The following is a 71228-nucleotide window of genomic DNA, read 5'->3' on the forward strand; positions in this document are numbered from 1 at the left end:
AGGCGAGGCCAACTGTCCCTTTCACGGGCTGAGAACATTTAGAAAAATAAAACACATCAGAAATAAGGCAGCTCTCCTCCAGAAACTAAGAGAAGCCATTGTGTTCACTGGAACTATTTGTCTGCTTGGACTAAAATTATAGATACTAAATCGTGTTCGGGCTTAGAAATGCCCAAAATGCTTCGTTCATGTAACAGGTAAAAGAATCAAAGATGCATTTAAACGTTGTTTTCCAAGAATGGACCCAAGTGCTTCTAAACATATAGCCATGTTTCCATCGCCCTGACTTTAACAATAATCCCTTCTGCTGTATCTGTCTTAGCAAGTAGAATCCTCGGGGCGGGACCTGCTTATGCAGTTATTATTACTGCCCATCTAGTGCCTAAAAACCATTGCAATCACAAGGCTCAGTAGTTCTTGTTACTATTTGATGGCTCCTACTGAGATCTCCCCTAAGGCAGGCTACATCGGCAAACTTTTTATTATCTACATTAGTTAGAGTACTAATTTTTATTATTTTTAACTGTGATGCATACAAAAATATATTTACTACCTCTTTCTAACTTCCTTAGATTCTTATGTCCCAGGGAACAGAAAATGCACCCAGGCTTCAGACAACATAACTGTAGACAACATAACTGTAAACCCAGATTCTCTACCATTCCTTTTCCTAATTTCTAAGGCAAGATTTGTCTTTAATGTTTGCATGGGTGACACTAAGGCTGTGTAGCACACAAGTCCTGAAAATGTATTGGTGCTCAGCAATCCTTGTGCCCAAGAAGAAATAGCCCTGAGGACGCCGTGACTCTGCACTCTCTAAGAGCCCATCCGGAACTGGGGCTAGTGATGACACAACAGCCTAGCCATGCAGAATCATTAATAATAATTTGCTGAGAAGTTATTAAGTGCTGTGTGTGCTCCTGGACACTTGGGGAAATTGGGCTCAATATTTATCAAATTTACATCTGTCCCTCAAGGGTATGAAATGTAGTAAAGAAAGCTATGAGGACAATTCAATACAAATTCAATTCAAAATTAAGGGAATGTCATAGCCAGTGTTTCATTCAACATTTTGTGTGATGTTCTGGAGAAAAAAAACCAATCCCATTTATCGGGAATTACCAAAAAGTTTTCCTGAATGTGTGATTTGAATGAAGCCTAAATACAAAGCACCTATAAATAAAAAATAAGAATAAGCCAACTTAAACAAGTAACAGAGGCAAGAAAGCAAAACGCTCCTCATTCCTGTGGTGTGGGAGACACATCTTCAGAGCAGCACGGCCAGCAGGTCTTGGCTTCTCAAATGAAACACTTTGAAATGTGTCAAAAGTTTGAACTATGCAGTAGCCAGGAATAAAAAAATTTATTAGGGGAGTAATGTTAAATACATTTTATAGATAAGAAGATTAATCTGCCATTTGGGGACGATGTGGTGAAGAAATACAGGATAGACGTTCACGGAGTGACTTGGAGTGGAGGAATCCTCTAGAAAGACTGTGGTTTTCTCCAAGGGAGAAAAGACTCTCAGAAAAGTACTGAAGGGTAAATAGACTATTCTACCTTGGAATGGGTAAACGCAGAGATGGAAAAGATATGTCAGAATTTGACTTTGGAGCAGAATGAAAATACAGAAGAAATGGCCACTGTGATAAGCGTATAAGGTGGTAGAATTTATGTCTCTTTCTATAAAATAATAAGGCAAACACCACAGAGAAAATATTATGGAAAAAACTAAGATGGGGAGTTCGGAAGTACAGAGAATGAAACACCAGCAAGCATTACACGAACTACAGACAACGTTCAGGAGCTAATGTTGTCCCTGTAGAAAGATTTCCCTGAGAGCGTGTGGCTCAAGTGAACCTAAGGGATTAGTGCCATCGTGCCCAAGGTTCCAAACTCGAGCCCCGTGGATGGACTGAAGACAAGAGTACAACTCCGTCAAGAAACTTAAGAACTTTGGGGCTGTGTTAGCAGAACTACTGCAGAAGACAAGTCTGATACACAACAGCTTGGTTTCGCGTTTTCATTTCTTGGGGAAAAAAAAAAGGAAGGAGGCAGGATGGCAGGTTCGGAAGTAAAAGCCGGAAGCGCATGCAGCGCGGCTGTCGGTCTGCCGTGCTTCTGCTAACGCGTGAGGACTTCTTTCTCATCCCTGTCTGGGACTGACTTCCGGTTACCTCCGGTTACATAGCCTCCATGGAGTGTGTAAATGAGACTGTGGTCCAGGAGTTCATCTTCCTGGGCTTCTCGTCTCTGGCCGAGCTACAACTGCTGCTCTTCGTCGTTTTCTTGCTCCTCTACCTGTTTACTCTGAGCACCAATGCGGTGATTGTTTCCACCATCGTGCTGGACAGAGCCCTGCACACCCCCATGTACTTCTTCCTTTCCGTCCTCTCCTGTTCGGAGACCTGCTACACCTTTGTCATCGTGCCCAAGATGCTGGTTGACCTGCTGTCTCGGAAAAAGAGCATCTCCTTCCTTGGCTGTGCTGTCCAAATGTTCACCTTCCTCTTCCTCGGCTGCTCCCACTCCTTCCTCCTGGCAGCGATGGGTTACGATCGCTACGTGGCCATTTGCCACCCTCTGCGCTACACGGTGATCATGGGGCACAGGGTGTGCGTGGGGCTCGTAGCTGCTGCCTGTGTCTGTGGCTTCACTGTGGCACAGACAATCACGTCCTTGGTGTTTCGCCTGCCCTTCCACTCTGCCAATCAACTCCATCACTTTTTCTGTGACATCTCCCCCGTTCTCAAATTGGCTTCGCACCGCTCCCACTTCAGTCAGATTGTCATCTTCCTGCTCTGCGCGCTGGTCCTGGTTGTCCCTCTGTTGCTAATCTTGGTGTCGTATATACACATTATTTCTGCCATCCTCCAATTTCCCTCCACCCTGAGCAAGTACAAAGCGTTCTCCACCTGCGCCTCTCACCTCATTGTCGTTATAGTCCATTACGGATGTGCCTCTTTTATCTACCTGAGGCCCAAGTCCGGCTACTCTTCCAGCCAGGATGCGCTGATATCAGTGTCCTACACTATCCTAACTCCGTTATTCAACCCAGTTATCTACAGCTTGAGAAACAAAGACTTCAAAGCAGCTCTTCATAGAGTTAGAGGAAGAGCAGTTACCCTAAGACAACGTTAATCCTGCTTTCCGTTCCCCCCCCCAAGTAACTATTAATAGACCAAGAGGGAAATTCTCAAAAATGAAAATAACTAAGCAAATGAGCATCATGTTCAGAAATGGAGAAATTTTTCCCCTCACTTCCAATATAAAATTCAGGTGCACACAGTTTCTTGCCTTGATAACGTGAGTTATTGTCCACTAAGGAATATTGCACGAACCTATCTCTGTTCTAGGAGCCAGATTGTGACGATCTCAGCTGTCAACTCAAACAGGATCTAGAATCAGCTAAGATACATAGTTCAGGGCAGATGTGAGAAAGCATCTCCAGAAGGGATTTAGCTAATGGGAGATTTTCCCTCAAAGTGAACAGGCCTTTCAACGTGTGGCCCAGATGTAAAGAGATCCAAGGAAAAGGCGTTATTAGCCTGCCTGCTTTCCCACATCGCACCTGTGGAAGTCATGCTGTTGTTGCCATGGCTGCCACCACTGCCATCCTTTGATGGCTTCTTGAGAATCCCAACATGGACAGAAAACAAGTGACTCTCTGGAACCTTCCAGGCCTTTAGCACAGGCTTTTGACAGCTAAGAAATCAGCTTCTGGAATGATCATCTGTGATGTCCTCAGCCTCTGCAACAGGAAAATAGCCATTACTGGACTACCCAGGCAGTCCCTACTGTGAGGGCCTTTCTAGTAGCTCTGTTCCTCCAGTGAGCCTGTCTACTGCATGTAGGAGGCTCTTTTTTTTTTTTTTTCTTTCCCCTAGGTTGTGTTCATTCTGAGTAATTTCTGAATTGCATTATTTCAATATAATTAGGTTACAATTTTAATGAGATAATTGGACAACTACCGAGACAAAGTTTGATGTCTCTGATATAGCTAAGTAACGCTCTTGTGAGGAAGTCACAGAGTATCTAGTTTCATGTCCCTTTTTCAATTATAATCATTCTTTAAGTTTTTATTCATATATACTGTATGCTGATAATACCACTGTATCTAGTGAATAAGACTATCTTTTCTAAATTTTACATACTGGGATGCCTATTTTATTCAACATTCACCACATGGAAAACTCTTTATAAAGAGTCACCAGTGTCTGATCCCCACGTGACTCGGGAGTCCACATATGTGTGCTTGGGACCAGATCTAGAGAAAGATGTTCTGTTTGTCTCTGTGTGAAGGACTGGGAAGCAAAGGGAACACTGCGACATGGATGTCTGCTTATGTTTCCTCCCGTGATCTGCGTGTGAGTAAAGGTTTCGGGATTCATTTTTTTTTTTCTTCCTGTTTTGCTTTTCTTTCTTCTACAAATTACTTCTTAGATGATGAAGACTAGTGGCAGATACCTTCCAGGTAATGAAGTAAGAGAAAAGAGAGATTTCCTTCCGGAAGCTTGTTTCACAGAGGAAAGTCTGTCTGCGAACAATGTTTATCTACTTCCGTTCCTTCGTATCTTTAACGCTTGAGACATCATGAAGGTGGGGCTTGAAGAAAATGAATACTGAATATCAAGTCTTTTCTTGGTAACTAGCTATCCTTCCTCTGAGTGCCACCAGGTCTCCCCATCCTGAGAGCATATATAGGGGGAGGAGGTCTCCCTCAGTCACAGACATAGGGGAGGGGAGAAGGGGAGAAATGGGAGGGAGGGAAGAATGGGAGGAAACAGGGGAAGGGCTAACAATCGAGATGTAATATGAATAAATTAATAAAAAAAACAAAAAACAAAAAACAAAAAAACAAAAAGAAAATGAATACTGAAGCAAACACCATTTAATTTTTGTAGCCATGCAATTATTTTTTTTTCTTTTGCATAATACTTACCTCCATCTTCTGGCCTATCAAGCTGTCTTATGAAAAGAAAATGGACTTATAAGCCCTAATATGAATGTATTTAATATGCCAATAGCTTATGGTTACCCTGCATGCTATTTCTTTAAAATGTTGCTTCATGGGCTGGAGAGATGGCTCGGAGGTTGAGATCACTGTCTGCTCTTCCAAAGATCCTGAGCTCAGTTCCCAGCAACCACATAGTGGTTCACAACCATCTGTAATGAGATCTGGTGCCCTCTTTCTGGTCTCAGTTGTACATGCAGGCAAAACACTGTATACATAATAAAATCTTTTTAAAAACACAAGAAACATATAGAAAAAAACGTTGCCTCATTATGGTGCACATCTTGTAGATGAAAAACTGATACTAAGAGAACTAAAATGATTTCCCTGCTGATAGGTAGAAGAAGTGGTGTTGACCACATACCTAATGCTTAACAGCACCCTCCCTTAACCCTTCCTAATACTGATTGCTTTTGTTAAAAGAGAAGAGAGCACATAAATACTCAACCTTAACTGTAGAAGACTAAGATCTGTAGAAAACACCTCAGCCTTTGGTAAATAGCCTTCAAATATTGTTATTTTCCAAGAATAATGTACACTATTTTTGTTTTTGTTTGTTTATTTATTTCCAAGACAGGGTTTCTCTGTGTAGTCATGACTATCCTGGACTCACTTTGTAGATCAGGTTGGCCTTGAACTCATAGAGATCTTCCTGCCCCTGCCTTCCTGAGTGCTGGGATAATAAGCATGTACCCCAGCGCCTGGCTTAGTGTACACTATTGACTTTGAGTCAGATTACAGGGGATTAACAAGCAGAAAGGTCGTTGTGTATCAGAAGGTCATGAGTGTAAAAGTCAACAAGATGGCTCGGTGGGCAAACGTGAGCTGTCAAGCCTGAACACCTGAGTCTGAGCCTAGAACAAGTATAGTGGGAGGAGAAAATTAACTCTGGAGAGCTATCATTGACCTCCACATGCATGCAATGACTTGGGCACACCAACACACATGTGGCACACACACACACACACACAATTATAGAAAACAAACCATGCTCCCCAAAGTCAAACAAACAAAAGGCTCATGAATATTAAGTTGCATTTTCAGACATTTGATCCTTCCTCTTGTTTGCCCATATGACTAAAGAATTAAATACAGTCTAGAGAGACAGTTCAGTGGTTAAGAGCACTGTCTTATCTTACAGAGGTCAGGAGTTCGATTCCCAGCAACCATGTGGCGGCTCAGAACCATTCATACATTGGCATTTGATGCTCTCTTCTGGCATGCAGGCATACATGCAGATATAACATTCATATACAATAAATAAACAAATAAATAAATAAATAAGCCTTGGTCTCTTAAGTTTTAAACTGAACTTCTTGGTCATTCCAGACACACACATACACACATCCTGTGTGTGGTTAAGTGGTGTGTTGGATAATTTTATGTCAACTTGACACAAAGTCATCTGAGAGGAGAGAGCCCCAATTAAAACCCAATTTTAAAAGATCAGGTTGTAGGCAGGCTTGTAAGGGGTTAATTAGTGAGGCACAGTATGTTATGGGTGGTGCCATCCCTGGGCACTATAGTCCTGGATTCTATAAAAAGCATGCTGAGCAAGCCAGGGGAGTAACCGAGTAAGCAGCACCCCTCCGTGGCCTCTGCATCAGCTCCTGCCTCCAGGTTCCTGCCACTTGAGTTCCTGCCCTGACTTCTTTTGCTGATGAGCAGCGATATGGAAGTGTGAGCCAAATAAACCCTTTCCTCCTCACTTGCTTTTTGGTCATGGTGTTTCATTACAGCAATAAAAACCCTAACTAAGACAGGTGATCTTTGCCTCTAGGATTAGCCAAGATGAAAAAAAAAAAAAAAAAAAAAAAGGTAATTAATACTTTGTGTGCATACTTACAAAGGAATTTGTCTATTATAGGCTTTTTTCTTTTTTAACTAAATGATTCATGGTGTGGTCCTTTGTGGTTCTTTTAGAATCCTTGTTATTTTCTCTTCCTTATTCTGTATTTACCTCTACCTTCTCCATAAAGAACCCCTGTTTCATCTACCTCATAAGATCAACTGTACCCCACTACTCCCCCTATTGCTCCCCAACTCTCCTATGCAGGCAACGGCCACATTTTACATACTTGGTTTCCGCAGTTGCCCCAAGCTATGTACTCACAGCTGAAGGTTTGGAGCTAGGAGCTTCAGATGAGCAGGACCATGCAATATCAGTCTTTGCCTCGCTCACTGTTTTATCCATTCACCAGTGGTAGGACATTTAGGTTGCTTCCGCTTTCTAGATATGGAGACCACATCAGCGAGAGACATGGCTTTTGAGCAAGTAGCAGTGGAGTAGGATGTCAAAACTTTTGGTCACACACTGTGAAGTGGTATAGCTGGGTCACATGTTTGGCTTTTTGAAGTTTTTCTATCCTGATCTAAGATGGCTGCGCTAGTTTGCAATCCCATCCCCAGTGAACAGATACTCCCTTTTCCCCGCATCCCTCACCCCAGCATCTGTTGTTGCTTGTTCTATTGGTCTTCGCCCCTTCTGTATGCGGTAAGATGAAATCTCAAACCTGTTTTGATTTGCATTTTACTGATTATGAAGAATGATACAGGTGGTTTTTTTTTCCCTTCTTCCTCATTGAGAATGTTCTATTCAGCTGGGCATGGTGGCGCACAACTTTAATACCAGCACTTGGGGAGGCAAAGACAGACAGACCACTGTGAATTTCAGGCCAGCCTGGTCTACAAAGAGAGTCCAGGACAATCAAGGCTACACAGAGAAACCCTGTCTTGAAAAATGGGGAGGGGGAAGGAAAGAGGGAAAGAGGGAGGGAGGGAGGGAGGGAGGGAGAGAAGGCAAGCTGTCTATTCAGGACTTTGGCTCATTTTTCAAATGTGTGTTATTATTATTGACTCTGTTTTCTGAGTTCTTTGTGTCTTTGCGATGCCAATCTTCTGTCAATGCTCAGCTGACAAGGACTCCAGGCCATTCTGTGGGCTCCCCCTTCACCTGATGCACGGTTTCTTCATCTGTCCTGAAACTTTTTTAGTTTTATAAAGTTCCACTTGCCATTTATTGGCCTTAACTCTACTGCAAATGGACTCCTACTTAGAACGTTCCTGTTGGGAACTCCCGTTGTTTCCTTCCAGCGATTTCAGTGTGTCCTACTTTTAGGGCTTGGTCCATTTGGAGTTAGTTTCTGTACAAGTTGACAGACAGAGGCCTAATTTCATTCTTGAGCATGTAGACATCAATTTCCAGGCACAACTTAGTGAAGATGCTTTCTTTTCTCCAGATTATGTTTTTTGACATCGTTATCAAATATTTAATGGCTGAAGTAACATGTGTTCATGTTTGGATCTTTGATTCTGTTCCGTTGGTGTACATGTCGGCTTTTGTGCCAGTACTGTATTGTTTTTATTACTATGGCTCTGAAATACACCTAAAGATCTGGAATGGTATTTTTTCCAACATTGACTTTATTGCTTAGGATTGTTTTGTCTATCCAGGGTAAAAATGTGTTTTTGAAAAAAGCAGTTACAGGTTTAAGTCTCTGATTTGTCTATGTGATTTCCAACTTTCCCACCACCAACATGGTAAAGTTTTATCCTGCCTTTGGTGAGCCCCAAATAAAAAGAAATGCCTTTAACAAAGACAGTTTCCAAGTGTCTGCAAATAAAATAACTTAAACATTTAAATCGCTGGTTAAATTCACTTAATAAAAAAATAAGCAATGCTTCTAAAACTGTAAATAGGTTTTCTGGGGCCAGAGAAATGGCTCAGTAGGTAGAATACTTGCTACTCTTTTAGTGGAGCAGGGTTTAGTTCACAGCACCCATACTGACAGGTGACACCACCTGTTCCCAACACCCACAGTGACGGATGACACCACCTGTTCCAAACAACCATACTGATGGGTGACACACCCTGTTCCCAACACCCATACTGACAGGTGACACCCCCATTCCTGAAATGCATACTAAAGGGTGACACCACCTGTTCCCAACACCCATAATGACAGGTGACACCCCCTGTTCCCAATACCCACAATGAAGGGTGAAACCTCCTGTTCCCAAAACCAATACTGACAGGTGACACCCCCATTCTCAACACCCATACTAACGAGTGACACCACCTGTCCCAACACCCATACTGAAGGGTGACACCACCTGTTCCCAACATCCATACTGATGGGTGACACTATCTGTTCTCCAGATCCAGACAATATATCCTCCTCCATCCTCTGTGGGCATCTGCAGTCATGCCAGCATACACAAAGACACACAGACACACACACAGATACACACACACACAGATACACACACACACACACACACACACACACACACACACACACACGTGTAAATAATAAACAGGAAAATCGCCATGCAGGAGGATGGCCAATTCCCAAGGGAAGATGGGCCTTCAGCTCCAAGGATGGCTGCTCCTAGAATGATGATCAAGGTTCCCCCATAATTTCTGCACTCAGATAATGTAAATCGCAATAATTATGTCCCCTTACAGTCTATGAGTACTGATGAGAACAACTGTCACAGAAATCCAGATGGCCCCTGACATGTGGACAGCAACGCAGGGCAGAAGCTGTACCATTCTTGAAGTAGTGTGCCATGGTTGTCCCTGATAACTGACATGTGTGCTCAGGCTTCTAAGACTTAGGAACTCACATTAAAACTATGTCGCATTTTGATTTATGCCTTAATGGCTTGCTGTGAACATCATGGTTCTTAGGGACCTCCTGGTGGGAAAAGACCGAGATTTGGGGAGCACAGATTTTATGATAGCACATAACAGTTTGTTGCATGATGTACTGATATTGTGATGTTCTGACTAACAATATCTTGTCTTCCAGAATTCCCTCAGATGATGCTGTGAGCTCTCAGCTCCACATTGTTTTCCCATTTCTCCCTTAGAAAAATTGAGACTTTAAAAAGACAAACATTCAGATGTGAGTACACATTCTACAATAACTGCAGAAACCCGGAAAGTAAAAAGGGAATATTGCCAAAGTGGAGATAGGAGATCAATAAAGAAGTTAATACCTTTTAAAAATAATTTTAGTTTTTGAGATTATAACAATTATATCATTTCGCCTTTTCCTCCCTCCAAACCCTCCCACCTACTCACATCTCATTCTATTTCAGATTCAAGACCTCAGTTGCACACACACACGCACACACACCACCACACCACACACATACATACACACACTTAAACATATAAATACAAAACAATCTGCTCAGTGTGTATGATGTTTCTTCCATGCACGTTTTCAGGGCTGACCATTTGGTATTGGAAAATTAATTGGGTGCTCATCTCTGAGGAAGACTGGTGCTTCCTGTTTCAGCATATGTCCAACTTTGTTTTGCACTTGGCTTGTTGAGAAAGTCCAGTCATTTCTTGGTTGAAGTCACAGATTTTGTCTTTGCCTGGCTGGAGATCTCTGAAAAGAGCCCCTTGGTCTGGTGTGGTGTGGAGCTGTGTGCCCATCACCAGGGTCACCTTGTTTGATAGCCATCCTTCTCATTGTGGATATATCACTCTGTACATATTACAGGAATAGAAAGGCCTAAGCTGAGGCTGAGTTATGGCATTTCTGTTACTTTGGCCCCAAAGTTAATCATACAAGTAAACCTATGTGTCCTATCATGCAGGCCTTATATCAGGACATATGTTTAGAACACCTTCTAACACTGAGCACACTAACTACAGATGATGTCATGGGGAGACCTTGCTAACATCCAGAGCATATGTGTCTTGTGCTTTTGATCAACAAGCAAGCTCTACTTAAGCTGTGAAAGCAGCTGAGGCATTAGCTGGTACCAGATCCCCATTAACCCAGTGTTTGTGTGTCCCAAAAGAAACATTTATTTAAAATCCATCTGATAAGAACAGTGAGCATCAACAACACTGAAACACAGTATATTATATCCTGGAAACATAGTCATCTACTCTAAATATTATTTCACATATTTCTTTGTTTCTTACAGCCTACCAGTCTCTGGGCTCTCAGGCTACTGTGTGTTTATTTTTCTCAGTCCTAAATCTCCACTTCTATTGCTCACACTGTCGTAGAGTGAGTCAGTCTTTTATCTGTCTCGTATGATGGGCGAATCTCAAATATTTACTTAAGTGTTTATGTAATGATATTTTCCGGTATGTTGTTGGCTGTTATAATGAGAATTCAGCCAAGAAAGCTACGTGATGGCAGCTACTTGTAACAAACAGTCAATGCTGGGAAACGATTGTGTGGACATGGAGGCTGAAGAACAGAGAGGAAGTTTATATTTACATTGAAGGGATCAGCGGCCATGCTCACACGTGCAACGAGGAGAAGATGGTTAGAAACTGATGGTTCAACGGACAGACTCTGGAGAGCCAGCACTAGAAGATCCCAGAAGGGGAGAGAACTTGGCAGTTGATCAAGTTGATTAAATGATAAATGAGGTGTGCCCAGTGGGGGCAGGAACGGGCCATAATTGCCTAGAAGAACGGCGTGGGTATGGATGGTCTTTACCTCTGAGAGATGCAGCAAAGCTGTGTTGACACAAAGCGCAGCTCTCCCTTCAGAGGAGCGAAATGGTTTATCCTGGAGCAGCTATAAGTCATCACAGCCCAGGAACACAGATTTACAGATTTAGACATCCCAAATACACAAAGTCCACCAAATTTAAACATTGAGACAATTAGCAGCCTAGAAAAATGAGCTACGAATAGAAACAGATCATCCTCAAAGGACGGAAAACAAATGGCTGATAAGCCCTTTTACCATCAGCGTCTTTAGCGTACTAAGACTGGAGCTCAGCTAATGAGACCCCTCATCACTGGGAATGCGAAGGGCAGCGCACTGCGGTGGGTCTGAGGACATGGCAGCTCTGACACCCAACGGGGAGAGACGTACACTGCCGTAGACTCTTTGGAAATCAATCTTCGAGTTTCTCCAAAAACCCGGAACTGGAACTACCACCTAATCATCTGTCACTCCTGGGTATATACACAAAGCACTTTTATCCTACTCCAAAAGACAATTATTTCTAAGAGTTATTGTCAGGTCCCTTCTGTGCTGCGCCAGCCTCTCCACCCAGACAGATCTCCCATGTCCTTCTTAAGAGTCCAGCCTGGTGAGTCTCCCTGACCCTCCTCATTCACCCCTTCTCCCAAACCCACAACATCTACCTCAGATCCCACACCCAGAGTCCCAACCTAGTCTGGACGCCCAGTCAACCACTAGCTAGCTGCTACCATCCAACCCAGACTGAGAACTAAGAAAAGAATTTCACATACCAAGACTTCATCACAACTGTACCAACAAGTCAGCATCTTCTTTCCAAACCCCACCAGCCTAGTAGAAAAGTTTGATCACCACGGGCCATTGCCTGCACAAGACGGCTGTGGTGGCGGGGTGCCGCCTGCCTCTTCACCCCGTTGGCACTGCCCCTGGATTACTCCCACTACATCCCCTTGCCCACTGGTGTGCTGAGCCTGGCCTGCTGTACCCTCTATGGGATCTCCTGGCAGTTTGACCCTTGCTACAAGTACCAAGCGGAGTATGATGCCTATCTACTGTCCTGCCTGCATCTGCACAGGCTCACCTCCACATCAGTGGTGCTGGTTCGGAAGGACGGCCTGCACAGGAAGAGGCGGCACCACACAATAGCACTGGCTGCCCTGGTGCACTGTGTAAAGGAGGGTTATGAGCTCTACGCCGTATGACTGCAGGAGAGTGGGACACGAAGCAGAACCGCAGGGCCCACAGGGCTCAGATCCCTAACACTTGGGGTTTCCCTGTGATGCAACAGCACCTGGGAAAGTGTTTGGTTTAATACTTGCTATTTTTTTTTTAAGCAGAAAATAACAGATCGTGGGTATGCCAGGGGTTTACTCAGCCCGTTACACTAAGATATCTATTTCCATAAGCCAGGAGGGGTCGGGGGGCGGGGCGGGGGATGGCAGCCAATGCTACTTTCTAAGGGGTGTGAATTCACCGTGGGGGTGTCTTAAGTATTTTGTTTAAGGGGCTGTAGGGACGGCTCAGTGGTTAAGAGCACCGCCTGCTCTTCCAAAGGACCAGGGTTCAATTTCCAGGAACCACATGACAGCTCACAACTGTCTGTAACTCCAAGATCTGACACCCTCACACCAATGCACATAAATTAAATCAAATTTAAAAAAAGAAACTTATTTAAAAAGTATATTGTTTAACTAAGCCATTCAAAAGCCAACCAGAAGCTATTGACCATTAAAATTATGAGAATTTCAAAAAAATAAGAAGGATGCTTAATTCTCATCATGGAAACTGTTAACCAAGAGGGCATTACTCTCTAAACATATATTCACAGAGAGCTCTGATGCACTCGATTTCATTTTTTTTTTAAAGTTACTACTAGAGTTAAAGACACAGATCAGCATCAAGCCATGAATAGTAGATGATTTCAATACCTCGCTCTCTCAAATGGGCATGTCATCTGCACAAAAAATAAACAGATAAGCATCAGAGTTAACTGGCATCTTACTTCAAATGGACTTAACAAATATCTACAGAGGACTGTGCCCAAACGCCAAACAATGCACATCCTAATTAGCAAGATGCTTTTCTAAAGTAGACTACCATCCTGGGACACAAAACAAATCTCTTAAAAATTCAAAAAGATTGAAATCATTGCTTATGGGTCTGGATAGATGGCTCAGTAGCTAAGAGCCCTCCCTGGCTGCTCTTCCAGAGGACCTGGGTTCAATTCCCAGAACCCACATGGCGGCTCACAACTGTCTGCAGCTCCTGTTCCAGAGGATCTGACACCCCCCACACAGACCTACATGCACTTAAAACACCAGTGTACATAAAAATAAAAATAAATGAGTTATTGAAAAGAAAAAAGAAATCACTGCCTATATCCTACCTATCCACAGTACAATAAAATTTAAAATTGACAGCAAACAAATCTCTAGTAGATACACAAACTCATGGAGATTAAACAACTTGTTACTGAATGATAAATGGGTCAAAGAAGTCAAAAAAGAAAAAAATTCCTGGAACTAAATGAAAGTAAAAACACAACACAGTAAAGCCCCTGGGATGCAGGGAAAACAGCCTTACCAAAGAAATACGCAGCTCTAAGTGCCTACATCCAGAACTCAGAAAGAGCATAAGCAACTGGCTTGACGATACAATACAAAAATTTGGAAAAACAAGAACAAACCAAACTCAAACCCAGTTGATGGCAAACAATCATGAAGTCAACAGAGTAGAAACAAAGGAAGCAATACAAAAAAACCAACAAATATAAGAGCTTATTCTTGTAGAAAATAGAAGAAATTGAAAGACCCTTGATCCAACTAACCAAAGGAAAGAAGGAAAGAGAGGACCCATATTAACAGGCTCAGAAGTGAACAGGGAAATATTGCAATAGGCACCAAAGACACTCATGATATGTATCAGAAGGGAAGAGTTGCAGACCCTGTGCTCCACAAAACAGGAAGCCCTAAAAGAGATGAGTGAGTTTCTAGATTCATCCAAAACACCAAAATGAAACCGAGAAGGCGGCAGCGACTTCAGCAGGGTGAGAGCAAACGAGGAGATTGAAGCAGTTGTGAAAAATCTCCCAACTATGAAAAGTCCAAGGCAGAAGAACACGCAGGTAAGATATACAGCAAACCCTTCTTAAACTATTCAAAATTAGAACCAGAAAGTACACTCCCAAACCCTTCCATGAAGCCTGTGTCACTCTAATACCAAAACCAGTTAAAGACACAACACAGAAAGCTACAGGCCAGTATCCTTGATGACCACAGACTCAAAACTGCTCAGAAAATACTTGCAAACAGAATACCAACAGACATCAAAAAGAGTATATTCCATGCCCAAGTTGACTTTATCTCTGAGATACGGGGGTGGTTCAACGTACTCAAGACACTGTACGTAACAGACCGCATAAATGGACATAAAGACAAAACTCCCAATAGACAGTCTTTGAAAAAATCCAACATCCCTTCATGATAAAAGTCATGGAAGAGAAGGCTGGAGAGATGGCTCAGAGGTTAAGAGCACTGTCTGCTCTTCCAGAGGTCCCGAGTTCAATTTCCAGCAACCACACAGTGGCTCACAACCATCTATAATGAGATCTGGTGTCATCTTCTGGTGGGCAGGCACGCATGCGTACAGAAATAAATCTTTAAAAAAATCTTTAAAATAAATCTTTTAAAAAAAAAAAGTCATGGAAGAATATAGGGCTAGACAGACCGTAGTTCAATGTAGAAAATCTAAGGATGAGAACAAATAGCTTACTCCATCCTAAATGGAGAAAAGCTTAGTGCAATCCCACCAAAGTCAAGAACAGGACAGGGTGGTACCAGCCCTGCTCCACTTCAGTAGATACCAGAAGCACAAGCTGGAGCAACGGGGCAAGAGAAGGAAATTAAACAGATGCAAACAGGGAAAGAAGTGGAACTGTTGCTATTTGCAGAGGCCTGAGACATTAGAGATCCAAAACAAATTCTACCAGAAAATGTCTATAAATGATTTCTTTTTTTTTAAAGATTTATTTATTTTATTTATTGTATATCAGTGCTTTATCTGCCAAAGAAGGCATCAGATCACATTATAGATGGTTGGGAGCCACCATGTGGTTGCTGGGAATTAAACTCAGGACCTCTGGAAGAGCAGTCGGTGCCCTTAACCGCTGAGCCATCTCTCCAGCCCCTATAAATGATTTCTTAAATTCAGCCATGTGGCAGGATACAGAATTGACGTGCATAAACCACTAGCTTTTCCCCTCAGCAACAACACACACACAGAGAAGGAGATTATGGACATGCTCCATCCACAGTAGCATGAAGGAAAATAAAATATCTATAATTTAATCCCGGCACTCAGGAGGCAGAGGCAGGTGGATCTCTATGAGTTCGAGGCCAGCTTGGTCTACAAACTGTGTCTGGGACAGCCAAGGCTACACAGAGAAACTGTCTTGAAAGAATATATATATATATACATACATATTATAAACCTAAGAAGTGAAGGATATCTAAAAGAAAACTTTAAACCTCTGAAGAAAAAGATTGAGAAGGACACTAGAAAATGGAAAGATTTCCCATACTCATATATTAGTAGAATTAATATTGTGAAAATGACCATCCTGCCAAAAGCGATTTACAGATTTAATGCAGTCCCAATCAAAAATCATCCATATCGCTCTTCATAAGAATAGAGAAAACATCCTAAAATCCATATGGAACTACAAATGACCTCCAATAGACAAACCAGCCATGAACAGAGCAATGCTGGAGAGATTGCCATTTCTGTAGTATGTCTTAAGATATATTACAGAGCCATAGTAATAAAAACAGTATAGCACTGGCACAAACTAATATGGAGACTAATGAAACAAAATCAAAGACCATAACTTCAGTCACTTAAAATTTGACAAAGATGCCAAAAAAAACATAAGGTAGAACAGCCAGGGGGTGATAGAGCACACCTTTAGTCTCAGAACTTGGAAGGCAGAGGCAGGTGAATCTCTATGAGTTTGAGGCCAGCCTGGTCTATGGAGTGAGTTCCTGGACAACCAGGCCTACACACGGAGAAACCCTGTATCAAAAAAGAGAGAAAGAAAAAAAGAGAAAGGAAGAAAGAAAAAGCAAAGAAAGGAAAAAAAAAAAAAAAAAACAAAGAAATAAAGAAAAAGTTGAGGGGAGAAAGCCTCCTGAACAAATGCTGGAAATGTATGTCCACATGCGGAAGTGTGAAATTCGACCCATATCAATCAACTTGCACAAAAACTTATTCCAAATGGATCAAAGTCCTGGATATGAAACCAAAACACTGAAACTGCTGGAAGAAAACATAGGCAGTGTATACCTGATGTAAGTAAGTGTAAGAAAGGACTTTCTGAATAGATTCCGTTTGCCTGAGAACTACAGTCAACAATTGACCAGTGAAATTCCATAAAAACTAAAAACCTTCTGCACAGCTAAAGAAACGATCAACCAGACAAAGAGGGAACCCATAAAATGTCAGAAGATGTTTGCATCTGACATAAAATATTAGAATATAGAATGAACAAAAACAAACAAACTCATTGGCACAGGAGACAACTTCCTGAACAGAACACCAACAGCCCAGGCTCTAAGGTCAACAATTAATAAATGGGACCTCATGAGGCTGAGAAGCTTCTGTAAGACAGAAGACACTGTCAAGAGAACAAAGCTACAGGCTGCAGACTGGGAAAATATCTTCACCAACCCTGCATCTGACAAAGGGCTAATATCCAAAATATATAGAGAGCTCAAGAAATTAAACACCACCAAACCTATTAACCCAATTGATAAACGGGGTACAGAAGTAAACAGAGAAGTCTCAACAGAGGAATATCAAATGGCTAAGAAACTCTTAAAGAAATGCTCAATGTCCTTAGTCATCTGAGCAATGCAAATGCAAACACTGAGACTCCATCTTACACCCATCAGAATGACTAAGATCAAAAACTCAAGTGACAGCACGTGCTGGCGAGGATGTGGAGAAAGGGGAACGCTCCTTCATTGCTGGTGGGAATGCAAACTTGTACAACCACTTTGGAAATCAATCTTGTGCTTTCTCAGAAAATTGGGACTAGGGCTACCTCAAGACCCAGCTATTCTACTCCTTGGCATATACCCAGAAGATGCTCCACCACACAACAAGGATATTTGTTCAGCTATGTGCATAGCAGCCGTATTCATAATAGCCAGAATCTGGGGGAAAAAAAAACCTAGATGTCCCTCAGTCGAAGAATAGATAAAGAAACTGTGGTACATTTATACTATGGAATACTACTCAACTATTAAAAACAAGGAAACCTTGAAATTTGCAGGCAAATGGATGGGACTAGAAATTATCATCCTGAGCGATAACTCAGACCCAGAAAGACACACATGGTATATACTCACTTATAAGTGGATATTACCTCAACATAGATGTCCTTTGAGTGTCTTCACTCAGCAGGGGGATCAGGACAGATGCTGGACTCACTTTTGGACTCCAGGTGAGAGTGAAATGGAAGAATGGGGAGATAGAAGGACCCACGGAGTCCAGGAACCCCACAAGAACACCATCAAGGCTGGTAGATCTGGACCCAGGGGGGCCTGCACAAACTGCCGTACCAACCAAGGACAATGCATGCAGTAAACCTAGACCTGCCCCCTATTCAGATCTAGCCAATGGACAGCGCATTCTCCATGGCTGTGTGGAGAGCAGGGACTGCCTCTGACATGAACTCTGGTGCCCCCGATCTAACCACTTCCCCTTGGTGGGGAGGCCTGGCAGCACTCAGAGGAAGGGGAAGCAGGCTATTCAGATGAGACCTGATAGGCTGTGATGATATGGTGGCAGAGGATGTTCCCTTCTGTCACAGGTCTAGCTGAGGGTAATAGGGTGAAAAAGGGAGGGAGGGGGAAACAGGAAAATACAAGTGAAGGGATAACAATCAGGATGTAATCTAAATAAATTATTTTAAATACATATATAATAATAATAATAAATAAATAACAAATAGCTCCCTAATTGGACTTAAGATCATCTGTTCAATGAAAGGAAAAACATGCCAGTTACTGGAGGCCTAACCATGGGTCTTGGTCTACAACAATTACTTTATGAAGCCAGCATAATAATCGCCCCCCCCCCAACAATCTAAACATTTATCTTTATACTCTCTGATAAGAGGAGTCCTCACTCCTTATCAAGAAAACCCCTCTGCAACAGGCACAGAACACTGCAGGAAACCACAGGCAACAAGATGCAGTGTGGAGGCCAGTCCCAATGGACGCTTCTACAGAACTCATCCCACGCCTACGGCTCAGACAGCTTGGGAGGAGAGGGAACAAAAGGAGGATGAAGGAGCTTGCTGTGAGACTGGGTGTGTCTCCTAATGATGTCAGAAGCTACGCTAAGACGTCTCACCGACATGACGGCCCGAACAGGAGCTGAACGAGGACAAGTGGCATGGGGGAGAGCTCTGGTGACCTGCAAAATAAAATAAAATAAAATAAACAGCTAAGTGATGATGAGTGGAAGAAATAATCCTCCCCAGGGAAGAACAAACCAATTAATTATCAAATACCAAATGACCAGCCCTGAAAACATACATACAAGAACTATTTTATAGCTGAGCTATTTGTATTTGGGGGGGGGGGGTGCATATATGCATGTAAGTATAATTAATGATAAAAGAGGGCACATATTTAGAAGAGATAAAGGATACATGTAAGAGATATTTGGAGGAAGGAAATGGAAGGGACAAATGTAATTACAGTACAGTATCAAAAAAAAAAAAAAGAAAGAAAGAAAGAAAGAAGCTGGGTGTGGTGCTGCACATCTTTAATCCCAGCACTCTGGGAGACAGAGGCAGGCGATCGCTGTGAGTTCAAGGCCAGCCTGGTCTACAAAGTGAGTCCAGGACAGCCAGGGCTACACAGAGAAACCCTGTCTTGAAAAACCAAAAAATAAAGAAAGAAAGGAAGAAAGGAAAGAAAGAAAGGAAAGACAGACGGAGGGAGGGAGGGAGGGAGAGAAGGAGGGATAAAGGGAAGGAGAGAGGAAGGGAGGGGGAGAGGGAGAGGGAGGGAGGGAAGAAGAGGGAGGGAGGGAGGAAGAAAAGGAGAGGAGAGGAGAGGAAAGGAAAGGAAAGGAAAGAAATGAGCCTGGAACCTGAACAGAGCAATCTCAAAAGAAGAAACTAACAGCTGAGAAATATCTCAACATACTGTTCACTGTCACTAGCAATTAGCAAAATGCACATCAGAATCATTCTGACATTTCATGTTACCCCATTTGGAATGTCAAAAATCAACAGAACCCTAACAATAAATACTGGATGGAGTATGGTGGGAAAGGAACTCTCATTCATTGGTGGAAATGCAAACTAATCCAGCCACGCTGGAAATCAGTGTAGAAAATTAGCAAAAAGCTAAAAGAAAATCTACCATATGATCTAACCATACCACTTCTTGGAATATGCCCAAGAGAGACAACATCCTTCTCCACAGATGCTTGCTCAGACATATTCGTGGCTGCTCTATTTTCAACAGATAGGAAATTGGGGGAGGGGGAAACCACAGATGCTCTTCAACCAATGCATGGATAATGAAGATACATTACAAATTCACTATGGAATACTACTGAGCTGAAAGAATAATAAAATCATGAAACTTATGCCAGGCACGGTGACACACACCTGTAATCCCAGCCCTCAGGAGGCAGAGGCAGGTGGATCTCTGTGAGTTCGAGGACAGCCTGGTCTACAAAGTGAGTCTAGGACAGGCAGAAACCCCGTCTTGAAAAAACAAAAAATGAAAAATCATGAAACTTTCGGGTAAATGGATGGAATTAGAAAAGATCAAGTTGAGTGAGCTAACCCAGACCCAGACAGACAAGGTGCGCATGTTCCCCCTTATCAGGGGCTCCTCACTTCAGATCTTCAGCTGTGAATACATATTCTCCATCACATGCAGATGCAAGGTGAGTAAATACAGAGCATCTCCAGGTGGGTTGGGGGATTATCAACAGAGAGGGCTATAACAGAGTACAACTGACCTATGGGTAAAACAGGAAACAAAAAGTCGGCTGTAATTAGGATGAGGGAGGGTGAAAAAATCAAGAAGGAAAGAAGAAGGCAAAATAACAGTAAGGACGATATCTGAAAGGATCATAAGGAATAATGCTATTAACTATAAGCCAGTGTGGTGGTGCACACCTTTAACCCCAGCACTCAGAAGCTCACTGTAAGTTCGAGGCCAGCCTGGTCTAAAGAGTGAATCCAGGACAGCCATTGCTCCACAGAGAAACCTTGTCTCAAAAACCAAAATAAAACTATAATGTATGTATGGTTACATAGACAGACTGACAGACAGACAGACAAAATAAAAATTTTTCATCTGGGCTGACAATTCTCCCCCCTCCCCAAAAGCCAAAGACCACCTAACAAAAACCCCAACACTAAGAACGAGAAAACTCTCTCTTGAGTTGTTGGCCAAGAATATCCAATAGACTCACAAACATTATGGCCTGTTGCTATTGCCCGCAGAGGTGGAAGTCTCTATTGCTGAGGACACCATGCACTTCAGATACAGGGCTCAGAGATCACTGAGATGGAACTTACCCAGAATCTTCCTTCCTAATGACGACCTTTTATGGTACCAGAAAGCATCATCAAAGTTTCCAAAGGGAAACAAATACCAGCATGGCACAACAACCATAAGGGTGCAGTAGTGGCACATATCCCTTGGCAGTAACCAACAGTTCTCTAATTGGACTTAAGAGCCACTCGACAAGAGGAAAAACATGCCTTGTACTGGAAATCCAGTCAGCCACTCAGGGCTTGGAAAGTCATGGATCTTGGAAGAGAACCTATAACCACCACCCAACTGCACTCTAAATGCCCACAGATAAGTAGAGTCTCCACCCTTCACCAGGGAAACCTCTCCTTGCAAAAACCACAACCGACCAAAATGCAGAGTTGTGAAGCCCAGTCCCAGGAGATAAATGTGGTGGTTTAAACAGAGTGGCCCTCAGAGACTTAGTTTTTGAATGCTTGGCCCATAGGGAGTGGCACTACTAGGAGGCGTGGCCTTGCTGGAGGAAGTGTGTCGCTGTGGGTGTGGCCCTCAACATCTCAGAAGCTCAAACCAGCCTTCTCCTGCTGCCTGCCAATCTGGATGTAGAACTCTCAGTTCCCTCTCCAGCACCAGATCTGCGTGCGTGCTGCCATGTTTCCACCGTGATGATAAGGAACAAAATTTCTAAACTGTAAACCATCCCCAATTAAATATTTTCCTTTATTAATAATTTCTGTGAGCCAGGCACAGGGGCACAGGCCTGTAATCCCAGCACCTCAGTGGTGCCACAACTCACAATGCATTGGGCCTTCCCACACCAATCACTAAATAAGAAAATGTGCTACAGATTTGCCTATAGGTCAATCTTGTGGGGCATTTTCTTTATTTTGGGGGGTTTTGTTTGTTTGTTTGTTTTGGGGGGGTTGGTTTTTGAGACAGGGTTTCTCTGTGTAGCCTTGGCTGACCTGGACTCCCTTTGTAGACCAGGCTAGCCTCGAACTCACAAAGATCCACCTACCTCTGCCTCCCGAGTGCTGGGATTAAAGGTGTGTGCCACTACCGCCTGGCACAAGGGGCATTTTCTTAATTGAGGTTCCCTATTCCAAAATGCCTCTAACCTGTGTCAGGTTGACATAAAACTAGCCAACACACTATGGCTTCTTGAGATCAAAATAGGTCCTTATGGTTGCAAGACAGTACTGTAAACTCAATTTTCTTAACCAGAATATTTTATTAACAACTTAGTAACCGAGCCTACGTCAATTATAACCCGATTAACCAAAACAGTAGGAAATGAGGATTAATGGACACAAAAACAAAACCTTAAGAATATCAGTTCTGAGGAACAATTCTCCGGTCGGGAGCCGCAGGATTTCTTCCACTGGAACCTGGGGTAACCAGACCCCAGAGCCTCAGCAGGAGCTGGAGCTCTGAAGCCTTCCCTTGAGCGGTTTTCTCTAGGAGCGTCTTGAAGGGCAGCGATGAACAACCAAATCTATCCCAACTCTCCAATCCGCCCCGCCGCCAGTTCTGGGCTCATTTATATAGCTCCTCCCAGAGTCTGTTCACAGGATCTTTTCATCTGGTAGCAATCAAGCTCCTGCACGAGGTGGTGGCTTTTCTAGTGAATTAACCTCACCTGTTCTCTCACGAGACCTTTCCGTTCCCGCACTTGGGATCCTAAAGAACAGGTTTCTCTCCTTCACAGTACTTTAAAACTGAGTGAGCCAATTATCTCGCTGTCTCTCTGAGTGTCACACACAAACACACCTGTTGTTCTCCCTGGTTCCTGTGGTCATTGGCCACATGTGGCCTTTGGCCACCAGTCCTCGGGAACAAAGGAGCAGAAGTGACAAACTGTGGTTTCGGTGGTCTGTGAGCATGAACTGAAATGACCTTCCAGGATTGGCTTTGGGGAAGAAGATCAATTTTATTTGAGGTGAACGGGAATTTATAGAACTTTGGGGGAGCGGAATTCCAGGGAGGGCAAAGGTCATTTGCTGAAGACATGAGGACAAGTCATAGAGGCTTTGCTTGGCAAAATTCCAAAGATGTCCAGCTGATCGCCACTGTCCTTAAATATTATGTATGGTCCACATGTAATTTTGCCTAAAAACTACTTTGAAATCGATTTTTTCTCCTAAAACTGCCTTTCTCTCTGACTGTTGTGTACAACCAGGCAGAAACTGCTTGAAGAGTTACTTGGTTAGATATTGTTAGCTATAGAAGTTTCTTTAGAATCTGCTTTGAGAGCAGTAGAAGGTGGGCTTGGAATGTCACTCTTTACAGATATTTTATAATAGAGGACCCCCTTGGCAGTTAGCCTACGCTTGGATCACAATGCCAGATGTATTTACTTTTGGTTTTTCAAGACAGGGTTTCTCTGTGTAATCTTGCCTGTCCTGGACTTGCTCTGTAGACCAAGCTGGCTTTAGACTCACAGTGATCCACCTGCCTCTGCCTCCCTGGGTGCTGGGATTAAAGGCATGTGTCACCATGCCCGGCTCTAATGCCAGATTTTAGAGAGATGCAGCAAAGCACACTTGACAGGGCAGTCAGAGGTTGGAAGCAGTTCTGGGGTACATCACGATACAGATCTTGCAAATACCGGATTACCTCCAGAGATTTCTCATGCCTACTGGACTTTCCCAATATCAACGGCACCTGACAGCATGTCAGAGGCTGGAAGCAGTTTGGAGGTGCATCGTGGTACAAGACCTTGCAAACACCAGATCACCTCCTAGACAGCCCACAAGCCTAGTGAGCTCCCTTAACCGTGTGGCTCTTGGCAGTTTTACAAGCACAAAGACCTAAATTCAGGCCCCAAACCCCATGTAAGAAAAATTCTGGTGTCATGTCACATGCTTGTAATTAAGAACCACACGGAGAGAGATGCTTTAACCCTCTCAGGCCTCCTGGACAGCCAACCCAGCCTACATGGAGAAGTCAAAGCCAATGGGAGACAGTGTCTCAAACAAGGCGGACAGTGCCAGAGTAATGACACGCACAAAGTTGACCTCTGTCCACCTACGCATGTGCATGCACACGAACAAACCAACAAAAATTGTTTGGAAGTTCAGGAGTTGGAAGTAGGGGTGTACTTCGGTGATAGAGCACTTGTGTACCCTGTGTTAGACCTTGGAGTCCATCCCAACATAAAAAAAAAAAAATTTTTTTTTTTTTTTTTCAAAAAAGAATGAGCGTGGGAGATGGTTTGGTCTGTAACATGCATGCCATGAAAGCACGTGGACCAGAGTGTCCACAGCACCCATGTAAACAACATGCTTGGTGGCACACATTTGTTGCGCCAGCACTGAGCAGAGAGCATTTGCAGGCCGCCCCGGCAGCTCCCTGGCCTGGCCTGTCTCCTCCACGCCGCCAGAGGGTGCCAGCAGACCAGGACGCCTTCCACTGTTCATCTCCATGACCCCCGCCGCCGATTGGATGACCCGGAAGCAGTAAGTCTGTAGGGCCCAGTGCTTCCAGGTGGGAGCGAGGTGACCCTGGCTGCCAAAGAAGGATAAGGCAGAGTAGTCATGGGGGCGCACCTGGCCCGGCGCTATCTGGGGGATGCCTCGGTGGAGCCTGACCCCCTGCGGATGCCCAGCTTCCCGCCGGAGTATGGCTTCCCGGAGCGCAAGGAGCGCGGTGAGCTCAGTGCGCAGGCGCGACCGCAGACCCCGCGGAACTCGGTGCTGCGGGTTTGCACAGGGTCAGGTCGGGAGGCTGGGGAGGCATGGCTGGCGCAAAGGGCTTGGGCAGGACGGCAGAGAGCGAGAAAACGAGGCTGCCCCGGTGCGCTTCGTCCTGGGCACAGCGCGGAGCCTAGGGACATGTTCTTTGCCTCTCCATACAGTGTCACTCCTATGTAGCTATGTACAATAATACAAGCTCGGGGGTGGGGCGGTCTTACTGTGCACTTGTCCTGTCCTGTGTGATGGTGCTAAGGGTGGAATCCAAGGCCTGTGTGTATTCGCATGGTTCTCGTTCTTCCTCTGGAGGAAAAATCACAGGTTTGCAAAGCGACAGGCCTAGACAAAATCCTAGTTTGGCACTTGGGAATGCTCCAGGGCAGCAGACAGACACTGGCACTGTTTTCAGGGAGACCCATTGAGCAGCGCACCGTAGCCAGGACGATCTGGGAAGCAGAGGCTAAAAAAGACATGTGTGATGGGATATATGAAGCTGATTCCAAGGAGGGACGGAGCCCTCGCTTGTCAGCAGAGGAAAGACGAAAGGTTGTGGTGTGGGCTAGTTGATGGGTAGGTCAGTACTGAACCTACAGTTCTTTTAGCAACTCGACACCCTGCTTTGCCCATAATCAGATTGAAACTTCCCAGCACTTCCTGCCTTCTCTCTTGCTTGGCTAAACCGAACCGCTGGTCAAACTCAGCCAGCCCTGCTGACCTAGACTCCAAGTTGCTTCCTCACTGGACGTCTTCTTATTTTGGGGTCAGACTGGTCTCTTAACTCACGTCCCTTTCCCTTTGGCCTTTGGAGCACTGAGACCACAGAGCCGTGTGCTCAGGGATGCTAGCCTGTATGTCAGGTCTGCAGATTTTTACTGCCTCTTCCTCATCCTAGGCATGCTCTTGTGAGGGAAGAGCAGCTTCCAGGTCTCTGTATCCTCAGACACCTCCCCCGCTATTCCAAGTGACATGTCCCTGGCTTGGCAGGGCCCCCATTCCAGGGGAACGCCACCCCACCCCCCCCCCCCCCCCCACCCCGCTGTATCCTCCACCCACCCTCCCCAATGCAAGGATTCACCAGTCTTGCCTGTCAGCATGCTGGTACACTGCCTATGGTTATGAAACATCCTCCAGGACCCAGGCATGGTGGCGGGTGACAGCAGGCCCCCGCAGGGACACCATGCGTTCGCTCCTTGGATACAGAGCAATCCTGTCTCAAAAGCAAGTGTAAAATCCCATCAGGCCCCGCCTTCTCCATCTTCGCCCCTTAACTAAGGGGCTTCTCTCAAGGCTGCCCAGCCCAGCCCCAACTGTACCACCACCTGCTGTGGTTCCTCACTTCGGCCCTCACCACCTCCATCTCTGACCAGTTCTTCCTCAGCTCCCTGTTGGATGCCCCGAAGCTGAGGCTTCCTCTGTTCTGTCCTGGAGGCAGCTCCCACCTGCCTTGTATACACCAGGGCTGCCCAGTTAATCTTCTTGGAGAAGCCTTAGCCTTGAACTTATGAATGACGGTGCTGACTTCTGTTTTATTGTTGTTGGTCTGAGGGCTTTGTTCGTGGTGCGTGTGCACGCGTACAAGTATTGCCAGAAGTCTTCCTCAAGTCACTGTCCCCTCCCTTTTTTTTTTAAGATTTTTTTTTATTACATATTACATATACAGTGTTCTGCCTGCACACCAGAAGAGAGCACCAGATCTCATTCTAGATGGTTGTGAGCCACCCATGTGGTTGTCGGGAATTGAACTCCGGACCTCTGGGAAAGCAGGCAGTGAGTGCTCTTAACCTCTGAGCCATCTCTCCAGCGCCCCCCCCCCCCAACTCTCTACATTTTATCTCCCCAGAAAACTCCACTCTGCTGCCGCCTAAATTTTTGAGACAGGTTTCAGTCTGTAGCACAGGCTGACCTCAGACTCCCCCCTCTCTCAGCCTCTTGAGCGCAGGGATTACAGGAGTAACCCAACAGGCCCAACCTAAATTTTGTTTTGCTTTTGAGACAGGATCTTGTTAAGTAGCACAGGCTAGCCTCTAACTTAAAAACCTCTTATCAGCTTCCTGGGTGCTGAGATTACTGGTACCCACTGCTTTACTAGCTGCCTCGTACTCTGTGGTCTCGGAGCTCTGCCCTCCCCATAAACCTTTCCATCCTAACCTTTCCAGTCACTGTAAAGGGCAGGACTACCTTTTCTTGTGCTTAAGTCAAAACCCAGGATGTGGGGACGATCCTGACACTAGTCCTGTTGCCGCAAGGGGCTGGCACCCATTCAGCCTGGACTGCTCTTGCCACAGGCATCTGCCTGGCCCACCCCTGCATTCTCACGGCCCGCTTTCCAGCACTTCTGCCCCTGGTTTGTTTTTGTCGTTTCCCCCTCTGTAGTTGATGAGGCTGCCGGGCATTCACTGCCAGTGTGCTCTGCCTGCTTTGTCCCCCTCTAAAGACCAGTATATCTGTCTGCCCGGCTCCCTTACACTCCTCCAGCTCAGCAGGCAGCAGTGTGCTGACGGCTGCTGCTGGGCTCCCGTGCACTGGGATGAGAAGCAGGAGCTCCAGGCTGAGTGGCTCCAGTAGGAGCCTACCTGGGACACGAGCCCCAGGTCTGGAGAACAGAGCTGTAGCGAACAGGGACTGGGTCAGCCTCGTCAGTAGTCACAGCTGTGGGAAGGGCCCTGTGACGGCTGTAGAGAAGCAGGTGGCGGGCTGCAGAGATGGCTCAGAGGTTAAGAGCACTGGCTGCTCTTTCCAGAGGTCCTGAGTTCAATTCCCAGCAACCACATGGTGGCTCACAACCATCTAGAATGAGATCTGGTGCCCTCTTCTGGCAGGCAGGTGTATATGCAGGCACAGCATTGTATACATAAAAATAAAATAAGTCTTTAAAACAAAACCGAGAGATGCAGGTGGCCATTGTTAAAGTTTGGAAAACCTAGACCTGGGAACAGATCCAAGGTGTGGCCAACAGAGAAGGCAGAGAGCCTACCCTGGCGACAGGTAGCACTGTTGAGTCACATCTGAGGACCAGGTTAGAAGCCCAAAAGGGAGACAAGGAGCTGGGTATGGTGGCGTATGCCTTTAATCCCAGCACTCGGGAGGCAGAGGCAGGTGGATCACTGCGAGTTCGAGACCAGCCTGGTCTACAAAGCGAGTCCAGGACAGCCAAGGCTACAGGGTCTCTGTCTCGAAAAACAAAAACAAAAACTAAAGGGAGACGAGGACGTGCGCCTGCATGGGAACGATTGTCACCAGAAGAAAGGAGCCAGAGGCCCTGGGAGGAGGGGCGGCAGCTGACAGGAACATGACGGTAGTTATGCAGCGCTCAGGGTTTCCCAAGGCCTCACACACACTGGGCAAGTGCCCTGCCACTGACTTACACTGCAGCTGTTCTCTGTATTTTTAAGATTCATTTTATTTAGTTATTTTTTACTATATGTCTGTACAGAGATTTGGCATTAAGAGTTCAGGTGCCAGATGAGGTCAGAGGGTCACTGAATCCCCCAGAGCTGGCGTTACAGGTAGTGGTTGCAAGCTGCCCAACAGGAGTTTGGAGTGCAAAATCCCAGTTCTCTGCAAAAGCGATACATGCTCTTAACTGCTGAGCCATCTCTCCACCAAGGTTTCTCTGTGTAGTCCTGGCTGTCTTAGAACTCAACTCTGTAGACCAGGCTGGCTTTGAACTCCCAGATCCACCTGCCTCTGCAGGGACTGAAGGCATGCACCACCACTGCCTTTAATGGGACACATTTTAATGCAATAAAATTGGGCTAGCACCAAGGCACAGGTGGAAGAGGAGTAAGCCTGCAGATCCAGCAAGACCAGGTCCTGCTGGGTTGGCCAGTGTATGATTGTGGGGCACAGTGGGTACAGGCTGGGGTGTTCCTATTCCTGACCACCTCCTGAAGGGTCAGGTTTGCCAGTGATGAGACAACCCAACCCAGAGCTAGGTCATCTACCCGAGGCTCACACCTGAGGCTCACACCTGAGTACTTAACGTACACATGCTGTGGTGATGTTTATGTCAACATCAAATCCACACAATGACGGTTCCAAAGCCCTACAAGCCAGGAAGGGCCCAGCTTAGTTTGTGTAAGAACACAGCATGCTGGCCACCCTGGCACCACCTAATGATGTGTTCCTAAGATGCTACCACAGCTCTGTTGCCTCAGTTGACAGGCTGGCAGCTTCCATGGTGTGACTGGCATCTTTCCGTAGTGAGGAAGCAAGGCTGAGATCAGGCTCATGTGGCTTAGGGGCTGGGGGAGGTGAGCTCTGGAGCTGCAACTCTGTGGGGCTTTTTGGAAGACAGCGTCTCCAGAGGAAGGGACATGGGAGCCCTTCTATGCTGTTTAGGACAAAGCGAGTCAACCTTTCCTTCTGTCAGGGTGAGAGCATAATCCGAATGGGTTCTGCTAAGCCAGTGAGAGACGCCCTGGTGTATGGCTTCTATTTGTGCCCTGTGCACGCTGGAGTTGGGGGCTGGCTGCAGTGCTAAGCCTCACCACCCCCCACAGTGATGGTGGCCACACAGCAGGAGATGAGCGACGCCCAGCTGACACTGGAGCAGCGTGACTACTGTGCGCACTACCTCATCCGGCTGCTCAAGTGCAAGCGCGACAGCTTCCCCAACTTCCTGGCCTGCAAGCATGAGCAACACGACTGGGACTACTGCGAGCACCTGGAGTGAGCCTGCCCCCGCCCCCGCCCCCAGCCACCCAGGGCCCCAGTGGGAGGCCTCAGCCCAGCGGGGTGTCCTAGGCCAGGCCCGCTGAGCCCTCGGTCTCTTCTGCCCACAGCTACGTGAAGCGCATGAAGGAGTTTGAGCGTGAGCGGCGGCTGCTACAGAGGAAGAAGCGGAGGGATGAAAAGCTAGCCCGGGCAGCCCAGGGCCAGGGAGACGGCGAGGTGGGCCCTGAGGTGGCCCTGTAGGCTTACCCACCAGCCTGTGGACCTATCAGTGAAAATAAAAGCCTTGGGCCACCTGCCTAACCTTCATCTGTACTAACCCTCCTTCCCCCCCCCCCCCCCCCCGTGTGGGAAGGATGGTGTGGTCCCTGTCCCCATAAAGCACACAACGCCAGTGGGATAAGCAGGTTTTATTGTTGCTGCTGCAGAACATGGCCACATCAGGACAGTGGGGCGATGGGTGGGGAGCCCACGAGCAGCTGTCAGAGCAGGAAGGGGATGATGGGCATGCGCAGGGGTGGGTAGTCACGGAACTCCTTCAGGTAGCTGCGGTGCTTGCCCTTGGCCCAGATAGTCATCTGGGTGAAGCCCACCAAGGAGAAGAGGGCCACTGTGGGCAGAGGGGGTTATCAGAGTGGTGCCTCGCCGGAAGGGCAGGGCACCGCACAGGAGCAGGGGACTCACCTGGGACACACTGTGTCATGATGGCAAAGCCGATCCAGGAGCCGACCTGTGGGCGACACAAGCAGGGTGAGGGCACAAACCCAGCGTCACATGCATCCCCGGAGAAGGCATCCTCACCAAGCTCAAGCTTTGTTACCGTCACACCCACTCCCACACCTTACCGCAGGAGGACCTCAACGCTGGAGCAAGAAGGCAGACCCTCACCTCGTAAGTGTAGTTGGGACAGGACACCAACAGGAACAGCCAGGTGAAGGGGTTCTTGGTGGGGTACGGGATCTTCCTGGCTTTGGACCCTGCGTGCAAGGCAAGAGAGTAAGTCAGCCCCTCGCCCCGCCCACTCAGCCCCGCCCCCGCAGGCCACTTACCAGCCGGCCGAAGGTCCCGGAGAGCCATGTGGATCGAGAAGTTGCCAAGCTGGCAGATCTGCCAAGGAGAAACACTTGAGTCTACGGCCCCTAGCCTCACTCACCCAGCCACCTCACCTCACCTCACCACACTTGGTTGCCGCCCCCAGCCTCTTTACCACAAAAACGGCCAGCGCCAGCTTAACCTGCTGAACTCCATAGGCTGCAGAAAAGCAGGAAAAACCCCGTAAGAGGAAGGCTCGCTCGTGGTGGGAGTCGCAGGGGCTAAGGCACTGTCCCGGCCCACTTACTAGGGGGTGTGTAGAGAGGGTGGTTGATGTAATAGGCCATCCACGCAGCAAAGCCCCAGTAGTAGGTGCAGTTCTGAAAGAGCAGGTAAGTTAGTTAGCCTAGGCTGGGCGGGTGTCCCTGGCGGGCAGAGCAAAAAGTAGGGGTGCTCACTTTGAAGATGTTTCGCAGAGGCATGGTTCCGTGAGAGAAGCGGTGCACAAAGAGTGTCTCCAGCAGGCGCTTGACGTAGTGGAATGAGTGGCAGATGCAGGCAAGGCTAGTGGGGTAGCTGACTCAGCTGGGGCTAACCCAGCCCCGCCCAGCCACCCACCCACCTCTTTCCGGGCCCCACTCACTGCACCACTGTGTGCCGGCTGGATGTGAAGTCGTATTTGCGGCCATAAATGAAGGGAACCCGGAAGTAGAAGAGCAGGTAGATGAAAAGGGGCCCGGCATACTCAGTCAGGAAGACCTGGGGGTACCCAGACACAAGGTGAGCGGCCCCAGAGTGGCTGAAGGCAGAGATCAGGGAAGGAGTCGGAGCTCACCGTCACCCAGCTGATCTGGGCCCCCAGGTCCCGGAAGTAGAGCGTGGCCGTGGTGCCCACAGGAAGCTTCTGCAAGACATCCTCGTCTTTCAAGGACTTTCCCTCTACAGAGATCAGTCAGGGTTCAGTTACTGCCCTGGCTTCCTGACCCCAGAAGCCCAAGGGAAAGGCTAGTGGACAGCTGTACTCACTCGGGTCCAGGCGGAGAGACTGGCGGGCAGGATACCACTGCGGGTCTGTCAAGGAAAGGTGAGGGGTTGCAGGACCTAGTCTGACAAAGTCCGGCCTGCCGACCCTCCTAACTGCCTCTCAAGGCTCCCGGAAATCCTGGACCCCCCAGCTCCTCCCACCCCGTGCAAGGGCAGACAGGACAGGCAGCAACTCAATTTTTGTCCTTTGGATAGCAAAGAGCATTCCTGTTTGTAGCCACACAGGGGCAGCCTGCCCAGTCAGCCAGGCCTCACTGATTGTTTCACAGTGTGCCTGCCGACAGGCTCTCTCTACAAGCGCCCGGAGGAAGAGGCATGTGGGCCCAGGTCCCAGCCAGAGGGGTGGTGGATTGGGGATCGGTGTGTCAGGGGCTTGGACTCACGCGTCTTGGTGAAAAGGTTCTTGATTTCAGCAATGGTGGCCTGAGGCTCCACCTGAGAGAACATGGGCTATCAGCCCTGAGGGAACCAAACCCAGGATGGGGGAGGGAGCTAGGCACACGCAGGTCAGGCTCAAACTGGCTGACTTCAGTGGGGGACACATCTGTCTTCCACCTCCTTCCCAGGCTGCCTGTGCCTTCCCCTTCCACCCCCGGGCAGGGGCCACAGCTGCTCACTCTAAAGCAGCAGTTCTACCCTTCCTAATGCTGCAGCCCTTAAACACAGTTCCTCGTGTTGGGGTCACCGCCAACCATAAAGTTATTTCACTGCTACTTCATAACTAATTTTGCTGCTGTTACAGATTATAATGTAAATATCTGAAATGCAGGGTAAGTGGGCCCAACGGGTTGAGAACTGCTGCTCTAGATGAAGGTAACACCCCTTGTGTGCCCTCTGAAGGACGGGGGGCGGGGGGGGACATTAATACCTGCATCGTCCTACAGGAGCTGTGAGGGACAGGGACCCAGGCCTCTTGGCACTTCACCCCCAGGATCACAGTCCTACCTTGTCCAGGAAGCACAGCTTCTCCCTCGTCTTTGCATCCCGAATCTCCACCTCAAAGAAGAGAACCGCCTTTTTATGCTTCTTGGCTGCCTTTGGGGGCATAGGCATGGGAAGGCCATCCAGGCCTTGGTGGGCCTCTTTGGCCGCTATGCTCAAGCTGATATCCATGCCACTGCCGGCCCTACTGCTCTGCCTACCAGGCCGTGGTGCCACTGCCAGCCGCCAGCCCCCACCTCCGACCTCCCCTCACAAAGCTGCTCTGAGCTGGGCTGGGCAGCATGATCAAATTCTGCCGCGGTGCTGGAAGGGAGCCTGTGTCTGACCAGGCCCAGCCTGCTTCAATGCCAGATGTAACCCGAGTGGCACCAGGGCCTGCCCCAGCTAAATATAAAACCATCCCAGCCCGAGTCCCCCAAACGAGCCACACCACAGTCCTCCCTTGGGGACTACCCTCATACAAGCAGTTGAGTGGACACAGCCCCTCAAAAGTGCCAGGGACAAGAAGATCCTCCCAAGGAAGAGGAAAGGCCAGTGGCAGGCATGGCGAGTCTGGCCCCCGTGCCCACCTCTGGCTGGCAGGCTCTGAGCCTGGGAAGTGCCAGCTATTTGGAGAATCCGGGAGAGTGATCACCCACTTCCACCTCTAAGCTGTGAGGGATACTGGATTATTTCCCTTGTGCATTTGTGTTCCCAGGGAGGTGACAAATTCTGGAGTTACTGGTGCAGAGTACCTGTCCCTGAGTGTGGAGGAATGGGTCATTCTTCACCAGCCCCACCCACACCTGCTTCAAAACCACCTGCATGGCAGTCCACCTCAGCTGGCCAGCATCACTGTGCTCACCCATGGATGAGCCCCCCAAAGCCCTCAACACACAACCCAGGCCAGCTTGTACCCTGAGGCCTGCAGCCCCCAAAGGAGAAATCCCTAGGCTGGGGCTGGAAAGTGGTGCACAGACCCAGAGTAAGGAGGCAGGAGCCCCAGGGGATCTGAGCCATCTGCCCCAGAAGGTCAGAGAAGGCTACTGGCATGTCCAGCATTGCCCATGCTGGCTGGGAGAGGCCTAACCCTGTAGGGATCTGCCACTTCTCAAGTGGAAGGAAGGGGCATCACAGGCCAGAGAAGCTGGCCGCTGCCACCCACATGCTCCCAACAGCAGAGGCAAAGGCAGGATCCCATCATCAGCCCTAGCCTGCAGTCCCCGGGCTGCTAGGAGTCCCTGAGTGGACCACCATGGTACTGGCACAAGGGAAGTGTGTGTGTATGTGTGTGTGTGTATGTGTGCGCGTGTGCACGTGCACATGCACGTACAGGTAGGGAGGCCCCATGGAAGTGACCCTACACAGTGAGGCAGCCCTGCAGAGCCTGGGCCTGAGTTCAGAACAATGCATCTATGACAGATGGCACGCAGGCCTGCTTGTCCATCCACACCAGAGCCTACATCGTGGACACCGCACAGCAGAGAGCAGAGATCACCTGCTTTCTTCAGCACACCCTGCCTCACCCAAGGCCTGAGGGGCAAATGACTGCAGTACCAGACTAAGCGGCCCTGCCCTGGAACCCCACTGATGAGGCATGAGAAGGAGTGCGGAGCAGAGCATGCTAGAGGGCTAGCTCGCTGGAGATATATTAATAGTGCTGGGCCCCATGAGCACTGTCCACATGCTCAGAGTCCATGTGAATCACAGGAGGGCGGCACAACGTCCACTGGGAGAGAAGGCCATGGAGTTCTTGCTGAACCACTCAACAGCTTAAAATACAACCAGCCCCTCTCCCTACTGGGCCAGCTGCCGGGGAGGGCTGAAACCCTACCCTCTCCCCCAGCTGGGGCTCTGCAACAAGTCCAGGAGACCTGGTGCACCAAGTGGCTACAAGTGGGCAGCAGGAGAGCAGCGTGGAGAGGCAGGCCCACACTGAACAGCAGTTCCCGCGCCACACAGAGAGGAGCTGCCTGAACCAGAGGTGAGTCGGGCCTCCCACGGCCTGCCCAAGCCCCAGATCCCCACAGCCACCAGCTCCCCAGCAGAGGTCTAAGAGGCCCAGTGGGCCAGAGACCATTCTTGCTGCAATTTTTGCAGCTCCATGAGCCTCTAGAAGTATTTCAAAATCAAGATGAAAGCGGTGTTGAGTGTAGCAAGGAGGTTGGCTAGGTTGAAGAAACCAGACTTTCAGGCTCAGAGTGCCCAGGACCGGACCAGGACAGACAGAAAGCAACCTGATGGTAGCCTGGGGGGGGGGGGGGGGGGGGGAGCAGGGGGACATGCTAAAGGACACCTGCTCTTTGTGGGTGATGAAAAGGTGTCAGTCACAGAGGTGGGGTTGCACAATGAAATGGGATGAAATCCACGAGGTTATGTACTTTTGGGGCAGGGAAGGGGAATCACTCAGGATTGAGACAGGGTCTGATTCCTTTTAGCCCAGGATAGCCTTAAACGTGAAACACTCCTGTCTCAGTTTCCCAAGTGCTGGGGAATGAGTTGTCTACTGCACCCAGCAGCACTGTGCACTTTTATGTAGTCACAGGAAGCACACTGTGGGGACTCTCACATCGCAAGGCACATACGGTACCACTGAGTTACACCCCAACCCCAACAGGTAACAGGCAAAATGTCCATCAAAAAAGGGAAAGCGAAACAGCTCCAGGGATCAGGTGGGGTCTCCTCTCTGCACTCAGAAGACTGGGGGAAAACCAGCGCACACCTCTCAGACCTCGGTTCCCACTGCACTCCTTGACCACTGCCACCTGCACCCATACTTGTCCCACACCCACTCACAGTGAGGCTAGCCTAGAGCACAACCTGGGGGCACCTAGGTCTGGGGTCAGAGGGCACAGATGGCTACTGAAAGGTGCCCCAGCCAGGGGAGACCTGCCCCTGAGGTAGGCAGCACAGCTGAGCTAAGGAAGGGAACCCCACAATAAGATGACTCTATCCCATGAGGCTTGGAGGGAGAGCTGCTGCTGAGAGCACATCGGGCAGGGTCAAAGACAAGCAGAAGGGCAGGAGCCCTGGCACGGGGCACACGTGCTGGTTCCGTGATGACAGCCCCACTAGTCTGAGGTTGGGATAACAAAGCCCAGCCCAGCCAACAGCCACTCATAGCAGCCCAAGGGCAAGGACGGCAAAGCAGTGAGAGGTGGAAGAAGCCCACCCTAGAGGTGGACGGGCCCTGGCCTTGGCACGTCACTGTGTGGCAAGGGTGAGGTTGGCGCAAGAGAGAGAGGTGCCTGTTCCTTGTTCTCAGACTCCAAGCAGCACCGTAGAGGCTGTCCCAGCCTGGCTAGGCAGCAAGAAGACAGAAGCAGGCCCCAGTCCCTGCTACAGGGCTCCCCCCCTCCCTCCTCAGGCTCAGTCCCTGCTACAGGGCTCCCCCCTCCCTCCTCAGGCTCAGTCCCTGCTACAGGGCTCCCCCCTCCCTCCTCAGGCCCGCCTCCCTCTTCAGGCTACTGGACACATCTCATCACAAACTTGAAAACAGCACCCCCATCCCACACAGAGGCAAACACTTGGGGTCCCTGCACTCAGCAGGTGGACTCGGAGTCAGTTCAGAAACAGCCCTATCAGCAGTATGCCAAATTTGAGGCCAGCCTGAGCTACGGGAGACCCTGCCTCAAAAAAATATTAGAGAAGATGCAGGAGTCCTTCCCCCCCCCCCCCGTCCTGGGCCTGGCTGTTGTCTAGCACCAACAGTGGTCGCAGGCAGAACCCAGCTCAGTAGTACCCTAGGGAAAAGGTCACAGGATCTAGCCTGCGGACCTCCCAGCTCCCCCCACCCTTCCCTGGCTACTCCTTCACCTCTCCAGGAGCCTTGTTCTGCCGCCAAACCACATCCCCGCCATCTGATATAAGAGCCTCCTGCTCCCTGGAAGCTTCCGCGTCTACACAGCAGTCTAGGCTGCCAGGCCTCACACTCTTGGTTCTGAGGCACCCCACACTGAGAAAATAGATCAGCTCATCAGACTCCAGCCCCCAGAGAACCTGGGGTATCCGTCAGTCGTGACTCAGAGCTGATAGGCTCTGCAAGGCAACACACAGTCTCTGGACACTAAGCTTAAAAAGGGCCATTTCCTCTCTGTGTGGCCCTTAACAAGGTATCCGCTTCCTCAGCTGCCATCTCCAAAGGTTAGTGTAGGAAGTAGAGATTAAAAAAAAAAAAGAAAGAAAGAAAGTAAAAAGGAAAGAAGGAAGGAAGGAAGGCACATAAACATTTAAACATCTCCCACCTAGAATAAATGCTACCACAGGTAAACCCTGGGCCAGGCGTGGTGGCACACACCTGTAATCCCAGCACTGGGAGGTGAAGGCAGGAGGATGAGAACACGGGAGGCCACCCTTGGCTTGGCCTTGGTTACATACCAAGACTTTGTCTCAGGAAAAGAAAAAGCACAAGACTATCACACAACTGGACTGACTGTGCCAATGCGCAAGGGAAGCAGCCAGGCACTACTGAGCACTCAGGCCCCTCTGTCCTGCAACCTTGACTGCATCCATGAAGGGACCCAAGGTCAGAGGCCTGACAGGATTATGCCCCCACCCAGCTGGTGGCAGTGAGCCTGAACACAAACAAGGGGCCATGTGGGAGGAGAGGGAAGGGGGGTGATGACAGCCAGCAGGGGCCGAAATACTTTCCATTGTCCCCTTGTGCCAACAGGTAGGAGGATAGCCAGCATGGACAGTCCTAACCCTTATGGCCAAGTAGACCGCTGGGATACAGGACGGGACCAAAAGAAAGCTCTAACCTCACTTTTCTACTATCAGAGAGGCCTGGGGAGCCACCACCTGCCTACCTGCCTCCTCTCTCCCTCCCCAGAGACTCGGGAGCAAGCACTACCAATTCTAGCCTCTGTCCAGGGGCAGGGGCAAAGGAAGGGCAAACAGAAGCAACCTGTCTGGTCACCAAGAGCTGAGGGAAACCAGGAAGGGAATGTAGAGAACAGCGACAGAGTATCGCCTAGGCAGGGTAGCACACCGCAGTAATGCTAGCCCTCAGGAAGCAGCCTCAAGTTAAAGGCACATGAACATTTAAACATCTCCCACCTAAAATAAATGCTACCACAAGTAAACACTGGGCCAGGCGTGGTGGCCTCCAGTTCAAGGCCACTCAGGCCTACATAGTTCCATGCTGATCACAAAGACCCTATCTCAAAAATAAAAAATAAAAATAAAAATTAATAATAACAGCCACAACAACAATAATAATAAAGTTAAATATAATGTAAAGGAATGAAGAAGCTAGCTAAGACCTACAAAAGAACTGCCTGAGCAAAAGACCCCGGAGGAGGGACACAGCCATTCACCCACCTAGGGAAAGAAATTCCAGGCAGAGACAGCAGCAAATACAAAAGCTGCACAGTACCCAGTATGCCTGAGGGGTGGTTAGGAGGCAAGAACAGGGCCAGGAGACCCAGCTGCGCAGCGCCACGGGGAGTACATGGCTTGTTTCTGAGCAAAGAAGGGACAAGGCACATTCAAGTGCTCACAGGCGCCAGTGCTAGAGGAACTGTCTGGGGGCGAAGCAGAAGCTCCAAGACCAAGACAGTGAGAGATAAGAGAGGATGAGCAATGCTTGAATTCTAGACAGTCGTAGAAGCAACAGACCCCAATCAAGATGGTCTGAAAGTGAGAGTGAGGGAGCAGGAGTCTGTGATCTGTTGAGCCCAGGAGGAAGCAACAGCCCCATGGGGGCCAGGCTGGAAGAGTGAGGTCTGCAATGGCAGCATCCCACAAGGACTCAAGCTACATACCCCACTTCACAAATGTGCCCCTGCTCTAACGTCCTCTGCTGCAGAGTTCTTGTAGTAGGCCAGCTTGGTGCCTCCTACCACCCTGCCAGGTCAGCCACTAACATACACACCTAGAACTCTGGGTACTGCAGTATGGGGCCTGCCCAATAACTCTAGGTGGGGACAATGGCAAACAGTCACAACCCTGCCCCAACAACAGCTTCACAAGCGCCTCTCCTTTCACACCCCCAGTAGCCAGAGGAAGCAGGAACTGTAGGTGCCTTAGTTAATTCTCTACTGCTGTGGATACAACACCATGGCCAAGGCTTTCTTACAAAAGAAACCATTTAATTTGGGGCTCATGGTTCCAAAGGATTGGAATCCATGGCCATTGTGGCATGGAGCATTACTGCAGGCAGGCAAGCAGGCATGGTGCTGGAGCAGTAGCTGAGAGCTCACATCTTGATACCCACCCCCAGTGAAACACCTCCAACAAGGCCACACCTCCTAATCCTTCCCAAACAGTTGCACCAACTAGCGACCAAGTATTCAAATATGTAAGTCTATGGAGCCACTGCTTTTCAAACCGACTTCATGTTCACGTCCCAGATGAGGAAGCAAGGTCTACAAGGTGAGTAGTGCACCCAGGTCGCCTAGGACTGAGTGAATGACCGAGCCAGAATGTCAGCCATGTACAAGTTCAGTGCTGCCCATGAGTTCACAGTGGTAGAGAGAAGACACCACTGTGCCAGGCTCTCAGCCCTGGCCCAGCCCTAGACAGCCTACCAGAGCCACAAAGTCAGCATCTCCATGCAGCAGGACGGCATGCTCTCGCCACTCACTGCTACCTGGAATCCCAAGTTAAGATCCCCAGACCCTCTCTGGTCCTTCAGCCAGCTGTTGCAAGCACTCATGAGGCCTAAAGGCATATACATTCTTCTTAGGGACACTGCAGAGCCCAGAGGGCAGAGGCCTGGCCCAACCATTGGCCCAAGCACAGTGCGGCCAGTTTACCAGTTGCAGACAACACAGCTTCCCCACGTTCACCAGAGACGCCAGCTCAATGTTTTTTGGCTACCATTCCCTTTTACTTTCCAGAAATACCCAGTAACCCTGATAGTGTTATGATAGCTGATGACTTGCCTCAGCTGACAGACACCAGCACAGGCTGCACCTGCTCCAGCCCAAATCTGTCCGTCCCTGGTGGCCCTGGCATCTGACTTCATTTCTCCAGGCTGCACCAGGGACAAGTGAACAGGTCTTTCACTGGCCAGCCTATTTAGGGGCAACAGTGAGAACAGGCTACCTAGGGCAGGAAGAGCACAGATACTGGCCACCTATACTTGGACTGTGACCAGGTTACTTGGTCTCCAGTCCCTGTTGCAACGTGACAGAAGCCAGAGTCTGAACACGATGTTCACAGGCTCTCAAACCAGGACAGGCACCAAGTGCAGAGGCCACAGCAGTGAAAGGGGGTGGGGAAGAGGAAAGGGAAGAGGGGAGGAGGGGAGCGGTGGGGTGGGAGGGGAGAGGAGGGAGGAAGAAGAGGGAGGGGAGGGGGAAGAGACTAGGCTACGCAGGTAGACACTTGCCACCAAGCCTGATGACGCAGATCTATCCTCAAGACTCATGTGGTGGAAGGAGAGAACAGATTCCTGTAATGTATCCTCTGGCTTCCGCACCATGTGTGCAGACACACACACACTGTTTTTCTGTTGGAATTTTTGTTTGTTTTTGAGGCAGGGTCTCACTATGCAGCCCTGGCTCGCCTGGAACTGCCCAGGTAGATTGGGCTACCCTGAACTCAGAGATTCACCTACCTTGGCTTCTGCCCTGCACCATAAATTTTTTTTTAACTAATTTGTGCTGAGTGTAGGGATATATACCTTTAAACTCAGTATTCTGAAGGCAGGGGAAACGAGATCTGTGAGGTTGAGACCAGCCTGAGCTATAGAGTGAGTTCCGGGCCAGCAAGGGCTACACAGTGAAATCCTATCTCCAAAAGCTGCACTGACCTCTTAGCACCACAAAGGGTAAGATAAATAAAAATGGATAAACTAGAGTATGGATTATGGTAGAGAGAGCATTTGATGAGTATATGCAAGTCTCTAGGGTACAAAGAAAGGGACACCCAAGATCAAAGTCTCCAAAAGCAACTCTCACACACAGAGGCCACAGCACACATTATTTAGGGCCAGTCTCCTTTTTCTTTTCTTTTTTTTTTTTTTTTTTTTTTTTTTTTTTAAACTTGCTTGCTCTATAGACCAGGCTGGCCTCCAATTCCGAATTCCACCTGCCTTGGCCTCCGAGTGCTGGATTAAAGGCGTCCACCACCACCATCTGGCTCGTCTCCATTTTCAAATGCATGCAAAATGTGTCACCTACACAGGTCATGAGGATGCTACAGAGGAGCCAAGGGCTAATCCACATTTCTTGATCCCAGAACCCCACAGACCTACCTCTGCTAGCGCAGCGTGGTACTAATGCCATACCCAGGGCACCTCCTAAAACCAGAGAAGCCAAGGCAGGTTGGGGCAACAATTCCCTGTTCTCCTATGGCAGGTGAAGGCCACCAGCACTATCTGGCCTAGGGACCAGGAGTGTCACCAACACTAGGTGAGGTCAGAAAGGCAAACGGGAAGGCTCATGGGAGAATCTAACCCTTGGGGCTAAGCATGGAGGGGCATGCCTAGAACCCCAGCAATGGGGCAGAGGACACCGCACTCAAAGCTAACCTGGGCTACATAGCAAAACACTGTCTCAAATAAAAAGAAAAAACCAGAAAGGCTGCTATAGCACCACCCAGTGGACTGCAGGAAGAACCCTGCCCTAGCTACCAACATCAGAAAGTCTGACAGCTGTCCAGCACCCACAGCTTCCAAAGTCCCGTGGAAAGGACTGAGACCTAGGCTTAGCCTGCATAAGGCCCTGAACTCAATTCCTAGGACCACAAAAACAAAACAAAAACAAAAAACACCTTCCTGGCAGTTGGGCTAAGTCAGCAACAGCAGGTACTTAGTATGTACAAGGCCAAGGATTTCATCCTCAGGAAAGAAGAAAAGAGAAAGGCACTTCCCAGGGCCAGAGGGCATGGCCCACCCAGAGCTCCTCAACTGAATCACCCCCTTGCTTCCTTCCCTTTCCCAAGGGTGTGGCCAGGTGGAATACACATCTGCCCCGTGCTCTCTCAAGGCTGCTAGAGTGATGCTGCTACCCTACTCACTGACAAGAAGCTGCAGCTGGGAGACACAGGTCCCCAGGACAAGGCTAAGAGCTCAGAGGGCTGGACCCTGCCTGCTTCTGCCCCTCAGAATGGACGAGCCCTCTGCCCTCCTCCAGGGTTTCACCTGTCCCGTCCACAGGTCCTCACACCTGCTGTCCTCTTGCATTTAGTGATCTAACACAGGCCTCTCTCCACTGCTGGGCAGGAAGACTCTGACAGGCCAGGAAGCCAGCGTCCATGAACTGTGAGGATGGACTGACCAGAGGTAATCACCGGCCACTGCCCACTGTGCCGACGCCCAACTTCACCCAAGACAGCAGGCAGGTGAGTCTCCTCATGAGCCTGGCTGGTCCAACAGCCCTCATTCTCTTTTCTTTTCTTTTTTTTTTGGGGGGGGGGGGGGCGGTTTGAGACAGAGTTTCTCTATGTAGCCCTATGTAGCTCACTTTGTACACCTCAAACTTGCAGCAATCGCCTGCCTCTGCTTCCCGAGTGCTGGGGTTAAAGGCATGCGCCACCACACCCGGCTGACAACTCATTCTTAAAGAAAGATTTCTCCTTTACGAATAATCGCCTTTCCCATGTGAAAAACCAAGGTTCATTCAGACGCTGTGGAAGTCTCTGGAGAGAGAGAAAATCTTTGCCAGGAGCATGCTGAACATATATAAAGCCTAGTTTCAAGCCCCAGAATAAAGGAAGGGCAGTGAGAGAACGAATATATACAGTAAACAGTTCTACACAGTAAATGAGAAGCTAGCATGACATGTAAACGCACACACACAAAGGAGAAAGGCGTGTGGCAGGTGCATGAGGTAGCTGTGTGTGTGTGGTTTTGTTGTTGGCTTTTTGTTTTGTTTTGATTTTTTACATAAAGTGGTCAAGAAAGGCCTCCCTAGCCATAACTTAAAAGGCAAAGGCAGATGGACCTCTGAGTTTGAGGCTAGTCAGGCCTACATATGAGTGCCAGGATCCCCCGGCACTGTGAGACTCTGCCAGGGTGGGAGGGTGAGGATGGGGCTCCCCAAAGGGACTTGCACCCAAGTCCTGAAGGGGGAGAGAGACCCAAGGCAGCCATCCTCAAGGGAAGAATAGCTGTGCAAAGGCCCTGACGTGAAGCAGTTCATAGATGTGCAGCCTGGAGTCACATGCGGGAGGGAAAGGAGAAGAGGTACACACACGGAGGTGACATGGCAGGTGGGTGAGGTCTTCTGCTGTTTGCGGGAGCTACAGGAGCTCCAGATAGAAGCGTTAAGGCCTGCCTTGAGTTTAATTTTGCTTGCTGTTCTGATTTTGACACAGGCTCACTATGTGGCCCTGCCTGTCCTGGAGCTCGCTCTATAGGCCATGCCTGTAGTGTCTGCAGCCTCGAGAGTACTGAGATTAAAGGCTTGAGTTCCTAAGGGACCCTTCTGCGAGAAATAGGCGTCTGGGAGCAGAGTCCAGCAGGAGGCTGTGGAAACACTCCACTCCACTGGGAGCTTCAGAGTGAGAGACCCATCTCAAAGACTCTTTCTGTACCTCCACAGAAGTCCTATGGATGCGCGCTGTTAAACTGCTGTGGAGCTGGAGGGTGGAGCTCAGGAGTGAAGCCCATGCTTAGCATGCACAAAGCTCTGGGTACCATCCCCAGCAACAAGGAAAAGAAACTAACAAAAAGGCAGCTAGGTGGCACGAAGGCGCAGCCTGAGACTGAACAGGATGAGACAGTGAGGCCGGGAGGGGAACAAACGCTGGAGCTGGGACTTAGTTTTGGGTTTTCTTTTGCTAGTTTGGGGTGTTTGTTCTTGGTTGCTTCCTTTGGTTGTTGTTGTGCGACTTGGGAGTGTGTGTGTGGTATGTGGTGTGTGTGGTGTGTGTGTGTGTGTGTGGTGTGTGTGGGTGTGTGGGTGGTGTGGGTGTGTGCTGTGTGTGGGTGTAGGTGTGTGTGTCTCCTGAACACCCACCCGGAAGGCAGGCATCCCAGTACTGAGAAGTAAAGCAAGAGGATCTCAAGTTCAGGCCAGCCTGTGCAACCAGGCAAAAACTTTACCTCAAAAGTAAAAAGAATGCACCCGAATCCAGATGGGCTCAGGGTGTGGCCTTGACACAAGAGCCTAGATTCCATGCAGAGCACCAAAATAAGCACATAGTAAACATGCACACATATATGGATGTTTTATCCTGTTTATTATGGCCATCTCCTGCTTAAGGAACGATAGTGATTCTTCTCTCCACCTTGTAGAGGGAGGTTACACATAGGGCATTTCTGTGAAGGTGCTGGCCTAGGAATAGAGAGGCCAGAAGGCAGCCTCGGCTGCTATTCCAGCTGTTCTTCAGAGCCAGGCCTTTCACGAGCCTGCCGCTCACAGTTCCAACAGTCTGGCTGGCCGCTGAGCCCCAGGGATCTACCTGTCTCTACCTGGGACCACATGCACGCACCTGGCCTTTTCACATGGTGCTATGGATAAACTCAGGGCCTCATGTTTGCACAGCAAGCACTTACTAACTGAGCCGTACCCCTAACACCTGTTTATTCTGTTCATTTTGTTCATTTATTCATGCACTAATGAGCATGTGTGTGGAGGTCAGAGGACAGTTCTTTGTGCTGTTGGCTCTCTCCATCCATCTTTACTTGGGGTCTGGGGATCACACCCTGGTCGGCAGGCTTGTATGACAAGCACCTTTACCTGCTAAGCCACCTCAGCAGCCCTCCCACCACCCCATTTTTTAAAGATTTATGTATTTATGTGTAGGAGTGTTTGCCTGCGTATATATATGTGTACCATGCATTCCTGGTGCCTATGAGGTCGGAAGAGGGTGTCATACCCCTGAACTAGAATTATGGATGGTTGTGAACACCAAAACCAGGTCCTCTGTAGGAGCAACAAGTGTTCCTACAGGCTCAGCCATCTCTCCAGCCCCTAACACCTCCACCACCATTTTAAGTTGACATGTAATTTTATTTTTACCTCAGAATAAAGTTACTTGTAAGTGACATCATCTCTTCTGTACCAAAATTATTGTAAACATCGATGGGATTCCATTAGCCTATAAGGTCTAAACAGGAAGTTAGCACCAAAGTGTCATTGCTTTCTTTTTGTTGTTGTTGTTTTTTTGGGTTGGTTGGTTGGTTTTTGTTTTGTTTTGCTTTGTTTTCCGAGACAGCCTTGGCTGTCCTAGACTCTCTTTGTAAACCAGGCTGGCCTTGAACTCATAGAGATCCACCTACCTTTGCCTCCCAAGTGCTGGGATTAAAGGCATGAGCCACCACTGCCCAGCAAAATATCGTTTCTTTTTAAATAAATAAACATTTTTCCCCCCAAAAGTCAAGGCAGGAATGGGCGTGGTGTGGATACTTCAGAAGGCTGAGGCGGCGGCAGCACCATTGGCTTCTAAAGAAGCTGCTTGCTACCTGCAGCGTCAGGAGGATGATCAGCTGACAAGCTACCACTGAAGGCCAGCCTAGCATACTGATCAAATGCAGACTGCATGTGAGTGTGAGATAGGATCTGCTGCACAGGCCAGGCTTGCCTCTGTTGTGCCGAGACGGCAGGATGTTACCACTGGACCAGGCCCTCCTCTTTAATGTAAACACTGTGTTCACAAACATAATACAGAGGGAATGGAAAAAGTAAGTCGAAGCACACTACCCCAGTTCCACCAAGCAGACTCCTGAGGATCTGCAGAATGCCTGACTTCCTCTGATAGGAAATGTTTGCAGCCAGGGGTACTACTGGTGTATACCTGCTATCCCAGTACTTGGCAGGTTGAGGCAGGAGGATTGCCAGGTCAGGCTACATAGTGAGACCCTCGCTCAAAAAACCCTAGGTTAAGAGGCTAGAAAGTACAAGGACCTGAGTTTGAGTCAAGAACCTACAGGGAAGAAGCCAAGAGTTTAATCCCAGCACTGGAAGATACAGACAGGATTGTCACGGTTATGAGGCTAGTGAGACTCTTCAAAAAACTTAGAAAGAACAGAAAGAACACTGGATGGATGGATGGATGGATGGATGGATGGATAGATGGATGGATGACATCACTCAGCCATGGTGGGCTGAGTCCAGCCCCAATCCCAGCCCCATGGGCAGGCTGCAGGTGCTCAGCCAAGCCATGAAGCAGTGTTTAACACTGCTGCACTCAGTTCTGTCTGAGGCCAACTGCAGTGGCCTCCTTCACAGTGACCTCATCTCCAGGGCTCCTCAGGACAAGTCGAGTCGAGAAAACCCCCAGCCCTCTGCAGAAGCCTAAACCCCCTTCCCTCAGCAGGGAAAAGGGCGAAGAGAAAACATGGTAAAGGTGGAGAAGAGAGGCCACAGGGTGTCAGGGACGTGCAGGCTACAAGCCTGAGCTGAGCCATGACGGCCACCCACACAAGGCTCCTGGGGAAGCAGGAGGCAGCTCAGAGCTTGGCAGAGTCTGCGACTATCTGGAGCTTCGACTTTTGCCCTAACAAAAAGCCCCTGGAGCAAATACGGCTGCAAAGATAGTGTGAAAGGAACTAAGAAAAGGCCTTGAACTAAGGAAGGTTTAGAGGGGAAAGTGGCAGGAACCTGGGGCACCACTAACTAGTACATGCCACCAGTTTTCAGGGGAAAAAACAAGTGTGTATGTCAAAGCTAAGCAAGGTAGAGTATGTCTGCCATCCTAACCCTCAGGAGGCTGAGACAAGCAATTGAGATTTCAAAGCTACACTGGGCTACGTAAGCTCCAGGGAAGCCTAGAATATGGTGTGAGGCCTGTGTGTGTGTGTAGATGGGGTGGGGAGGTTCCAATAGGAAGGCTGATACTACCAGATGCTCTCCAGTTTAAAACCTGAGGCGGGGAGGGACAGCTCAGTGGTAAGAGTGCTTGCTTGGGGCTGGAGAGATGGCTCAGCTGTTAAGTCTGCTCTCCCAGAGGTCTTGAGTTCAATTTCTAGTAAAAATATGGTGGCTCACAACCATCTATAATGTGTTCTGGTGCCCTGTGCTGGCCTGTAGGTGTACATGCAGACAGAGCACTCATGGATATATACATATATATTTTGCTTGTGAGCCAGGCATGGTGGTGTACACCTCTGATTCCAGCACACAGGAGGCAGAGGCAGGCAGATCTCTGTGAGTTCAAGGCGAGCCTGGTCTACAGAGTGAGTTCTAGGGAAGCCAGAACACAGAGAAAGCCAGAGAGAAAGTGAGAGAGCGAGAGAGTGAGAGACCGAGAGCCAGAGAGCGCTCCTACATAGTTTTCATTTCCAGTGCCCAAGGCAGGCAGCTCACAATATCCTGTAGTTCCATCTCCAGAGGAACCAATGCCCTCTTCTGACCTCCAGCTCTAGCGCTGGAAAAGAGAAAAGAAAGAAAAAGAAGAAAGAGAGGGGGGGGGAGGGAGGGAGAGAGGGAAGGAAAGGCAAACTCCCACAGTACTAAATCAAGGCTTTGTCTGCACAAGAATAGGAGTCCTGGTAGATTATGCTGTAAGTGCAGGCCCCAGACTCAAAACCAGATCTTCCTGGAACCCCAAGCCTGCACCACACCCTTAGAGGCCAGAAGATGTTATGTTCTCTCTGGTGGGCTTCCAGAGAAATGGGCCATGTGACTGCAAACAGAGCTTGTGCTGGTTTTGCTCTGTGGGCCAATGGCCAGAAACAGACTCACATCAATAGATCTGCAAGCTCTTAGGTCAGCTGGAAACTAGGAGGGAGCCAGAACACAACACAACACACACACACACACACACACACACACACACACACACACACACACACACACTAGCGTGCCTACCTAACCCGAAGCCCAAGGTTCCATCTTCAGCACCAAATAAATTCTGCATGATGGTACCCAAAACACTGGCAGGAGGATCAGAAGTTCAAGGTTATCCAAGGCTACTAAATAGACTCAGAGCTAGCCTGGGCTACATCAAAGCCTGTGCCAAAAGGTAGCAGACATAATCTCAGCACTCAGAAGCCTAATACAGGGGAGCACAAGCTCAAGGGCATGAACTAGCATGATCCTAATTTCAAAAAATTAAAATCAAAGCATCTATACTGAACACGGACACTTTCCTTGTCCTTATTCCCTGACATTACAGAAGACCTGCATACTCTCTATGCAAAGACCGCACTAGCAGCCTGGTGGTAGTGGCACACACCTTTAGTCCCAGCACTTGGGAGGCAGAGACAGATGGACCTGAGTTCAAATCCAGCCTGGTCTACAGAATGAGTTCCAAGAAAGCCAGATAGAGCTATACAGAGAAACCCTGTCTCACAAAACAAACAACAACAAAACAAAAATCACTTTAGAAGGGATTTAAGAATGCTTAATTTTTCATCCTGGGGGCACTGGAATCAATCCCCAGGATATCAAGTAATGCTCCTAAGGATTCTGACACTGTTCAGATAGCACCCCAAAAAGTGACGTTCCACAGCCCCTCCTAACCAGACTCCATCTACCCTGCATCCACACACACAAATGTACACACAGGTCAGACTCTAGCAGGGTCCTCTGGCTCCAGAGCCTGCCTGGCGCCTATGTGTACTTCCTTCCCTACCTGACTTGACAGACAAGGCTCCCACACTCCCAGGGGTAAGAGGATTCAGAAGGGACCAGGAGGACCAGGAGCTCTTGCACCACCCCCGCCCCACTCCCCAGGGCTGCCTGCAAATGGCCATAAGCTCCGCTTGCAGCAAAAACTATGCACAACTTCTGAGCTATATAAGTACCTTTCTCTCTTGCAAGCAAGGCTGGGAGAGGCTGAAAATACGGAGCAGTGGCCCTGTGCCTTCCCAATGCAGGGGTTATGCGAGGGCCCCCAAGGACTTAAAAACAAAGTACAACATCAACAGGTAAGAGAATTTCATCATCCCAGGCATGAAGTCCACAGGTCCCTAGAGAAGCTACAAAACCTAGCCAGCCTGTCGACAAGAGACCCCCACAATGAAGGCTGGGCCCCAGGTAGTGGCTGCTGTCTTGGCAGGGCTCAGAGGAGGGACTGGGACAGTAGGACAGGCCAGGGAATCCCAAAGCTGTGGCCAGGGCACTGTGGGAAATTGGCAGCAGCCCTCCATGTGTCAGGGCATCGACACTCTAGAGCACAGAAAGAGCTCCAACTCCAAAACTAGTCATCCAATCAATAAACAGGCCGACAGAATAAAGAGAGGGTTTCTCAAAACTACAAACAGCCAAGAAAACCAAATGAAAACAGGCCAGACTTGGTAGCCACACCTTTAGTTCCAGCACTCACCAGGCAGGGCAGGAGGAGCTCTGTGAGTTCAAGTCCAGCCTGCTGGGATACACTGCGAATTCTAGGCCAGTAAGGGCTTCTCTGTGATGTCTAGTCACAAAAAGAAAAACAAAAAACAAAAAAACAAGAACCAGATGTGCTGGTCACACCTTTAATCCCAGTACTCTGGAGGAAGAGGCAAGGGGATTTGTCTGAGTTCAAGGTCAACCTGGTCTACACAGTAAATTCCAGACCAGACAAGGCTATAGTGGTGCGTGACTTTTTTAAATTAAAAAATTAAAAGGTGGCTGGGACTGGAGAGATGACTCAATAATTGACAGCAATTGCTGTTCAATCATACCACTAAATCAATAGTCGATCTGGATCCTAGCTCATAAAGACCTGTAACTCCAGATCCAAGGGATCTGATGGCCTCTTCTGACGCATGCACGCACACATACACACATACACACACATACACACACACACACACACACACACACACACACACACAAATACAATCGCATAAAAATAATAAATTAGGGGAACTGGAGAGATGGTTCAGTGGTTAAGAGCACTGTCTGCTCTTCCAGAAGTCCTGAGTTCAATTCCCAGCACCCACATGGTGGCTCACAACTGCCTGTAACTCCAGCTGCAGAGCATCTGACACCCTTTGCAGACAAAACACCAATGCCCATAAATAAAGGATAAAAATAATAGTAATAAACTAATAAGGTTAAAAACTGAGGAGGCAGCTGAACAGATGACTCAGCAACTAATAGCACTTGCTGTGGGGCTGGAGAGATGGCTCAGTGGTTAAGGGCACTTACTGCTCTTCCAGAAGACCCGATTACCAGCACGCACACGGCAGCTCACAACTGTCTGTAACTTCAAGATCTGATACTCTCGTAGACATACACGCAGGCAAAAACACTAGTGCACAAAAAATAGGTAATTTTTTTTTTTATTTTTTAAAAAGCATTTGCTGCTCTTGCACAGGACCAGGTTCAATTCCCAGTAACTCCTATAACTCCGGTTCCATGATGCAACCCCTTCTTCTGGCCTCCACAGACCCCAAACACACATGTGGTGCACATACAGATACACAGGCACACACGTAGGACACATACAGATACACAGACACAAATGTGGCACACATACAGACCCCAGACACACATGTGGTACACATACAGATACACAGACACACATGTGGGACACATACAGATACACAGACACACATGTGGGACACATACAGATACACAGACACACATGTGGGACACATACAGACCCCAGACACACATGTGGTGCACATACAGATACACAGACACACATGTGGGACACATACAGATACACAGACACACATGTGGTGCACATACAGATACACAGACACACATGTGGTGCACATACAGATACACAGACACACATGTGGGACACATACAGATACACAGGCACACATGTGGGACACATACAGATACACAGACACACATGTGGGACACATACAGATACACAGACACACATGTGGTGCACATACAGATACACAGGCACACATGTGGTGCACATACAGATACACAGACACACATGTGGGACACATACAGATACACAGGCACACATGTGGGACACATACAGATACACAGACACACATGTGGTGCACATACAGATACACAGACACACATGTGGTGCACATACAGATACACAGACACACATGTGGCACACATACAGACCCCAGACACACATGTGGGACACATACAGATACACAGACACACATGTGGTGCACATACAGATACACAGACACACATGTGGTGCACATACAGATACACAGACACACATGTGGCGCACATACAGATACACAGACACACATGTGGGACACATACAGATACACAGACACACATGTGGGACACATACAGATACACAGGCACACATGTGGGACACATACAGACCCCAGACACACATGTGGTGCACATACAGATACACAGGCACACATGTGGGACACATACAGATACACAGACACACATGTGGCACACATACAGATACACAGGCACACATGTGGCACACATACAGACCCCAGACACACATGTGGTGCACATACAGATACACAGACACACATGTGGTGCACATACAGATACACAGACACACATGTGGTGCACATACAGATACACAGACACACATGTGGTGCACATACAGATACACAGACACACATGTGGCGTACATACAGATACACAGGCACACATGTGGGACACATACAGACCCCAGACACACATGTGGTGCACATACAGATACACAGACACATATGTGGTGCACATACAGATACACAGACACACATGTGGTGCACATACAGATACACAGACACACATGTGGTGCACATACAGATACACAGACACACATGTGGCGTACATACAGATACACAGGCACACATTGTGGCACACATACAGACCCCCAGACACACATGTTGGTGCACATACAGATACACAGACACACATGTGGTGCACATACAGATACACAGACACACATGTGGTGCACATACAGATACACAGACACACATGTGGTGCACATACAGATACACAGACACACATGTGGTGCGCGTACAGATACACAGACACACATGTGGTGCACATACAGATACACAGACACACATGTGGCGTACATACAGATACACAGGCACACATGTGGGACACATACAGACCCCAGACACACACGTGGTGCACATACAGATACACAGACACACATGTGGGACACATACAGATACACAGACACACATATGGTGCACATACAGATACACAGACACACATGTGGCACACATACAGATACACAGACACACATGTGGTGCACATACAGATACACAGACACACATGTGGTGCACATACAGATACACAGACACACGTGGTGCACATACAGATACACAGACACACATGTGGTGCACATACAGATACACAGGCACACATGTGGTGCACATACAGATACACAGACACACATGTGGTGCACATACAGATACACAGACACACATGTGGTGCACATACAGATACACAGGCACACATGTGGTGCACATACAGATACACAGACACACATGTGGTGCACATACAGATACACAGGCACACATGTGGTGCACATACAGATACACAGACACACATGTGGTGCACATACAGATACACAGACACACGTGGTGCACATACAGATACACAGACACACATGTGGTGCACATACAGATACAAAGACACATATGATGCACATACAGATACACAGACACACATGTGGTGCACATACAGATACACAGGCAAAACACTCATGTACATAAAATAAATAATTAACAAATGGCAGAACCTGAGTCTGCTCCCCAACACAGAAGAGTGGGGGCTCAGGCAGGTGGCACTTCAGGCAGCATAAAGGGTGCAGATTTGCCTTTAGATTTCGGCCTGGGAACTTGGCTGCGGCCAGGCAGCGTGCCCCACACCTCAGCCTCCCTGGCAGCCCCAGTGACTGTATCCTTATCTTGGCCTCCTCCTGAGGAACATCTAGAAGGTAAAGCAACCGTCCTGAGGACAGGCCAGGTGGCTCCAAAGGCATGTCCTTTAAGTTCACACACCACTCCTTCCTCAGTGCAGAATCAGCATATATTGTAAGGCCAGACCACGGCGTGTATAGGCAGGACAACTGGAGGCGGAGAACAGCAAAGAGCGAGCTTAGCATGCTCTAGCCCCTGGACTCAGCCCCAGTACCAATGGAAAAAACAGTAAACCAGATGGAGTGGTGCACGCCTTTAATCCCAGCACTCAGTGGGTTCACGGCCAGCCTTGTCTATACAGTGAGTTCCAGCTAGCTAAGGCTGCATAGTGAGACCTTGTCTATTTTTAAAAAGGGGGTAGGGGGTAGACACAGAGAAACTAAAGGCACTGAGCACATGGGCCATGTTAGCACAGCTTTATTATGATTACGATGGCCAGCTATACTCTCACAGCTGCGGTAAGTACCCCAGCTGTTAAAACGTTCTCATCTGTCACTATCAATAGCACCAAGAAGGTGTTAAGACCTGAACTTGACCAAACAGCTTTCCCACCCAGCCAGGCCTGCCTGTCAAAGGGCAGGACTCCCAAGCAAAGCCAAGAATATTATCAGAACCAGGAGTCTCTTCTGGGCCAGCTCTAGGCAGTGGCCCGTCTGTCCAGGCCACTCTCTCCTGTGCCCTCTAATCAGGAGTCAGTGAAGCAGGCCTCTGCAGTGCTCTGGGGGCCTCTAAGTCACAGCAGCATGACTGACCATGCACATCACAACCATAAGCTCAGCTCCTCCTCCTCTGCCAAGGCCCCGCCTCCTCCACTGGGACTCTGCCTCCTCCTCGGAGACCCACCTTCTCCTCAGGTCTTTCCTGTTCTGCCTGACTCCAAAGCCCTGAGCTGCTCAATGCAGCACTGTACTGTGCCAGCTGCTCTGCGCTGCCTGGCACTCAGCCAAGGCTAGACACCGTGGGCCTAATGCTCAGTGGAGCTCCAACACTCAGACGGGACAACCCTAGGCGACAGAGATGGTTATTGTACTCTTCAGTGTGCAATCAGGCCAGGCAATCTGATGACCTCTTCTGGCCTCTGAAGAGCACAGGCATGCAGGTGGTGGACACATATGTACATGCAGGCAAACACCCATACCTGTATACAGAGAATAAAAACAAGAGCATGTGCCCATGGGCTCCCCCCTGCCACTGGCAGACAAGGATTCCATTCTGGCTCTGCTGCAAAGCCTGCAAGCCTTGCTGTCTACCTGGGACAGGAAATCAGTACAGATACGGCTAAGTCAGGGGCTGGGCAGGAAAAGCCCTGGCCAGTGTCAGTTCCCATCTGCACAGTGTTATATATCATACCTGCGTTATGATATATATAAATTAACAACCTGCCCCGATATCCTGTGCCGCTTAAAAATTCTGCAGGGAAAGGTGCAAACTGAGACGCCACCTGCCCAGGGCACAAACCACACCCGGGATCATGGTCTGAGGCACGCTTTAATGCTCACAGCGGCCAGACCCAGTGGCCCACATCTGCACCAGCACATCAAAGAAATCTAAAAAGTCTGCCAGGCATAGAGGTTCATGACTTTAATCCTAGCACTTGAAAGGCAGGGGCAGGCAGATCTCTTGGGAGTTCTAGGACAGGGCTACCTTAAGAGACCATGTCTCAAAAAAAAACAAAAACCTAGAAATATCCCACACAACCGTCTCCGGCACCCACACCCTTGTCAGTACTTATCTAGCCCCATCGAGATGCTCCCTAGCCTTCACGGTCCTTTCGCAACCAAGCAGGTCTCACTCCAAGGAGCGAGCTCAGACAAGCTGAGAGGTTAGCTAATCCACTGCGTCAAGCCACCATTGCATCAGGTGCCGCCCCAGAATTCCGCCTCGGGCCTGCCTCGGTGCTCGCACTCAGGTCTACTTTCTCCTTACCTCTCACCTACCAGTGTTCTGCCTCTAAGCAACTGCCTCACAGGGCCAAGTGTGATGACACATGCCTGTGACACCAATAATCAAGGCCGAGGCAGAAAAAACACAAATTCAAGTCTGCCTACATTATACGGTGAGACCCTGTTCAGAAACCCAAGGAGGAGCCTGGGAGCGCACGCACCTTTAGTCCCAGCACTCCAAGGGCAGAGCCAGGTGCATCTCTGAGTTTGAAGCTAGCCTGGTCTACGCAGCCAGGTTCCAGGTCAGCCATGGCTACACAGTGATACCCTGCATTACAGGGGTGCTAAAGCAACAAGCTCAGTGGTTTATAGATACATACTGACTTTAGCTTCCAGCACCCACATAACACCACAGACCTGTAATCCCGAGCTGTGATGGGCAGAGAAGCGGTGCTGGGTACTGCTGGCCTCCAACCTAGCTCCAGGTCCGGGCTTCTGCTTTGAAACTTGGGCCCAGAACGATAAAGAGCACCTGGCACCGTGCTCCGGCCTCTGCACACACACACACCCACACACAAGCGGCAGTCACCAAAAACACACATCTAATAATGATGATGACAGCAATAGGTTTTTTAATCAAGGGCTAGGGATACAGCTCAGTGATAGAGCACTTGTTCAGCACATGTAAGAAAGGCCCTGGGAGCCAGGCATGGAGGCAGAGGCAGGCAGTGCTCTGTGAGTTCGAGGATAGCCTGATCTACAAAGTGAGTTCTGGACAGCCAAGGCTACACAAAGAAACCCTATGGGGGGGGGGGGGGGCTAAAAAAGAAAGGGTTTCAATTTGTAATATTTTTTAAAATAAAATTAATAATAACATAATAATAATAATTTTTAATGGCTCTTGACCAAAACTCTCAGAATTTTCATACTGAATCACTGAAGAGAGCCAGCCAAGCAGGAACTGGCCTGAATCAGAATGATCTGCAAGGTGGGTACCAAGACAACTGCCTTTATAGCCTGGTATGGTGACTCTCACCATTCCATGAACTTAAGGCCAGCGTGGGCTACAAAGGAACTCTCCGAATGGACTGACTCTTGTGAGATGTATAAGGCACAAGAGCTGTCTCCAGCTACCATAGGCACCATCTCCAATGTCCTCTCCAGTAACAAAGCACTAATAGAATAAAATTAAATTATACAAAACCAGCCTAGGATAAGCAGTTCACATACCAGCCCTGTTGCTTTACACCAATCCCAAGGCCAACCTGCTCTACAGTGTCATCTCAACTAGGCCATGGGCAGGACTCTCTCTCCTGCTAGATAAGCAATGACCTGTGCTGACATGAAACTTATAAAAAAGCCACACTCTACTCCAGGTGGGATCCACTGTACCTTGGGTGTCCCCTGTGACACTAACTGGCCATGTGACCATGAGGACGGCCTGAACTTCTCTGGGCATGCACCTAGCTAATGCAATGCCCGCAGGACAGAAGAGGGTGTCAGGCCCTAGAACTGTTGTTACAGATGGGTGAGACACAGTGTGGGTGTTGGGAACTGAACCTGGGTCTTCCAGATCCATCGCTCCAGCCCCTGCACACCAAGTCCGTCCATCACATCAACTGCCTGGAGGAGCACCTTAGTAGCTGAGTGCTCGATTAGCCTGGAGGAACACCTCAGCAGTTGGGTGCTCGATTAGCCTGGGCAAGACCCTGGGATCCAGGTCAGCACCAGAGTCCAAAAAAACTTAACTGTACGTCATCTCTGAGGTGTCTGCCTATGGGCAAGAAGTCTTTCTCTTTCTTAAAATTCAGTGTATTCTAGAAATTGGTTCTCTCCTGCCACCTTGTGGGATCTAGGGATTAAATTCAGGTTGGCCTTCCTTCAGAGAAGCACCAGACCTGATACTTTCTCACTGTCTCCAAGTCTTCTGAGACAGGGAGGCCTCCCAGTGGACCGAAGGCTACCTAAGGGCAAAGGATGGACTCAATTCTTCAAAGGTATTTATTTTGTCTTCTAAATTACATTTTTCAGCCAGCACTTGAGGAGACTGAGGGAGATCTCTAAGTGCTCTACAAGTCAAGTAAGTCCCAAGCCAGCCAGAGCCAGTCAGAACTACACACAAAGACTCTTTTAAAAAAAAAAAAAAAAAAGTTTTTTATTTACTGTAATTGCATGCACACTGATGCATGTGTGGAAGTCCGGGGACAACCTCTGAGAGCTGGCTCTCTCCTTTCAGCATGTGAGTTCCAGGGATTAAACCCAAGATTTCAGGCTCTTCGCCCACTGATCCATCTTACCAGGGTGGCCTAGAACTCATGACAGAGCCAAGGATGACTCTGGACTTCACTTCCCCAGTACTGGGATCACAAGCATGAACCACTGTGCCTGGCTGAGATGGAACTCAGGGTCCCCGCAGCTAGCCAACCGCTCCAGAAATCTACTCCTTCAGGCCCACAACTCACACTCTTTCCCAAGGTCTTAGCTGTGAGAGCATCGCTTCCATTTTTACTGGTCTGCACCAACAGTTGCAAACTGGGCTAGAAGACAGTAGACGCTCCCATCCCAAAACCATGGCCTCAGTGGGTGCTGGGCAAATGTCAACGGAAAATAAGACAATACACTGGGAAAGAACTTTTTATTCCTCCAAAGTCACCTTGGCTTGTTTGGTTTTATTTTCTTGTCTATTTCATTTGGTTTGGACTTTTTGAGACAGGATTTCTATCCCAGGCTGGCATCAAACTCACTATGTAGCTAACCTCTGTGTAGCTAAGCAGTTCTGTAGATACCATCTGACCTTCTGACCCTTCTGCCTCCATACCCTCAGAGCAGGAACTACAGCCATATGGCAGTTTGCCTGGTTTCATTCAGTCCCAGGGATCCAGCCCAGTGCTTCCAGCACATTAGGAAAGTGTACACCAAATGAGCTACCTCCCTGTGCCCCAGCTTGGCTCTTGTCTACCTTCGTTGTGCAAGACTGAGATGGAACCCAGAGCCTCAGGTGTGCACACTAAGCAAGTGTTCTGACACCGGGGCCGCCGGCAGTCCATCTAGGGCACCCTGAGAACTGAGGCAAAGTAGAGGCTGAAGTACATGAGGCCATGTTTTCCAGACCAAACCCCGAGCCCTGAGGCTGTGCTCGGGTGCCTAGAGCCAAACCACCCACCCCAGCACCCTCGGAAACCCACCTGGCCTGATTGTGTAACTAGCAACTTAAAATGCCTGGCTGGAAAAGTGCATCTTCCACCTGTGCTTTCCAACTGAACAGGGACAGCTTTCCCCCAGGGCAAGAGAGGAGCTGTGAAAGGGAAAGCACACAAGGAAAAAACTTCCTTTTGAAAGCACAAAGTTGAACTGGGCATAAGGATTACAGACTCTGTTTTTAAAAATGGAAGACTTCTAGATTAAAGGTTTCAAAGGACCTGGGGAAAGTACCAAAAAGAACAATACAGAAGATGAATAGAAGTAGTACAAGGCTGGAGCGATGGCTCAGCGGTTAAGAGCACTGTCTGCTCTTCCAGAGGTCCTGAGTTCAAATCCCAGCAACCACATGGCAGCTCACACCGTCTGTAATTCCAAGATGACACCCACAGACATACAAGCAGGCAAAACACCAATGCACATGTAATAAAAATAAATAAATTGTTAAAGAAAAAGAAGTAACAGTATTCAGCTAGGTGCAGTGGTGTACACCTGTAATCCCAGCACTCAGGAGGCAGAGGCAGGTGGATCTCTGTGAGTTGGTGGCCAGCCTGGTCTACAAAGCGACTCCAGGACAGCCAGGGGTACACAGAGAAACCCTGTCTTGAGAAACAAAAAAATAAAAAAACAAAAAATATTATCTCCTATGTATTGGAGATTCCTAAAGTATTTTGATTCCCAGACACAAGTGGTGGTTGCCAACGGCTGGGAGAACAGGAAACAGGCAGATGATATGGTGTAGAGTTTCAGTTTTACAAGATCAAAATGAGTTTGAGTGCTGGCCTAGCGGGAGCAAGGCCCTAAGCCCCAAACCTAGCACTACAAATTGAGGGGAGCAGTGGAGACAGGGAAAGAGGACAATGGTGACATCTGCCCAGTATGAACAGACTGAATTACGCTGAACTGTACTGAACTGTATACTGACCTGAACTGAAAATGGCTACCATGGACAATTTGGTAAGTTTCATCAGAAACTTAAAATTTGGGGATAAATACAAGCAATCTCTCAACTTGCTAGCTTTCGTTTATGGAACTGCATGGGTAGCAGTTGGGGACTACACCTTTGAAACCTGCATTTCCTCTCCTGCAAGCACTAGCTGGGACCTTTCGACAACTCACTTGACATCTCTGACTTTCACCTACATAATCAGTAAGTATCCCACCTCCACGGGGCTATGAGTTTGAGGTCAAAATAACAGAATCTCAGTAATACAGCAGTAAGCTCTTACTAACATGTTCTTATAAGAATGTATGCGATCGGTTACTATTTTATGATGGTTACCTAAGAGCCGGCAATAACGAAATTAATATCATCAATAGGTCGAGAAGAGCATGCAGAAGACTTTAAGAGAAAAAAAAAAATGACTTGAGGTTCCAGAATGGTCTTGCGCGTTCTCACTTCTTCCCTGGAGGTCACCGTGAGCTGGTGTGGTCATGGAACCATGGAACCAACCCTCTCGCCACCCAAGCATCTAGGGCGAGCAGGGCACGCGAAGGTCAGAAGAGGCATGCCCGCTGCAGGGCCCCTTCCTGGGCCCGAGGCTGACAGGAGTGCAAGGTGTGTGCAAGAATCGCCGGCACCAAGAACAAGTGCTCCACGCTGCACTCCTCCGGGACACGTGCCACTCAGACCACCGAGGGCGCTGCAAAGAAACTGCAAGCTTCTCTAGGCCCTGCAATACCCTAAGAAAAGGGATCCCCCAAATGGCCTGGGTGGCCGACTTATAAATACCTCCCTGCACATGCGCAATGGGATTACACTGCGCCTGCGCCACCAGCTGAGAGCCGGACCTAGAAAGAGGGTCCCGAGGCCCTGCAGGGACTGCGGCAGCCACGGCTCAGGCGCCCACGCTGCTTACCTCGTAGTGCTTCATGGTTCCTCCACAGGATGTCACCCGCTCCGCTGCAGCTCAGTGGCCGCCCTGCCGCACAAAACACTACCCGGGTCCACACGCGGGGAGCCGCGCTCCACTAACTCCTGCTCCACCCCTTTTACGCATGCGTCCCTCCGGCCAATCAGCGTGGGGTGCACCCACTGCTCGCGCGACGCGACTGGCCAATCAGCTTTCGAGAGTCAAACAGCGGCGGGGAGCACCCTCCCTCCCGACCTAAGCAGACAAGAGTCAAACAGGGCTACCGACCAATCACAAGGGAGCCTCGGCGCCGCGCGCCCTCTGGCCCCGCCCCTTGCAGTGTTGCGGTGGAAATCCTGCAAAGCCTTGATTAGGTCAATGCAGCAGAGCCAGAGCAAAGCGCCTAGTGACAGGGAGAGCTGACTCCAAGGCGGGCAGCTCTTCGCGTAAATTAAGATGCACAGAGCCACCTAAGAGATGAGGCCTCAGCTATCAACACCCTTGAAAGGTCTCCATATACCATGAGTGGAGAAAGAAGAAAAAAAAAAGAAGGCCTGCACCCCATTCTGCATTGTCGTCACTACCCCTTCCTAAGGCAGCCCCTGTCAGTCGAGTTGGCCCTAGAAGCAAAACCACGTTCGTCTCTGCCTGTGTGATCGTGTACAATACGGTTACTACTGGCCACATGTAGCTACTGAGCTCTTGAAATATTCTGGGAAAAAAATGGCAGATGCTGCCAATCTAAAAATACATGACATCGCTGGGCCCGGTGGAGCACGCCTTTAATCCTAGCACTCGGGAGGCAGAGGCAGGCAGATCTCTGTGAGTTGGAGGACAGCCTGGTCTACAAAGTGAGTCCAGGACAGCCAAGGCTGTCTCGGAAAAAACAAAACAAAACAAAACAAACAACTACATGACATCAAAGAATAGTGCAGAGAACATGGCTAACCTGATAAAGGCACTTGCTACCAAGCCTAGTGAACTAAATTCAACCTCAGGAACCCACATAATGTAAGGCTAGAACAGATTCTGCCAAGTTTTCTGAGTGCAATCACACATACATACACGCTCATAAATACATATAAAAATTTTAAAGCATAGTAGTACAGTCAGATGTGATGGCACACACCTTTTGTCCCAGTGCTCAGGAGTAGAGGCCAGCAAATTTCTATAAGTACCAGCCTTGGTGTATATAGCCTGTTCCAGGACAGTCAGGGCTACATAAAGAGACACTGTCTCCAAAAATAAAAAAATGAAAAATTTGAGGGCGGTGGTGGCACACGCCTTTAATCCCAGCACTTGGGAAGCAGAGGCAGGCAGATCGCTGTGAAAATAAAAATTAAAATAAATTTTAAAAAAATCAAGCAGTCAATATGTCTAGCTTGCGAAAAGCCCTCTGTATTCCATTCTCAGGACCACACTCACAAAGTGTATATTAAGAAGAAGAAAAACACTTGTAATCCTTTTCTCTGGTAAAACACTAAATGATGTAGTGTATTAAAATACATTATTGGGGCTGGAGAGATGGCTCAGAGGTTAAGAGCACTGACTGCTTTTCTAGAGGTCATGAGTTCAATTCCCAGAAACCACATGGTGGCTCACAACCATCTATAACATGATCTGATGCCCCTTTCAGCACTGTATACATAATAATAAATAAATCTTTAAAATAAAATAAAATACATTATTAAAATAAGTTTCCCTGGTTAGTTTTGTTGTGGTTCTAGAGACTGAACACGGGGCTTCTGTGTCACACTTCAGCCCTTGAGGGTTGAGGGAGGCGTTTTGAGGGGGCGTTGTTTCTTTCTTTCTTTGGTTGATTGATATTGATGACTGGTTGATTTTGATTTGATTTGGTGTTGGCGTTCCAAGTTACCAGGGTCGAACAGAGAGCACCACTCAAGGATGAACTAAGGCCTTGCTGGCAGCAGGGAGCTCCGGCAAATTTCAAACAGCTGCGCAAAAGCATATTGACCGATTGCTACACAGAAGCTGTTTTTTGGGTCAAACAAACTCCTCATACCATAAGCCTCTAATCTAATCTATATGTTTTGTAAAAGAAGACATACCCCTGCGGCCTTAGTCCTTAGCGTGCAATGTCTACGGTGCTCAATAATGCAAGACAGCCCAGGGTGCCAGGCTGCAAGGCAAAGGCTGTAAAGCTCCTTCAGAAAAAGCATCACCGTCTTCCACAATGATTTCTTCAAGGTCAAAGTGTTCCTAGAAAACAACTATTCGTTCTGATGTCTACTTAGATACAGTGAAAAACAACTACTTCATCCTAATGTTTACTCTAGACAGAATCATTCTACTGGAAATCCTTCTGTAGTTTGTTCTTGTTTATTATTATTGTTTTAGTGTGTGTCTGTGTGTTTATGCAAATGTTCGTGCACCCGTGTGGGAAAGACAACTTACAGAAGTTGCTTCTATTATCCCTTCTTGTAGGCTTGGGGGATTGTTGTGCAGCCATTTTGCTAAGATATAACATTCCAACTTTCAGGAAACCTTGTTAAGACACCGGATGCTGCCAGGCATGGTGGCATACATCCTTCTCTCACCATTTGGGAGCAAAAAGCAAATGGATCTCTGTGGATTCAAGGGCAGCCTGGTCTACACAGTGAGTTTCAGGACAGTCAGAGACATGTAGAGAGAACATGTCTCAAAAAATAAAAAATAATAACGAAATAAAATAAAATAAAGACAGGATTGTGTGGCCCTGATTAAGGTCAGAGTCTGGCATTTCCAGACAGTCTATGAGCTCAGTACCAGAACGATGGACTCCCTTTCTTACTGGGGGCCCCTGTTGCTCTGATTTGGGCTAGGACATAGCACTCAAGGAAGATGATAGGCCTGACCTTTCCTGATAAGAAATCTGTTCAAGAGCCGGGCGAGGTGACACATGCCTTTAATCCCAGCACTCGGAAGGCAGAGGCAGGCAGATCACTGTGAGTTCGAGGCCAGCCTGGTCTGCAAAGTGAATCCAGGACAGCCAGGTCTACATAGAGGGATCTTGTCTCAAAAAAAAAAAAAGAAAAAGAAAAGAAAAGAAAGAAACCTGTTCAGCAAGCACCCTATGCTAAAAGGATGTCTTGGTGTCTTGGCTTTCAACCAATGATCTTCTAACTGTACCTGGAGATTCTCCCCCACCCATAGGATAACTAAGTACTGCTTTTCCTTCTTCTGACAGGGCTGTTTTGTTACATGTAGATTAAGTGTCCCTGGCACCTCTAGCGCCAGCAAATCAAACGCATTCACACTCAAACCCCTCCCCACTGCCCAAGGTTTATAAATCTCTGATTCAGGAATAAAGGTTGGCTGCTCTCTCACTGCATTCCACCACCTCAGCCATCTGAGACTCGCTTATTCTGGGGAAGAATTGTCGCTGGACACAAGGGCCTTGACAACAGTGGCGGAGCTGCCTTGGCAGCTGCCAAAATCCATTTCATCATGGAGAGAGCACTACTGACGGCTGCGATGCACCGGCTGGGCCTACATCTCACTGTACCTGCCTTCTGAGCCTGTTTCAAGGGTCCGCCCGCATCCTCTGCTCAGTACGGCAGCTTAACAAAAGGCTGGAACGCTTTTGGTATTAACATAGACTTTTGGAATTCCCAATTTTCCACTGCCTTCCAATACCAGCAACCTCATTCTAAAAGAGCTAGAAAAGCTAACACCCAGTGGAAAATTCATTTCCACCTCCCCTGGTGATACTGAGAGCCTCATCTATCCCAGGGGCCTCATCCTGAGTGTTCTAAGCCACCCCTGAGAGTGTTCCTGTCTGGAGTAAGCAGCGCCTGGACTGGCCTGCCAGACATGGAGCCCCTACTGAGCACCAGGTGCTGAATGACACAGGATATCTCAAAATTGTAGATTTTTGTGTTGTTTTCAAGACAGGGTTTCTCTATATAACAGCCTTGGTTGTCCTGGAATTTCCTCTGCAGACTAGGCTGGCCTCCAACTCACAGAGATCAGCCTGCCTCTGCCTTCTGAGTGCTGGTATTAAGGGTATGTACCACCAGTGCTCAGCAAAAATTTAGATATTTTAATCTTACATATGAGTGTTTTGCCTGAGTGTATGTATGCCTATATGTACCTGGTGCCATGGAGTTCAGAAGCCTAGGGTGAGAGCCAGAAGACGGTGGTCAGATCCATTTCTCCAGCCCCAAAGACACAGGAGGCTTCCATCCTTCAGAGAAGTTCCATACACTCAGGAAGTACATAATACAGTTGCTTCAGAAAGTCCCTGAAACTGGCCAGATTCACTAGCCCTATCCCTCCCCAAGCATATATAAGCAATAAAGACTGCTGAGAGATATTCTCTGACCAATAGGGCTGCCCTAAAAAGGCAGATCAGCCCAAGAAGAGACTTGATACCCTATGAGCACATAAAGGGGGAGGGAGTCCCCCTCAGTCACAGTCATAGAGGAGGGGAATAAGGGGAAAATGAGAGGAAGGGAGGAATGGGAGGATACAAGAGATGGGATAACCATTGAGATGTAATATGAATAAATTAATTTTTTTTTAAAAGGCAGATCAGCCAAGCTGAGCAGAGACCAACCTAGCCACCTTCCAGCAATTCCTCCACGGATTTTGCATCAGTTCCTGCCTCGAGTACCCACCCTGATTCCCCACAATGATAAACTGATAAATTGTGACCTGAGAGTTGTAAGATAAAATTAACCAGTTCCACCCTGGGTTGCTTTTTAGTCAGGGTGTTTTATCACAGCAAATAGAAACTCCTAAGACAGAGCTTAAAGACAAAATGACATGACCATCTAAATTGTTTGGTTTGGATTGAATTGGTTTGTTTTTTGAGACAGGGTTTCTCTGTATAGCCTTCGCTGTCCTACACTCCCTTTGTACACCAGGCTGGCCACAGCAATCCGCCTGCCTCTGCCTCCCCAGTGTTGGTATAAAAGGCGTGCCCCACCATCCTGGGCAATCTAAATTGATGCAGAAAATTCACTTGACAAAAATTCAACATGCCTTCATGACAAAAGTCCTTAGAGAGAGTAGGTCCGGAGGGATTATGCCTCAACATAATAAAGGCTACATATGACAAACCCAGTGCCAATATCATCCTAAATGGAGAAAACCTTGAAGCAATCTCACTGAAGTCAGGAATGAGGCAGGGCTGTCCACCACCCACACTTCTTTTCAACACAGTGCTCAAAGTACTAGCTGGAGCAGTAAACCAAAGAAGGAAAGTAAAGGAATGTAAGCAGCAAAGAAGTCCAACCATCCTATTTGCAGGGGATATAGTATTCATTAGAGATCCCAAATATCCCACCAGAAAACTTTCAGAAACAATCAACAATTTCAGAAAGATGTGCACTGGCTGGTTCCATGGCAACTTGACACAAGCTAGAGACATCTGAGAGGAAAGAACCTCAATTGAGAACATGCCTCCATAAAACTGGGCTATAGGTGAGTCTGTGGGACAGTTTTTTATCTAGTGTCTGTTACAGGAGGGCCCAGTCCACTGTAAGTGGTGCCATCCCTGGGTCGGTGGTTTTGGGTTCTATAAGGAAGAAGGCTGAGCGAGCCGGGGGGGGGGGTGCAAGCCAGCAAGCAAACAGCACCCCTTCGTGGCCTCTGCATCAGCTCTTGTTTCAAGGTTCCAGCCCCGCTGACTTTCTTCAGTGATGGACTATGACGTGGTAGGATAAGTCAAATAAACCCTCTACTCCTGCAATGGTTGAATAAGAATGGTCCCCATGGGTTCATAGATTTGAAGGCTTGGTCATCAGGGAATGGCACTGATTGAAAGGATTAGGAGGTGTGGCCTTGTTGGGATAGGTGTGTCACTGAGGGTGGGCTCTGAGGTTTCCATAGCCCAAGCCAGGCCCAGTGGCTCTCTCTTCTGGCTGCCTGTGGATCCGGTTGGAGAACTCTTAGCTACCATGTCTGCCTGCATGTAAGCCAGACCCAGTTAAATGCTTTCTTTTGTATGAGTTGCCACAGTCACAGGGTCGGACTAAGACACCTTCCCAACTTGTTTTTGGTCATGGTGTTCCATTACAGCAACAATAACCCTAACTAGAATAAGAGGCAATATACAAAATCAACTCACAAAAATCAGTAGCCTGTCTATACACCACCAATAAACACACTGAAAAGGAGATCATGGACATGCTCCTATTCTCAGTAGCCTCAAAGAAAATGAAATAAGTAGGAATAAACTTAACCAAGGAAATGAAAGACCTCTCCATATTATAGAATTATAATTACAGTGTGACACTGACATAAAAAGCAATCATGGGGGTCTGAAGAGGTGGCTCACCGGTTAAGAGCACTGGCTGCTCTTCCAAAGGATCCTGGTTCAATTCCCAGCACCCACATGGCAGCTCACAACTGTCTGTAACTCCAGTTCCAGGGGATCGTACAACCTCATGCAGACATACATCCACACAGAACACCAAGGTACATAAAATAAAAATAAGTATTTAAAAATCATGAAGACCGGGCTGGAGAGATGGCTCAGAGGTTAAGAGCACTGACTGCTTTTCCAAAGGTCCTGAGTTCAATTCCCAGCAAAACTACATGGTGGCTCACAACCATCTATAATGAGATCTGGTGCCCTCTTCTGGCCTGCAGGTGTACATGCAGGCAGAGCACTGTATACATAATAAATAAACCTTTTTAAAAAAAAAAATCATGAAGACCAGTACAACAAAACAGAAGACCCAAACATGAGAACACAGCCATCATAATACTTGGAAAAGATGGCAAAAATGCACTGGAGAAAAGGAAGCATTTTCAACAAATGATACTGGGGAAACGGGATGCCCACATGCCAAGGAATGAAATTAGACCCACATTTACCACCTGGCCTAAAAATTAACTCCAACTTCATCAAAGATCTAAATGTGAGTGACACCTGAAACACTGAAACTGCTAGAAGACAGCATAGGCAGAGCCTGCGTGCTATAGGCATGGGAGAGGATTTTCTGACCAGGACTCCATTTACCCAGGAATTGTGGCCTAAGAGAGAACTCCGTCACCCCAAAAGCAGGGCCATAAAACAGCTGCACAGCTTCAAGAAACCTGCACCCATGGAATTCTGTAAAAAGCAGCTGACCCCTGTCACATACCCTGCAGCTCTGAGGTTGCAAAAACAGGCAACCGACTTGTCCATACCCTGCAGTTTCAAAACAGTTTATCCAGAAAAGCAGTTTCAGTTTCTGGGTCTCACTTCACACACACACACACACACACACACACACACACACACACACACACGCACACATGCACACGCACGCACGCACGCACGCACGCACACACACACACGCGCACACGTACACGCACACACACGTACACGCACACACACACAACTGTTCTGGGCTGTTCTCCCATGTCCTTGGATACTAGATGCAGGGTTTGGAGGCTCCAACCTCTCCAAGCACTGTTTTGAGTCCTACTATTTTCCTCTGCTCACTTATTTTCTACAAGGCCAACAATTGACAAGAGGAACCTCATAAAACTAAAAAGCTTCTGTACAGCTCAGGAAAAAAGTGAAGAGGAGCCCATAAAGTGAGGGGGAATCTTTGCCAGCTATAGAGCCAGTAGAGGATTAATATCCAGAAAGCACAAAGAATTCAATCAAAACAGAGTCAAGAAAACAAATGACCTGATTTTAAAACAAAAACAAACAAATAAACAAACAAAAAAACAGATGAGTTTTCAGCAGAAGAAATAAAAATAGCTACAGCGGGGTTGGAGAGATGGCTCAGCAGTTAAGAGCACTGTCTGCTCTTCCGGAGGTCCTGAGTTCAATTCCCAGCAACCACATGGTGGCTCCCAACCATCTATGCTGAGATCTGATGCCCTCTTCTGGAATGCAGGTGTACATGCAGATAGAGCACTCATCAACATAAATAAATAAATCTTTAAAAAAAGATAGCTAGGCTTTTAACCCCAGCCCTCAGGAGGCAGAGGCAGCTGGATTGCTGTGAGTTTGAGACCAGCTTGGTCTACAAAGCAAGTCCAGGACAGTCAAGGTTACACAGAGAAACCCTGTCTCAAAAATAAAATAAAATAAGATGAAAATTTTCTAGAGCCAATGTGTGGAAAGGTGACCCTTCATTCACTGTTGCTGGGACCGCAAACTGGTGCATGCAGCCACTCTGGAAACCAGTATGAGAATTCTCAAAAAAGAAAAAAATATATACACACCACAGGACCCAGCTGTACTGTTCCTTGGCATATGGCCAGTGGACTTGCAATCACACTCCACAGATACTCGCTCAGTCACGCTTTTTGCCTCTCTGTTCTCAGGAACTGGCAAACAGAACCAGCCTAAACGTCCTAACCGATGGTTGGCTAATGAAAACGTGACAAGTATTCACGGTGCAACACTGTTCCGCTGTAAAGAAAGATGGAGTCATAAACTTTGCGAGCAAATGGATGGAACTCAGATAGACCCTATTGAATGGAATAACCCAGACCCAGAAAGACAAATGCCACGTGTGCTCCCAAATCTGAGGTTCCCAGCTCCAGAGCTTTAGACTTGAGTCCATAACCAGAACTGCAGAAACCAGGAACGTTAAAGAGGATGGTGGTGGGGAGTGCCAGCGAGGGGACTGCGTGAAGGAAGAAACGGGGACGTGGAGGGGCTTTAATTTCAGAATGGAAAGAATGTCAGTAAGGAATGACAGGGGGAGAGCGGGGATAAATCACACTAAGATGTTTGCAAAAGCCATAGTGAGTCATTATTTTATGTTTACTTAATATATGCACGTATTACAGTTGAGTGTGCATGTATTCTCGATGCCCCCTCCAAGACTATACTCCAGCTATACTAACTGGCAGAAGCCTCAGCACCAGGCATGAGAAACCCTTTTTCAAGGCTCCCAAAACAATGCAGCCTACTGCCTGTTGCCCTTGGTTACTTCCCAGAGGTTAAAGATGCTGAAGGCACCAGGCAGTGCAGACACAGGACTTAGAGGAATTGAGCTGGATCTGACGTGAAAACCTCCTGAGGAGTAGCTCTCACAGACCCAAAAGGTGCAATGCAAGCTGCCAGCAGAGGGAAGAAGCCAACAGCCCCACCCAGATGTAAAACCTATGAAACACAGCAAAGACCAGAGTGTCACGTCCCTAGAGGGGCAAAGTGGCACTTGCATCTTAGCCATGACAAACAGCTGTCTGACTGGATAACAGGCCTGCCGGTAGAGGGAAACCACAGCTGGTACTATAAGCCTAGCCAACTACAGGTGGCCAGTGAGCTCACGGATCTCAGAAGAGAACGTACTATTTATTGCCTCTTCACTAAGCTGCATAATTCCTAACTGCATTCCAGATACTTGTCTTCAGACCCAGAGGCAAGTGCAGCTCTCATCAAAGAAGCTGATTCTCTTTGTGTGGTAGACAGGGGCCGTTATAGAAAGCCACAACTAGTGAAAATGCAGAGAGCAACTGGTCCCGGGGTGCCAAGACCCAGCAGTTATATCTAAAACACAACCCCCATGTATGGCTGTGTGGTTGTGTGTCCTGGGAAATGACAGGAAAGCTGCATCGGAAACAGCTCCATCATACGGCTGCCTAAATAAGACCTGAATGATGACATCACCAAACGTGGGAGAGGGAAGTCTCACAAGGCCCCACCCACCTTTAGACAAAGAACTACAGGCAGCTAAACACTGCAGAGAAAGGGAGAATTAGTCTTCCCCAGGGATGCGCTCCCTAATTGATTATCCATTACTAAGTGGTCAGCCCCAAAATCATGCACATATAAACAGTAGTAAATGGCCTCAGCCCCACAGTGGGGGGCCAGGATTAGGAAGCCACAGCTTCCAAGCAGGATTCAACAGCCCTTTTAGGCCCTCTCCTTCCTCACCCATACAGTAGTGGCTGAGGGCATGGCTGTGGTTGAAGCCACTTGGTTCTCGGAAGTAAAGCTGCCGACAAGGAGTGAATCCTGTCACCAAGCTGGGCCGCCTGGCTAGGGACATGAAGATCAAGTCCTTGGAGGAGATCTACCTGTTCTCCACGCCCCTTGAGGAATCCGAGATTACTGACTTTTTCCTGGGTGCATCCCTAAAGGGTGAGGTTCTCAAGATCATGCCAGTGCAGAAGCAGACATGGGCCAGCCAGTAGATCAGGTCAAGGCTTTTGTCGCTCTTGGGGACTACAAGTCAAGTTGGTCTTGGTGTTAAGAGTTCCAAGGAGGTAAAATGTGACATCCGAGGGGCTACAGTCTTGGCCAAGCTTTTCATTGTCCCTGTGAGGAGAAGCTACTAGGGGGACCGAGATTGGCAAAGCCACACAGTGTTCCATGCAAGGTGACAGGCCAGTGTGGCTCTGTGTTGGTGTGCCTCATCCCTGCCCACAGGGGCACTGGTCTCTGCTCCTGTGCCTAAGAAGCTGCTGCTGATGGTATTGATGACTGCTACACATCAGCCAGGGCCTGAACTGCCACCCCGGGCAACTTTGCCAAGGCCACCTTTGATACCATCTCCAAGACCTACAGCTACCTGACACCTGACCTCTGGAAAGAGATTGTGCTCACCAAGTCTCCTTATCAGGAGTTCACTGACCATCTTGTGAAAATCCACACCAGAGTCTCTGTTCAGAGGACCTAGGCTCCAGCTGTGGCTACCACAGAAGAGCTTTTTATATAAGAAAATAAAGTGAAGTAATTCTGTTTTTTGAAATGGCTGGTGGTGGTAGCATATGCCTTGAATCTAAGCACTTGGGAGGCAGAGTCAGGCAGATCTCTGAGTTTAAGGCCAGCCTGGTCTACAAAGAAAGTTTCAGGACAGCCAGTGCTACACAGAGAAACCCTGTCTCAGAAAAAAAAAACAAAAAATGCCAGGCGGTGGTGGCACACACCTTTAATCCCAGCACTTGGGAGGCAGAGGCAGGTGGATGGCTGTGAGTTCAAGCCCAGCCTAGTCTACAAAGCGAGTCCAGGACAGCCAAGGCTACACAGAGAGACCCTGTCTCAAGAAAACAAAAAGGAGGAGGAGAAGGAGGAGGAGGAGAAAAAAAAAAGCAAATCAAACAAAAAAGATAAAGAAGCCATAAATTTGAGAACTGATAGGGGGTTATGGGTACTAGAAGTGGGGAGGTTAGAAGGGAAATGATGGAATGATGCTTAAAATTTTTTTTTAGACTTTACCTTGTGTATAAATATTTTAGCTGTATGCACATATGTATACCACATATGTGCCTGTTGGATCCCATGAAACTGGGATTAATGATGATCATGAACCACCATGTTGGTGCTGGGAATTCAACCTGGTCCTCTGCAAGAAAAAGGGTTCTAAATAGTTGAGCCATCACTCCAGGCTTCTGTACTTAAAAAAAAAAAAAAAAAAAAAGACAGAAGAAAGAGGTGGACAGATCCAGAAGAACCACACTTGAGAATGACCTCTGACACCGCACCCCCCACCTCTCTTTTGTGCGGACGTGCAATACCCAAGCCAGGTGTGATGGCACAGGCCTGTAATTCCAAGTAGCCATGAGGCTGAAACAGAAAGGTCATAAGTTCGAGGGCAGCCTGGGCTACATAACCAGGTTTAAGCCCAAAGGAAAACAAAACAAAACAAAACAGATAAATTGGTGGCAAAGTGCTTCCAGTGAAGGCTTTGAGTTTGGTTTTCCACATCACAAGCTTCAGGCAGAGGCTCAACAAAGGGCGAGCTCAGTAAAAGGAGCAAACAGAAACTATCCTCTCACCTTTTCCTGTTTCTGTTCACAGATCCTGCAGGTTAGAAGTCCTTAAAGGTAGCTGCCTGATGACAAGGAGCAGGGCAGGGCCAAGGTGTGTCAGGGCTTGCGAGCCATTAACAGGGCCACTGAGAGCTTTGAGAACAGTCTGTGCTTTTAACCACTGAGCCATCTCTCCAGCCCCTGGAGAGACTCTGCAAGTGAGGTACAGGGAATGCTCAGCCGCCTGAGTAGCTGGGTAGGCAGGGGGAGGCCCCATGCCTGGCTTCCTGCTTTGGATGAGTGTTGCTGGTATTGGGAATCCCTTGTCCGCCTTACCTGGCTTCCAGTAACCAGGCCATCAGCAGACAATAGAGCCAGCCCAGAAAGGAGACTGGTGGCTTTGTTCAAGCCTCTCATTGTGCTGCAGCCTTGTCAGGGCCTGTCTGTAGAGACAGCTTCTGTGTCCTCGCACACAGAGCACAGCGGCTGACTCACGACTGATGACAGTGGGGCAGCCACTATCGCTTGATTGCTTGATTCTGAGCAGCTGAGATGATCAGCAACTCCTCTAGCCTGCGTTC

The 71228-nt window shown here is 48.1% G+C and overlaps 3 protein-coding genes and 2 pseudogenes across 4 annotated transcripts; 4 read left to right on the forward strand and 1 right to left on the reverse strand.

Moving 5' to 3' along the window:
• The first annotated feature begins 2193 nt into the window (after positions 1-2193).
• LOC127209642 (olfactory receptor 10K2-like) lies at positions 2194-3141 on the forward strand. The gene has a single exon (XM_051169324.1). It carries the CDS (start codon positions 2197-2199, stop codon positions 3139-3141), a length of 945 nt encoding a protein of 314 aa, XP_051025281.1. The 5' UTR covers positions 2194-2196.
• Positions 3142-8343: 5202 nt separating this feature from the next.
• LOC127209643 (transmembrane protein 11, mitochondrial-like) lies at positions 8344-12689 on the forward strand (annotated as a pseudogene).
• Positions 12690-24511: 11822 nt separating this feature from the next.
• Positions 24512-29720, forward strand: Ndufb7 (NADH:ubiquinone oxidoreductase subunit B7). Its single transcript, XM_051168511.1, has 3 exons — positions 24512-24704; positions 29251-29419; positions 29533-29720. Exons 1-3 carry the CDS (start codon positions 24593-24595, stop codon positions 29663-29665), a joined length of 414 nt encoding a protein of 137 aa, XP_051024468.1. The 5' UTR covers positions 24512-24592; the 3' UTR covers positions 29666-29720.
• A 102-nt stretch (positions 29721-29822) lies between these two features.
• On the reverse strand, positions 29823-59166 carry Tecr (trans-2,3-enoyl-CoA reductase). Of its 2 annotated transcripts, XM_051168506.1 has the most exons (13): positions 58999-59166; positions 32444-32494; positions 31882-31933; positions 31481-31525; positions 31290-31393; positions 31098-31213; positions 30913-31018; positions 30762-30834; positions 30630-30673; positions 30472-30529; positions 30311-30399; positions 30107-30152; positions 29823-30032 (listed from the first exon to the last, which is right to left on the reverse strand). In XM_051168506.1, exons 1-13 carry the CDS (start codon positions 59011-59013, stop codon positions 29905-29907), a joined length of 927 nt encoding a protein of 308 aa, XP_051024463.1. In that variant the 5' UTR covers positions 59014-59166; the 3' UTR covers positions 29823-29904. The 2 variants fall into 2 exon arrangements, with proteins under 2 accessions (XP_051024463.1, XP_051024462.1); XM_051168505.1 differs by lacking the exon at positions 58999-59166 and having other exon boundaries at positions 32444-32832.
• Positions 59167-64644: 5478 nt separating this feature from the next.
• Positions 64645-69587, forward strand: LOC127209644 (40S ribosomal protein S2-like; annotated as a pseudogene).
• The last annotated feature ends 1641 nt before the right edge of the window (positions 69588-71228 follow it).

This window comes from Acomys russatus, chromosome 26 (genome assembly GCF_903995435.1).
Source record: "Acomys russatus chromosome 26, mAcoRus1.1, whole genome shotgun sequence".
NCBI lineage: Eukaryota > Metazoa > Chordata > Mammalia > Rodentia > Muridae > Acomys > Acomys russatus.

Bases quoted from the DNA above. Each gene is read 5' to 3' on its own strand.
- LOC127209642 (XM_051169324.1), top strand. From the start codon at position 2,197: ATGGAGTGTGTAAATGAGACTGTGGTCCAGGAGTTCATCTTCCTGGGC.
- Ndufb7 (XM_051168511.1), top strand. From the start codon at position 24,593: ATGGGGGCGCACCTGGCCCGGCGCTATCTGGGGGATGCCTCGGTGGAG. The intron at 24,705-29,250 runs GTGAGCTCAGTG...CACCCCCCACAG, and splicing joins CCCGGAGCGCAAGGAGCGCG to TGATGGTGGCCACACAGCAG. The intron at 29,420-29,532 runs GTGAGCCTGCCC...TTCTGCCCACAG, and splicing joins GACTACTGCGAGCACCTGGA to CTACGTGAAGCGCATGAAGG.
- Tecr (XM_051168505.1), bottom strand. From the start codon at position 32,611: ATGGATATCAGCTTGAGCATAGCGGCCAAAGAGGCCCACCAAGGCCTG. The intron at 30,835-30,912 runs GTGAGCACCCCT...CTGCTCTTTCAG, and splicing joins CTCTGCGAAACATCTTCAAA to AACTGCACCTACTACTGGGG. The intron at 30,674-30,761 runs GTAAGTGGGCCG...GCTTTTCTGCAG, and splicing joins CCCTCTCTACACACCCCCTA to CCTATGGAGTTCAGCAGGTT.